The sequence below is a fragment of the Notamacropus eugenii genome, chromosome 2, assembly GCF_028372415.1.
Source record: "Notamacropus eugenii isolate mMacEug1 chromosome 2, mMacEug1.pri_v2, whole genome shotgun sequence".
NCBI classification, from domain to species: domain Eukaryota; kingdom Metazoa; phylum Chordata; class Mammalia; order Diprotodontia; family Macropodidae; genus Notamacropus; species Notamacropus eugenii.
This window is the reverse complement of record NC_092873.1, coordinates 496,206,008-496,278,096: the sequence shown is the minus strand read 5'-3', so window position 1 is coordinate 496,278,096 and position 72,089 is coordinate 496,206,008. Positions and strand designations below refer to the sequence as shown.

The 72,089-nt window shown below is 41.2% G+C and overlaps 1 protein-coding gene across 1 annotated transcript; it reads right to left on the bottom strand.

Moving 5' to 3' along the window:
• Nucleotides 1-15,324: 15,324 nt before the first annotated feature.
• On the bottom strand, nucleotides 15,325-60,515 carry LOC140529922 (calcium-activated chloride channel regulator 1-like). Its single transcript, XM_072648963.1, is given in 14 exon segments — nucleotides 15,325-16,087; nucleotides 19,098-19,334; nucleotides 21,395-21,565; nucleotides 22,397-22,664; nucleotides 31,936-32,161; nucleotides 34,082-34,181; nucleotides 40,766-40,943; nucleotides 43,780-44,004; nucleotides 46,347-46,574; nucleotides 50,975-51,152; nucleotides 53,834-53,942; nucleotides 55,738-55,885; nucleotides 56,067-56,207; nucleotides 60,341-60,515. Coding segments are annotated over 14 exon segments (2,739 nt in total). The 5' UTR covers nucleotides 60,500-60,515; the 3' UTR covers nucleotides 15,325-15,716.
• Nucleotides 60,516-72,089: the final 11,574 nt, after the last annotated feature.

Here is a 72,089-nt window from a genome sequence, read left to right as displayed (position 1 = left end):
CTGTAGGGCCAGATAACTTTCTATACCCCTTTACCTGTATTTCTTATTTCCTAGTAGCAAGAACAGTACTCGACAGTTGTTCCTAACACTTCGAGTTCCAACTTCTCTTCATCCCTCCCTCCCCACCCATTCCCTTTGGAAGGCAAGCAATTCAATATAGGCCATATCTGTGTAGTTTTGCAAATGACTTCCATAATAGTTGTGTTGTGTAAGACTAACTATATTTCCCTCCATCCTATCCTGCCCCCTATTGCTTCTATTCTCTCTTTTGATCCTGTCCCTCCCCAAGAGTGTTCACTTCAAATTGCTCCCTCCTCCCATTGCCCTCCCTTCCATCATCCCCCCAACCCTGCTTATCCCCTTCTCCCCCACTTTCCTGTATTGTAAGATAGGTTTTCATACCAAAATGAGTGTGCATTTTATTCCTTCCTTTAGTGGAATGTGATGAGAGTAAACTTCATGTTTTTCTCTCACCTCCCTTCTTTTTCCCTCCACGATAAAGTCTTTTGCTTGCCTCTTTTATGAGAGATAATTTGCCCCATTCCATTTCTCCCTTTCTCCTCCCAATATATTTCTCTCTCACTGCTTGATTTCATTTTTTTTAAGATATGATCCCATCTTATTCAATTCACTCTGTGCTGTGTGTGTGTGTGTGTGTGTGTGTGTATAATCCCACAAACTACCCAGATACTGAAAAGTTTCAAGAGTTACAAATATTTTCTTTCCAAGTAGGAACGTAAACAGTTCAACTTTAGTAAGTCCCTTATGACTTCTCTTTGCTGTTCACCTTTTCATGCTTCTCTTCATTCTTGTGTTTCAAAGTCAAATTTTCTTTTCAGCTCTGGTCTTTTCATCAAGAATGCTTGAAAGTCCTCTATTTCATTGAAAGACAATTTTTTCCCCTGAAGTATTATACTCAGTTTTGCTGGGTAGGTGATTCTTGGTTTTAGTCCTAGTTCCTTTGACTTCTGGAATATCCTATTCCACGCCCTTCGATCCCTTAATGAAGAAGCTGCTAGATCTTGTGTTATCCTGATTGTATTTCCACAATACTTGAATTGTTTCTTTCTAGCTGCTTGCAATATTTTCTCCTTGACCAGGGAACTCTGGAATTTGGCCATAATGTTCCTAAGAGTGTCTCTTTTTGGATCTCTTTCAGGCAGTGATCGGTGGATTCCTTGAATACTTATTTTGCCCTCTTGTTCTAGAATCTCAGAGCAGTTTTCCTTGATAATTTCATGAAAGATGATGTCTAGGCTCTTTTTTTGATCATGGCTTTCAGGTAGTCCCATAATTTTTAAATTATCTCTCCTGGATCTATTTTCCAGGTCAGTTGTTTTTCCAATGAGATAGTTCACATTATCTTCCATTTTTTCATTCTTTTGATTTTGTTTTGTGATTTCTTGGTTTCTCATAAAGTCATTAGCCTCCATCTGTTCCATTCTAATTTTTAAAGAACTATTTTCTTCAGTGAGCTTCTGAACCTCCTTTTCCATTTGGCTAATTCTGCTTTTGAAAGCATTCTTCTCCTCATTGGCTTTTTGAACCTCTTTTACCAATTGAGTTAGCCTATTTTTCAAGGTGTTATTTTCTTCAGCATTTTTTTGGGTCTCCTTTAGCAAGGTGTTGACCTGCTTCTCATACTTTTCTTTCATCTCTCTCATTTCTCTTCCCAGTTTTTCCTCCACCTCTCTAACTTGATTTTCAAAATCCTTTTTGAGCTCTTCCATGGCCTGAGCCCATGGTATATTTATTTTGGATGTGTGGGATACAGAAGCCTTGACTTCTGTGTTTTTGCCTGATGGTAAGCATTGTTCTTCCTCATCAGAAAGGAAGGGAGGAAATATCTGTTCACCAAGAAAATAACCTTCTATAGTCTTATTTTTTTTCCCTTTTCTGGGCATTTTCCCAGCCAGTGACTTGACTTATGAGTTTTCTTTCCACCCCCACCTTGCCTCCAGATCCTCCCAGCCAGAGTTTGGGGTCTGAGATTCAAATGCTGCTTCCCAGCCTCAGGGCTTTGGGCGGGGGCAGGGCTGCTATTCAGTTTGAGATTAAGTTCAGGTGCTCAGGTGGGGGCAGGGCCACCTCACAGGACTCAGTTCCCTCAGGGGGTTTATGAGGAGACCTTCAACAATGGATCCCAGGCTCCTGCCTGCTTTGGGAGCCCCTGTCGGCTGCCGCCTCTGGCACTGCCTCCCGAAGAGGCCTGAGCCACAGGGACACCCCACTCACCTCTCAACTAGCCAAAGAGACCCTCTCACCAACCCCTGTCACCTGTGGGTGGAGGGACCTGCGTGGCCGCTGGAGATTCTGTCCCTGAAGCCTGCTCGGATCTGCTCCTCTCGGTGCTGCACGGCCAAGGCAGGGCTGGGCTCTGCTCTGGGTCCGGTGCACCATGAACCTTTCGCGTCAGGTTTTCAGGGCTCTCTGAAACAGAAATCTCATCTGCTCCGTTGTTCTGTGGCTTCTGCTGCTCCAGAATTTGTTGGGAGTTCTTCTTTACAGATATTTTATGGGCTGTGGGTTCGGAGCTAGCATATGTGTGTCTTTCTACTCCACCATCTTGGCTCGTCTCCCCTTAGTCTGTTTTTTAAGGTGTTATTTTCTTTTGTTTTTCTTGTGTCTCCTTTACCAAGACTTTCCCCCCATGATTTTCTTGTATCACTCTCATTTCTCTTCTTAATTTTTCTTCTACCTCTCTTACTTGATTTTCAAAATTCTTTTTGAGCCCTTTCATGGCCTGAGACCAATTCGTGGAGGCTTTGGATATAGGAGCCTTGACTTTGTTATCTTCTTCTGAGTGTGCTGTTTTGATCTTCCTTGTCCTCATAGTAACTTTCTATGGTCAGATTTTTTTTCTTTTTGCTCATTTTTCCAGTTTATTTCTTGACTTTTAACTTTTTTGTTAAAGTGGGGCTCTGACTCCAGGATGAAGGGTACATTGTCCCAAGCTTCAGGGTTTTTGTGCAGCTGTTTTCAGAGATACTTCTAGGGATCTTTAAGTTTTCAGTTTGTCCAAGGTGGTATGATCCAAGGAGATGTGTTTACTTCTCTTCTGGCCTGTGCTCTGCTCTGTGAGTGGCCATAAGCATTCTTTTCTTGCCTGGAACTGTGACAAGGGTCCTTGCTCCACTGCAGCCTGCAAGCTTTGGTATACTAGTGCTCTTTCTTGCCCTGGGACTGCTACCCAGAACTGTGACCCAGATCCAAGTATGGGTAAAATGTCAGAGTCCTGCCTCAGTGCTAGCAAAGAGACCCCTGTAATCTCCTTCTGATCAGTTGTTTGACCCTCTCACCATCTGGGGACTGAGAGCTCCTGAAGTAGCTGCTGCTGCCACAGATTCAGTGATTCCCAAGGACTGCTCCTGGTTTGTTGGGGCTGTCATGACCTGTGCTCCACTGTGCTCGACTCTTACTCCAGGCAACAGACCTTTCCTGCTGAACTTCTAGGTTGTCTTTGGCTGGAAAATTATTTCACTCTGTCCTTTTGTGGGTTCTGCCACTCCAGGAACTGTTTCATGGCATTATTTAAAAGAGTTCAGAAGGGCTTGGGGGAGAGCTCAGGTGAGTCACTGCCTTTCCTCAAACATCTTGGCTCTGCTTCCCCAAGGGTATTCTTAAGGAGCGTGATGGACCGGATTTATTTTAGACCAGCCTTATGATTTAGACTCAGGATTGGAACAAAATGAAACACTTGTGGACCATAAAATTTAATGAAAATACATTTACTTAAGAGATTAAAAAAACAGACAATCATTAGAGAGGCACTGATCTCCTCTGCGTCTGAATTTGCATTCACTCCAGCAGAAATGTTGGGCCAGCAAGGATTCCATAAATTGAGGTATTAGGAATTTTGCCAAACCTCAACTCTCCAATGGCCAGTCTTTTTAAATCCTCATATGACAAAGAAGCCACATCCATGGCTCAGACTTTAGTCCTCTGACCACCCAAATTTCCAAGACAGCCTGCTTGTCTCCTTAAAAGGAAAGCAGTCTGCCCTCCTTAAAATAAATGGTGCCATAGGTATTGGGGGTTGGGGGTAGGGGTGGGGAGGAAAAGGAAGTGAGATGAAAAGGTAAAGAGAAGGTGGTGGTGGAGGGAAAGGATACATAGGGGAATTAAAGATGAAAATGTCCATAGTGGCCTTATGATTCATAGGAAAAGAGAAGAGGAATTAAAAAAGAGTTGGGGAATTGTAAGAGTGACAATGGAAGGTAGAATATTGGAAGGGATTTGGGTAGAGATCACAGGAAAGATTTTTTCCTGGGGAAGTCAAAATGCCAATATGAATGAAGGAGGCATTGGATAAGAGGGTGAATTAAAGCACAGTGTTAGAAGCAAGGATAGAGGGGGAACTTGGATGGTGTGGTGGGTAATGGATGGATGGTGTTTCTGAGGAAACAGAAGTTCAGTCTTCCGAGTCATTTCATCTTTTACCTGTCACAGTGGCAAAATGCTAGTTCACTTTTACTAGGGAAATAATAATAGCTGATGGTTCTATACATTATCTCACTTGATCCTTAAAAACAACTGTATAAAACAAGTGCTATTTTTATTGCCATTTTCCTGATAAGTAAACAGAGTTACCGAAAAGTTCAGTGATTTGCCCAGGGTCTCACAGCTAGTAAATGTCAGAAGTGAATTTCAGATCCAGGTTCCTTGTAACTCCAGGTCCAATGCTCTTTTCTACTATATCAGACTAAGGTAGGTAAAGAGGAGTGATTAGGTACATAGAAGAGAATGGGAGAGGGAGGTAGTGGAAGGTTATAAACAGATGTGAGTGTGTGTGTGTATGTATATGTATTTATACACACACACACACACACACACACACATATATATATGGAGAAAGAGAGAGAATTGACATATATATATATATATATATATATATATATATATATATATATACATGTAATGTAATATATACATATGTAATGCCTCTGGACTGCTTCTCCAAAGTAGCATTCAAACTAATAGACTAGAATCCCATAGGGTGGCTGCTACCTCAGATTCAGAGGATAAATTTTCAAGCCCCCATTGGTATCCTTCCCATTAACAATCAGCTTGTAGACTAAATTAGTGCTTAGCAAAGGCATTTACTCAAATGGGATAGTAATAATAGTTATTACAAAGCATTTCCCCATAAACTTTGTTGTACTCTCCCACAAGTAAACAGTGCCCATGGGAAGGGTGGGCTTAAACTTGTACAATAGTAGTGAGGCATACATGGCAAAGACAGCTCACAAGTCTTGGTCATTCAGGGACTGGAAGTCTTTTATCTAGGCCTGAAGTCAAGAAGACATGAGTTCAAGTCTGTCCTCAGACACTTCCTAGCTGTGTGATTCTGGGAAAGTCACTTCACCCTGTTTGCAGCAGTTTCCTTACCTGTAAAATGAACTGGAGAAGGAAATGGCAAACCATTTCTGTGTCTTCACCAAGAAAACTCCAAATGGGGTCATGAAGAATCAGACACAACTGAAACAACTGAACCATAACAAGAATCCTCATTCAGCTCTCATTGGCTGTAGTGTCTCTCTATTGAGTGGATTATTCAGACAAGGTCCCTGTGTATACATCTCTTCAGAAATTTCTGATTTCATAAATTTTGTTTTTTGGAGCAACTTTCTCCCTCAAGTGACTGTCTTTCTATTTCCCTGACTATAGTGTGTTTATCTGGTCTTCAATTGTACCTCAAACTCTCTTGAATCTATGAACTTTTGAACTTCTGGATAGGATGTCTCTCTTTGGACAAATCACTGCCAGTGGTTATGACCAATGGGAGGTGGCATAGATGACAGGGATAAACATTCTCTGTCCTCCAAAAGCACCCCCAAGCCTTGACTGCCTTAGCTCTTATAAACATCTGAAAGTCCTCTAGGGCTATTTAAAGTCCCTGGGAATACCACTAATTTCTCCGCTCAGTCAATCTTTTTGTTGTCCTCTAGACTCAATCAGAGAAGCATTCCACACCTCATAAAGGGATCAGGACCTAGAATATCTTTGTAGCTAACACCTCATTAATACCTTGTGATTACATTCTGGGCCTTCAGTGACCATATCAGCTGAGGCAGGGAGGAGGGGCAATTCTCTATCTTATTATAAACAGATATACAGGTGAGCTCGCAAACAGACTTGCAATATGCTCTGTCCTATTGTTAGTTCAGTAGGGGATAGCTTGGATTTTTAGTTAATATTTTCTGTCCATGTGATTTATGAGACAAGGAATAAACTTTATCTTTAAAATTTTTGGATTTGAGGTATCATATGTCATGCCTCTGGATTATAGATATTCTGGGGGCTCTTGTTCATGTCTCCCACTTGTCACAATTATTGCAGTTCAGAATTCTGGAAAAGAATATCTGTAGTGCTATAGAAACCTTTCACCTACTCTTTATATCTACCAGTCACTTGAATTATTGTGGGCAAATGATGATTCTGGGTTATTATTCAATATATTTAAAATATTTGTTAGTAGAAGAAGGAGAATTCTGGTCATTTCTTCAAATAAAATTTATGCTGGAGATTTAAAAATTTTACTTTTAAAAATAGTGTGCAGTTTGAGAAAAATCTTTCTGGAATGACTGATGTATCTCTGTTACCCACCAGATGTCAGACTAACCTCAGAAATAGAGGGCTAAAACAAACTACTGTAGATGAATTCATTAACCAACTGAACCTTTTGGGGATTGTATTACTATTATTTTAACATAAGGATCTCAAACAGAGCTGGGTTTAACAGTCATCTTTGGAGGGAGACAGAAAGTTTTGGTTTTTTGTATTTTTGCCCCTCTCATAGAAAGATATACATTCTAACACAGCTCAGCAGCCTTGTCTGCATCTACACTGTCTAAAACGTAGCAGGAGATATAACCCCTTGTCACTACTATAAAAATGAATTTAAAGGCAAGAGAGTAGCAGTGGCATTGTCATATCTCTTAGAGGCTGCACAGTATGGAATGTCTCAAACATTTTGATCTTAGCAGCAGAAATGTGCTTATAAGTTTAGCAACTGGCTGGCTGGAAAATTTGTACACAACACTTTCTGAAGTTTCATTTGCATTATTGACATTTTCTCCATTATTTTCTTAAATCTAGATAGTTAATAAAATAATAAATCAAGCCCCGATGAAAATTTAACATCTGGGCTCTGTTGAGCCAGATGCAAGCTGGCTTTAGTTCACCCCTAGACTTCTCAGGATCCTTTGGCACTCTTATAAGTTATTAAGGATGCCCCCACCCCAAGAGCTTTTATGTGAATTATATCTCTCAAAACTGACCATATTAGGAATTAAAACATCTGCGAAATTAGTTTTGACCTCACAGATACCCAGAGAGTGTCTCAGGCATTCTTTGGGGTCACTGGGCCATATTTGAGGAATGACTGGCATAGAAGAAAAAGCACTGGATTTGGAGGAGGGCAAAATGGGATCAAAACTGGCGTTGAGTGTCTCTGAGCAGATCACAAACCTGATCACACAAAACTGAGGGTCTCAGTTCCCTCATCTGTAAAATAAAAGGCTTGGACTAGAAAAGGGGTCCTTAACCTTTTATTGTGTACTAGGCCCCTTGGGAAGTCTGGTGAAGTCTATGGACCCTTTCTGAGAAGAATGTTTTAAATTCAAAAAATAAAATACAAGATATTGCAGAGGAAACCAATCATACTGAATTACAGTTCTGAAACGATTTAAAAAACAATTTCATGGACCTCCCTTCCATCCCAGGTTAAGAACATTTGTACTCTGCCAGCTCTGGGTCTCTGCTTTTACAAACAAATAAGTTCGCTGTCTCCCTGATTTAGACCTCACTGTTTGGTAGTAGTACTCAGTAGAGTTAAAGTTGACTCCAGTCATATTTGTCAAAGGGCCTTAAATACTGAATCCACTAGGGGGTGCTACCTGACTCATTTCAATGATGAGGGCTCAGGGACTAGAAAACTGACTCACCCAGGTCATTATATATACTGCTTAATACTGGGGGACATTTGAGGACAGTAGCCAGCTCTCTATGGTTTTCAGAGAGCTACTGCCTAATCTCTTCCAGTTCTGTACCTTGTGTTGTTTCAACTTGAGGATAGAAAATAAAGGTGGGTTTACAACCATTTTTTGAAATAAAGGGCAGAACAGTTTCTTTTTTCGTTTTTGTTTTTTGTCGTTGTCTATAGCAGGGACCACACAACTACCTCTTTATTGCTTAGAGTGTAGTTTGCATGGATTCACCCAATTAAACTCCTAGCTTAGCTCCTATATACTTGGGAAACTCTACCTTCTTTTGATTAGCCTACATTTTGATGGAAGAGCCTAACACAATTTGGGTACCTGGAGAAGTTCATCAGTATTGTATACCAGTTCTATGAAGGCATGCTTGTATGGGTTCTGGATAATGCACAATGCTCTCAAGCTTTCCCAATCACCAGTGGAGTGAAGCATGGCTGTGTGCTTGCTCCCATGCTTTTTACCATAATATTTTCAGCAATGATGTCAGATATCTTCAATGAGAATGAAATGAATGAGGATGAAAATGACATCAAGCTCAGCTACTGCACTGAGGGTGTGTTCTGCCTAGAGGCCGATGGGCTACCCGAGTCTTCTTACTTTTCATCCAGGTCTTCAGTGGCCATCCGGATAAACATATTGAGAGAAGAGACTTTCCAGAGTCAAACAAGGGTTAGGCTTTATTCAGGGTCTTAGTTACGTATCCATATGCAGGGTGAAATTCTTCCTCAGGAGAGAGGAATCGTCCTCCTCCCAAGGGGCAAGGATCATACAGCAAGAGGATGGGAGCGGAAGAGGGGAGGGACCCTCTTCCCTCCAAGGGCCCCGCAGCAAGAAGAGCACCTTCAGCTTTTCCTGTCCCTACTTAAGCTCTCCCAACGCATAGTTTGCATGTGAATACCATGCGTGCTTTCAGCCCCTAGCTAATTAACAACAGGTGTGCTCAGACCACGGACCAATCTCAAGGGTGGGATGCTCTCCCCAGCAAGTTTCCCACTGAGAAGAGGTGGAAATGCACGAGATAGCCTGTGTTTCATGCCTCAATCCCCAGCTGTTCCCTGGGGGGCCTCGTGAGAACTCAGGTTTAGAAGTCCTCACTTTTACCTGCCCAAGACTGTCCACGTGAAAACTGAGCTTACACCCCCAACAACGGTGAATTATTTAACTTGAAAAGGCTACAAGCCAAGACTAAAGTGGAGGGAATGGTGGTACATGATTTTTATGTTTGCAGATGGTTGTGCATTCCAAGCAGCCTCTGAGGCTGCGATGCAAGAGCATATGGATTGCTTTGACCTGACAATTAACACCAAGAAAACACAGACTCTCCACCAGCCAGCACTGCACCATCCATATGTGGATCTATCAGTTATAGCGAATGGAGAGATTTTGAATGCTCTGGAGAAGTTCACCTTCCATGGCAGTATATTTTTCAGGGATATACATAGAGATGATGAGGTAGATGCATGCATTATCAGACCTAGTTCCATGTTTGGAAGGCTCCAGAGGAAAGTGTGGGAAAGAAGAGATATTAGGCTGCCTACAAAACTAAAGGTCTGTGGAGTTGTTGTGCTGACTTCATTGTTGTATGCCTGGGAAACGTGGACAGTCTACCAGTACCATGCCAGGAAATTGAATTGCTTCTATCTGAATTGTCTTGGGAAGATTCTGAAGATCACCTGGCAAGATAAGGCACCTGACACATGGGCCCTTTCTCAAGCTAAACTGCCAAGCATTCAAACTCTGCTGCAAAGAGCATAACCCCAGTGGGATGATCATGTTGTTAGAATGTCAAATATATGTTTGCCTAAAAGACAACTTTATGAAGAACTCACACAAGGCAAAGTGTGATAGTGATACAAAGTCACTCTGAAGGACTCTCTGAAGAACTTTGGAATTGACCGTGAAACATGGGAGACACTGGCACAGGACTGTTCAGTATGGCGTGCCTGCATCAAAGAAGGCACTGTGCTCTATGAGCAAAGCAGAATTGCAGTAGCTCAAAAGAAACATGAACTGCACAAACTTAGAGACATCTCCACTCCAGATGATCACGTGGATTTTTTGTGCCAGAGCTATCTTAGAGCCTTCTGAGTTTGTATTTGTCTGATCAGCCACAGTCGGAAACACTGTACCCTGACCTCAACATAGTGATGTCATTTTGGTCCTCTTCCAGCACTAAAGACAACAACCAACCATTCCAATGAACATGAGCATGGTTCAGTGGCCTGGACTCATAAGAATGGCATGATTGTATGCACTGCTTTGCTCATTTCAAAGATGTAAAAAGAATAAAATAAAATATATTAAAAATGCTTAACATATGGTCTATTTTTCTTTCAGACCCAGGTCACTCTTAGCCAGTCTATAGGCACATCCAGGTATAGTTAAGGTACTTAGATTCATAGAAGACCCCTGGAAGCTACCAGTGGATAGAATGCTGAGCCTGGAGTTAGGAAGACCTGAGTTCAAATCCAGCCTCACATACTTACTAGTTGTTTGACACTGGGCAGGTCATTTAGCTTCTGCCTGCCTCAGTTTACTCATCTGTAAAAGAGGATAATAACAACACCTATGTCACAGGGTTGATGTGAGGGATCAAAGGGGAGAATATCTGTAAAGCACTTAGTTAGCACAGTAACTGGCACATAGTAGGTGCTTAATATTTGTTTCTTGCCTTCTTCCAATGTCCCTAGTGCTTTTGCATTCATGGCTGACCTATCTCCTCCACCTACTTTCCATCAGTCTTCTGCAGGCTAAACATCAGATCCATGAATGTGGGAGGGCGGGGCCTTGGTGCTAGACAAGACAGCCAGTGCTGTTGCATTTCCCCTCAATCCATCACCGGCAGCAGCTTCTGCACCTGCCTGAGGACTCTTCTCAGCTTAGCAGACTTGGGTTCATTGGGTGGGCTATATGGGATCTTATCAGTCCTCCATCTCTGCTCTTTGCTAGTAGAATGAAAAGCAGGTCAGACAGAGGAAAGCTCCTTAGCTTGCCATTTCCATCCCCCCTTTGCCTTGAATCAACACTTCTATAGTAATAATAACTTGCTTTTATATATAAATTTAAGGTCAAAATGCTTTACAGATTGTCTCTAAATCAAATGCAGGTGCCTAACCTACATCTCAGGTCATTTTTTCTTTGACTCCTCTCCTCTTGGGTTCTTTTACACTTACCTTGGCTTTGGGGGAGGACCCAAAGACAGTTCACCAGAGTAAAGAGAGCTATGTAATTACCACAACATATAATTTTGATGAATGCATGAAACACATTGCCTCAAGGTTACATTTCCCCCCACAAGGTTAAATGGTTTTTACAAATTGTTTTTAAAATAAAAAATTTTTAAATAAATAAACACGGTAGGAGCGGATATTCTATTTTTCAGTCAATTTCATGACTGTAAAGATGAGATATGTTGTAGGAATTAGTTTGCAAAATACTGCTCATTCCCATCTTACATTTTAAATTAAGATTTCCTGAATGTATGTACAATCAATTCCTATCAGAGTTGCATAGTGAGGAAAAGAGTAGGCATTTGAACACACATTTGTATTTCATGGAAACATAAGTATATAGAGGTAGCATGGTAGAGTGGATAGAGAGCCAGTCTCAGAATCAGGAAGATCTGAATTTAAATTTGGCCTCTGTAACACACTGGGTCTATCAATCAACAAACATTTATTCAGCACTTACTGTATGTCAGGCAAATCATCTAACTGAGTCATTTAACCTCCCAATGATTTGGGAACTTTCCTATGACTAAGTTACAGAGAAGGTACTAACCTTCTCTATAGAACTAGAGGGAGTTTCCATCTAGAAGGGAGCACAAAAGGCATCTGGTCCAATCCCTTCATTTACCAGAATAGTAGGACTGGCCCAGGGTGGAGGATACATCCAATTACAGTGACCAGTTAAGAGTTTCCCTACAACGACGCTCCCCTAGGCTGCCCTCACGTTCATTTTCTTTAAAATAAGTTTTCATTGATGCCTTTTGTTTTTTCATCATCATCACTTCTCTTGGCACAGCTTCCTCTACCCCGCCTGCAGAGCCATCTCGTACAACAAACAGTGTTTAAAAGAAAAAAGAAAAAAATCAGCGTAACTAATCAATATATCAAGTGTGAAAAAATATACAATGTGCAACATGTGCCAGGGCGTGAGGTTGGGAGTGTCTTCTCATATCTCTTCTTTCAAGCCACACTTTAAAATAATAATTTGGTAAAACTTTTGAATTTTTTTTTTGGTGTATTCAATTGTTCTTTCTGTTCGCATTGTTTTAGTCGTATATATCATGCTCTTGGTCCTGCTTCTGTCACTCTGCCTCCGCATTTATCACACACTTTTTTTTTATAGCCCTGTAATACTCCAATTTATCAAATTCACAGTTCCAAAGTTCCATTGTTTCTGATTGTCCCTTGTCAAGTTTGTTTCAATGATCGGTTTCTCTAATTTTTAACCCATATCAAAAGGTTTTGACAATTGATGCTTTATAATACAATTGTAGGCCAGGAAGTGCTATTCCCACTTTGTCTCTACTTCTTTTCATCATCTCCCTTGATATTCTAGAACTTTTGTCATCCAGATGAATTTTATTATTTTGTCAAGTTCTATGAAGTATTCTTTTGATACTTTGGTAAAGCATTATGAGTGTAGTTTAACTTTGATAGTACTGTAATTTTTTTATCATATTGTCATGTCTCAGTCTCGAGTACTGAATATTTCTCCAGCGATTTAAGTTTTTCTTTATTTCTCTTTTAAATATCACTTTGTAATTGAATTTCCATAAGGTTTTTGCTTGCTTTGATAGATATATCCCCAGAGAGTTTATGCATTTTATGGTTACTTGGAATGACATTTCCCTTTCTATTACTGCTTCTTGGATTTTGTTATTTCATAGAAATGCAGTTGACTTTTGAGGATTTATCTTGTAGCCTCTAATTTTGCTGAAGCTATCAGTTGTCTCAATTAGTATCTTTATTCATTCCCAGCACCTTTCAAGTAAACTACCAGATCATTAGCAAATAGGGATAGTTTTATCTCCTATTTGTCTGTCATTATACCTTTAATTTCTTTCTCTTATGATACTGCTACTGCTAACATATATAGAACTTTGTCAAATAATAATGGGGAGAGTGAGTATCCTTGCTTCACTTCCATATTTATTGGAACAGGTTCTTGTGTATCCTCATTACATAGGAGGCTGACTTTTGGTTTTAGATATTCATTCTTTCTCTTTCTACTGGGGTAACAGTAGCCAAGGCCATCAATGCCTCATGCCTGGATTATTGCCATACTCTCATTTTCCCCAATCTCACCACAAACAAAACTAAAACCAATATTGCGACTCCCCTCTGATAAAAAACATCATCGACACCCTTTCCTATCCCTTCTACCCTTTCCTACAAGTCACCTTGTACAACCAGCCCCTTGCTTCACTATTCCCTCATGGGACCATCTCACTGTAGATTGGATTTCTTTCCTTATTGTCTGTTGAACACCAGAGATTCCTCTTAATTCCTAGTAACTGTAAATGTCATTTCTCCCACCTCAATGCTTCCCTTTCCTGTTCCCTTGACTCAACTTTTTCAAGGCCCAACTCAATGTCTACCCTCCTTAGCCAAATCAATAAGCATTCATTAAATGGCTACTACATGCTACTCACTGTGTTAGTGACTGGAGATACAAAGACAAAAATGAGAGTCCTTGCTCTCAAGGAATTTATAGAAGGATATGGCATATACACATGTTGTTCAGTCATGTCTAACTTTGTGACCCCATTTGGGATTTTCTTGGCAAAAGTACTGAGTGGTTTGCCATTTCCTTTCCAGCTCATTTTATAGCATGGAAACTTGAGGCAACCAGGGATAAGTGACTTGCCCTGGGTCACACAGCTAGCAAGTGTCTGAGGCTGGATTTGAACTCAAGAAGCAGTATCTTCCTGACTCCAAGCCCTCAGCTCTATCCACTGTCACCTAGCTGTCCCAGAATGTATATATAAAATGTCCTAAAAGTCTTTGTGCAGTTTTATGCTTTAATGGCTATTTAAAAAAGGTTCTAATAATTTAATGATTAAAATAACTACTAAACTGCACCATGACTTTGGGATACCATAAGTACATACAAAATAATAAAGAGAGTTTTTGTGGGGGTTGGGGGAGGTACTAGGAGCTAGAGGCTTCCTTCTATTGCCTTTTGTATGACCCGGTCTCCAGTTCCCCTGATGACTCTTCTCTGGACAGGCTCCAGTTTGTCAACATCCTTCCTAAAACGAGCTGCCCAAGGTTGATCATAATGCTTCAGGTGTGGCCCGACCAGGCCAGAGGACAAAGGATGGAAACAAGAATTTATTGAGGGCTCATTATGTACTGGGTACCGTAATGAGGGATAGGGATACAAATGTAAGCAAAACAGAGAGTGTTCTTGTCCTTAGGAAGCTGTTAGTGGGGGAGACAACACAAAAAGGAAACCAAAAAGTGAAGGGGGGAGGGGGAAGAGGAGGAAATAAGGGGCCCAGAGGAGCCATGACTGAAGCCAGAAAAGTCAGGTAGAGGGTGTAAAAGGGGATGAAGGCAGGAGGGGCCAGGAGGAACTCGTGGGTGGGACAGTCACCTCTCTTGTCTGGGACATTACCTTTCTAGCAATGAGGCCTAAGAATCTATCTAACACTGAACTTCAAGCTCCCAGAATTTTTTGTACAAATTGTTTGTTAGTCACATCTTCTCCATCTTGAACTTGTGTTATTGACTTCCTAATCCATGTAGAACTTTTGATTTATCACTATTAAATTTCTTCCTCTTGGATTCAGCACACAGTGCCTGGCATGGAGTAGATGCTTAATAAGTGTTTATCAAGTGATTGATCACAGACACGTAATTGTAGTTTCTTCCATACCTAAAGCTATACATCTGCTTAGTTCTTGTCTAAAACCACTTATATGCCCCTGTTATCTATATAGACCACAGGAATTAGACATATTTCTCTCTCTCTTTCTCTCTCTCTCTCCTTATCTATAGATATCTATATAGACACATCAAAGATAGATATCTATATACACCACAGGAATTAGACATATCTATAGATATGTATACATGTGCATATCTATAGATATCTATGTAGATATCTATATTTACTATAGACATGTATATAGACCATAGGAATTAGATATATACATATATATCTCTATATATACACATATACATATCTATAGATATTCACGCAGATATCTGTATAGACATATCTATATATAGATATAGATATCTATATAGACCATAGACATACCTATTTAGTAAGTAGAAATAATACCACAAATAATGCCACCAACACATTAAGATTGTTCAAGGCTTACAGTTCCCCTTTATTTTACTTGGATTAATTCTTTTACTACTTTCTTTGTTGTAGAGCTGATCCATATTTGACATGTTTTGGAAACAAAGCTAAAATAACCCATATGGAAACATATGTTCTCTTCCCAAAAACTGAAAATGCATTATTGAATGATACAGCTCTTATTTTGGTTGATGTGTAGATATGTGAGTCAATATTTGTTAATATCAATACTTAAGAAATGTACAGTACTGATGTAGTCACTTTGGATAGACTATGGAGAATATTGGGACAAAGCGGGAGGCAATTTACTTTAACTTTAAAGGAGGTTTCCAAATGAAATTAACTTTTAATTGCTATTGATTAAACATTCAATTTCAGTTCGACACACGTTCCTGATTAAAATATAGTTGTAGCTGCAGCTACTCCAACGACTGCCCAAATTACTGTAGCAACGTTAATGCTGTAGCGGATGCTGTCGTTGCTAGGACAGGGAGTACCAGTACTGGGTTCTGGAGAAGGAGGGATAAACTTAACTGCTTGCGCTATATTCGAGATTTCTGAGGTGAGACTGACATGATCCACAGCCTGGATTGCAATGTAGACTTTGGTGCCATTTTTTATTTTCAAAGTTTCTGGTTTAAACTTAAAGGTTTCCTTGGAGTTGGCCTCCTTGGGCATCAGACCAGAAGTGTTCACTGGCGTAGCTTTATCAAAGTGATGTCGGAGCTGCATGGAATTTCCACTCATTCTTATTTTATAGTGATCAGCTGGAAAAAAGCAGACACTTTTAGTACTGCCCAGAACCACAAATAGTTATGCAAACAGCATTAAAGGAGCCTTCAAATAAACTTTTAAGATAAACTCCAGTGAATGTGTGTAGACAATGCAGGGAAAAGGCAGTGGTCCACTATGGACAGAGAGGCTCTTTCTCTGGCCTTTGCTGGGGAGGGGACAGAATGGGGCAAGGCAGGTGGTAACTCACTGGTGGGATAAGGGAGTGGGGTGGAAAGGAAGCCTGCCTCATCACTTTCTATTTTAACTTTTTAAAAAAAACTAATTATAGTCCAAGCACAGTTGTTTCTATCTATTGAAGAAGTTCAAGTGTTATTAGTACACTCTAACTTTCACTGCCTTTAGACAAAGCCCTGATGGAACATGCCTACTTATAGCTATAGTGCTGAATACAATCATCAATCAATCAACCAATATTCGAGCATTTAATAACTGCCTACTATGTGACAGCCACTAGGCTAGACACTGGTAAAGTACTTTTTATATGTACATAATCTCATTTAACAGCTAGTACATATAAAGTGCTTTATTACATATGTCATTTCATTTACCAAATGTTAAATAATATGTTATTTCATTTACCAGTGAAATTGGTAAATGGTGCTATAAGTGGTAAATTGGTGCCTTATTTTTCTCATTTTATAGGCAAGGAAATGAAGGCAGAAAGAGGTTAAGTGACTTACCCAGTGTCATAAAACTAAAGAGTGTCTGAGGTGGGGTTTGAACCCTAGAATTCTGCAGGGGAGATAAAGCCTTACTCACGGTATGGACTCAGAGTGGGAGGTGAGATAAGGATTCTCAGAGCTTAGAAGGGCTACATCTGTATGCTCATATAATTATACTGATCTGAATAAATGATGCATCAAATGTGTGGAGCTGCGTAGTGGGGAAGGTACCGTATGCCCAGCCTGAAATGCTCTGGTGCGACTTTAAAATCTCTGCTATTAACATTATAGTTCAGGAATTTCCTAGATAGATTGTTCTTCCAAACAAATCTATATTCCATATGAAATAGAGTAAGTCACTTCACGTTTTCTAGCCTCAATTTCCCATCTATAAGATGAGGGAGTTGGAATGGATCATCATTAAGATTACTGACAGCTTCAATAATTTATGAATTGATTGTCTTTAGGTGTAGCAAAGCGGGTAGGGAAGGCTTTCTCCCATCCCACCCCCATCTAAAACCTATAGAAAGAAAATTATCAAGGTTCATACGCAAGTAAAAAGCAACTTAATCTACAAGGTTGTTTCTTTGGAGAAAGAAATAGAAAACATAATTTTCACCCACTCCTGGAATTAAAAATAGGAAGTATAGTTTTGTTCAATTAGTTAGAAATGTTATTCTTTGACCAATTAAGGGAAAGAGAGTTATTTGGAGGAAGGAGAGAAAAGCAGTATATGAGAAAGAAGGGGGAGAGGCAGAGGGAGAGGAGAGAAAAAGAAAGACAGGGAGAGAGAACCAGATTGAAAGAGAATGAGGCAGAGAAAAGACCAAGGAAGAGGGAGTCAGAAGTTGAGATAGGTATGGGGAGAGAGAAGTGAGGTAGATACATTAACAAGAACACAAAAAGAGGGAAGAAGAAGAGGTAGGGAAACACAGGATTCTGGGAGCTCCATTGGTGTTAATTATTTTTTAAGTACCTTGCTGTTCACCTGGGCTGTGCATAAATTGCCAGCCTCTGATAACAGACATACTCTTTGAAATTATAGTTAATAGACTCTTGTTTTCTGGGACGGAGCTTAATTGCTTTACTTTTCAAATTGTAAAGTTGTTTCTATAAATAAATTCTATATTCCAGAAAATCCTTAAAGTTTTGAATGGCTGTAAAGGACTGGCTCCTTTTATTTATTGATTTATTGGATTTACAACTTATAAGCCTTCTGCTTGCTTTCCAGGCTCTCCACAGTGACCATTACTTAGTAAGTACCTCCTGCTCTGATCAGGGGTATTTATCTATTCTTAACTTTCCTGTGAATAAGCCTCCATTCCCATTCTTCCACCCTCTCCACGACTCTGCTGATTCCTGACCACACTGATCTCCCTCTCTGGAGTATCACTCAGCTTAGACTTAAATGAATCATTCTCTCCTCATTCTGTGTGTGCTCATTATAGGCTCCTTGAGGGCAGAGCCTGGGTACCATGATTTCTGTAATGCCAGTAGTACATAGACATGCCTTTTCATAGCTTACAAAAGTTTTACAGGCATCATCTCATTGGATCCTCCCATCTACTTTGAGAAGTATGCAGCATAAGTACTGTGACTTCCATTTTATAGATGAGGGGTCTGACACTCAGGGATATACAGTGACTTGCCCAAAGTCACTCAGCTACAAACTAGTTCTCAAACCCAGATCTCCCAGACTCTAAGTCTGGTATTCTTTTACTAAGCCAGAGTTTGCCTGAGTTGCCTTTCTCAAGCACCCAGTACAATGCTGGGTATGAAATAGGGATCAGGACTGGACCTGCGATTTCAGCAGAATGGGGAATTTCCAGGAAGAAAATTCTTCTTCCAAAGCAGGTAGACACTAGCTCTGCAATTTATAGTCCGAGACAGAAGTGTCAAACAAGCATCTGCTGGCCTCATCACTGGCCACAACACTTCAGTGGGGCCTGAGCCAAATTAAAACATAATTGGGAGATAGTTAACAACTTAAAAATATAATAGAACATAGGTAATGTTAATTTGCAGTTTTCTGAGTCAATATGTAGCCTGTAGGAATACTTATACACGGGTGAGTGAGTGGCCTCAGTTTCTGGTTATGCACTCTAAACTTCTCCTTGTGTTACAGAATGGCTGTTACTTCATGTACAAAATCCTTTTAAAAAAGTCTCTTCTGGGAGAAGGAGATAGATAAATATTAAGTATATTTACTAGCTTTTTTAAGAGTACCTTTTGCCTTGGGTCACTAGAGGGTTCTTAGCAAATGACGGGATAACCATTGGGATCCTATTGGGGAGAGTTTAAAATAGACTTTCAGTCTTACCTTTTCCTTTATCAAAGTCATTCCCAGGAGCTGTCCATGAGAGAACAATGTGGTCTGCTTGGAACTTAGCCTTCAGATCAGTAATTTTACCTGGTGGGAACTTATCCGGGAGGGGCCCAGAAGGGACTCCTCTTATTAAAAATGAGTCTCCAGAGGCTACTCTGCTGAAATCTTCTATCTTCACCTCTATTTCCTTGTCTTTGACTTCAGGTCTTGGTGGGTTCAGTGTAATTTTACCTTTCAAAAAAAGTTATTCTCTTTCAATGCGGGAACAAAAGTTTTCCTTCTCTTTATGTGAATTAAAAAACCTATTCTGTAGTTTACAAAATCTTATAGACAGTATATAAACATAAATTCAGTATATACTGTATATAAACACATGTAGTATACATAAATACATAAATATTGTATCAAAAAAATTGTATCATAGAGATGATAAATGTAGGCATTTACCTTTTATTTTGTTTTTTTTGAGACAAGGTCTAACCCTATTTGGCCCCTAGCTGGAAATTTAGGACCACTCATTTGTCTGACCTTGCTGCTGACTGGAATGGCTGCCTTAGACCCGCCTTGGTTGGACTCCGGCTGGTTCATGCCTCCTTAGGGAGAGTGTGGCAGCCCTCTGTTCCCAGAAAGGCTCATGATACTGGTCTCAGACTGTGAAGACACCTAACTGGCTTTAGTCCTAGCACATCTCAGAACTACCAAACTCAACTGATCCACAGGCCTTAGCTTCCCCAGTAGTCAGAATTAGAGGTGTGTATCACCACACTTGGCCAGACATTTACTTTTGATACAGAGAATGCTCTTCAGAAACATAGAGAATTAAATTAGTTTGTATTTTGAATTGATAAATAGCTATTTTTCAAAGCAAGTAAATAATAAATGTTTATAAATGATGTGAACAATAATGAATGTTGAATTTAATTGAATCAACTACTATTAGGAACAAAAAGACTCACAGCTTTGTGTAATCTGCCAAGTTTGAATTTTTCTTTTTAACTATGATAGTAAGATAAAGTGGGAGGAATCCATTACATATTATGCACATATGGACAAAGGGAGTACATAGATGTGCTGATAGACCCAATACAGATATAAATATAGACATGGATCTAGCCATAAACAATAGCTGATGTTTATGGCTTACAAAATGTTTTTTACTTTTAACTTTTACAACTTTTATAACTTTTAACTTTACAACACTTCTATGAAACAAGGCAATTAAAATATTATCTTTATTTTAATCTAGAGTAAACTCAGGCAGATAAGTTAAATGATTTAATAAGGACTTATTAAACCAGGTAGCAGATCACAAATTTAGATCTTTAAGGAATCTTAGGAGCCATCAAGTCCAACATCCCCATTTCACAGATGAGGTCTGAGGCAGGATTTGGAATGGAGGCTTCCTGATTCCAAGTCCCATGTCCTATCCACTATCCCAAGCTGTCTCAGGAACTCAGGTCTTTTGATATTAAGTCTAAGGGCATTTTCCCATTGCACCATGCTGTCTCTAACCAGGAAGCTCTATTAGTATGCCATACTATATAGATAATTGAATAATTTATATTTTATAATTATATAAATATATAATCAGGTTTACCAGAACAAATAATGTATATTCTATCAATTCTCACACATTCTTAATCTAATCAGATACTATATTTCTTTTTTTATATTCATTCATTTATTCATCAGATATTTATTCCCTATGTTACTATAATCAGAGAAGCAAGGCAGTCAAGCTGTGGCTATAGTGAGACAGCAATTGATGCCAGTTGAGGGCACCAGCCTCTTTTTTCACACAGAGGTTCTTAAAATCAGGCATTTATAAGCATGGAGAGGCCCTGCCTCTGGAATTTCCTACTCCTTGCTTCTAGTTCTGTTCTCTAGGCCCAGGAAAAACCAATGATCACGATGACAACAAAAATAACAATATCATTTATGTGACACTTTTAGGTTTGTTTGCAAAGGATGCAAACAGTATAATTTTGTGACTTTGCCTAGAAATGCTCAGCAATGAGAGCTGGAGGCAAAAACAAACAACCCCCCCAAAAAAGAATCCCCAAAACCAAACCATATCAAAACCAGCAAAAGTGTGTCCAAAACTGTAGTAGAATAGGTCGAGGCCTCGCTGTTATCACCCAAGAAGGGACTGATGCCCAAGTACATCAAATACCTTCCCGGAAGACTCCCAGGTTAGAGAGTGCTGAGGCCTTGATTTGGACCAAGGTCCGGCAGGGGACATGGGGTGGAAGGGGCAAAGGTCGGGGGAGGATGGGTTCTAGGCTGCTCACCATGGTCCACGTAGCCTGGTACATACATCGCTCGGCTCTGGGGTGATCTCATGCTTAGCCTGACTGTATTGTTTCTTGCCTGGACTAGCACTTTTAAACTGTATCTGCCATTTTCATGATAGCTTGTGAAATACCTTGAGTAGATGCCATCATTCTTCACGGTATCAGCACCTGGAGAGAGTAAAGTGAAGATTAAAACCAAGGGAAAATGCCTTCTGTTTGTGGGCAGGAGTAGTGTCAATGACTGAGAGACCGAGAGCAATGCCATTAAGCTACTGCTTTAACATAACTATAGAAAGCATATCAGGAGCTGGGGCATTCATTGCACATAAGTGACACTTAGAGAACATTTTCCATCTATTATCTCCTGTGAGCTTCACAGTAATCCTCTGAGGTGGGCACTGCAGATAGTGTCATCCCCATTTGACAAAAAGAGAAAATGGAGACACAGAGGGTCTAACTGATTTACCCGGGGTCACATGGCTTGCAAGAATTGGCAGCAGGATCTGAACCCAGTTCCATCCTCATACCAGTTCAATTCACTATGCATAATTCCACTCTGCCTCTCAATTAAGATAAAATGATTTTTCAGTTTGAAGTTCCTTGAAAAAATAGTTATTCATTAGATTTTTAAAAATGCATTTATACCTGAATCCAAGTTTTGTCCAGCTCTAAAGAAAAGAAGTTTAAATACGTTACTGAAAAATAAGACTAATATTTTAGAACTTTAGCTTTGGAATTTAGAGGTCACACAATTTGATCCTTATTTTACAGATGAGGAAACTGAGGCTCAAAGATATTTAGGAAGCTGCCCAAGATCACATGACTAGTTAGTACCCATGCTGGAGCTGGAAGCCAGGTTACCTGACTCTCAGTCTTTTTCCCATACCCCACAGATTGACACATTCTCTATTAGCTACATAGAAAATCCAAGTCAAAGAAGTTGGGAAAATAGCATAGTTTTGCAAAATCCTGTAGCAGTTTAACTAGGATTGCTGTTACCTGCTCCGTTGTCCCAAAGCGCCAAGGTCTCTTGTGATCCGTGCTCTGTTTCTATAACTGCTGTCACCTTAGCTCCAAGAACAGGCAAAAATCCTTGACTCACTTGAGCGTAAACAGTCATTGGACTAGGAAAATGGCCTGTACTTTGGTTCACATGCACAGTTGCAATCACAGGGAGGACTGCAGGACTTTTTGCTCGAGTGGTCACAGTCAGTGTTAGGGTTTGAAGGCTATTTTCATTTTGAAGTTTGTAAATCCAATTTCCTGTCTGAAAATCAAAATGAAATATTCCATACATTTATTTTAAAAGTTTGAACACTTTTTGTCCTTTGTTTTCCCCCCTTTTGGTTAAAAACCTTTGGCAATTTGAGGACCATTCATCATTTTTACATGACCTATGATGGAAGAGTTTACCAGGATCCTGATAAAAGGCAACTGAAGGATGCTGGAAAAAAAAAATCAGGCTCCCCATCAGTGGCTCATAAAAGAAAGCCTCTTGTTTTAACTTCTTGTTCTCTTTCTCTCCAGCTCTCTCTTTTCATTATTTTCTCTTCCCTTTCCAGAGCACAAGGGGCATGGGAGGAGGAAATTTCTACATCTCCATATTTCCCTCCCCAGAAGCAGAAGACAGAGACCGACAGTAGAAGGCCATGGTGAGCTGTTTATGACTTCATGTATCCTAAAAGGGGAGATTAAGACACTGTTCTTGAACTCCAGCCTTCTGTCTGGGAGATGGAGTGGGGTCTCTGGGAAGTATGGCCTGGGCACCTAGCCTTCTCACCAGACAGGGGAGGCTTCATGGGCAACATTTGTTTGAGAAGTTATCTTGCAGGGAACCCCAATTCAAAAGATTCTCATTTCAGGTATCAGATCTTTTAAAGAGAGATTTACTAGTCCTGTGGGTTCCTTGGGGAAAGAATATGACAGTTCACATAGTCTTGTACAGGATCCAACTTGTTCAGTGAGTTACTGGGTCAGTATGGGGCCCTATGAGAAAGAGTTTGCTTGGTATGTTTACCTTTTGAAATAGGGGTGACAAAGGAAACTTTCAGGGGAAGAAACTCCCTCTGCCACTGTAGATAGGCACCCTCTCTCTAATTTGGAGAGCTGCCTTATGCTCTAAGAGGATCAGTGATTTGCCCAGGGCTTCACAGACAGAAGGTATCAGAGGTGGAATTTCCTGGCTCTCAGACCAGTGTTGCTGCTACTGCTGCTTATTCTCTTTCTCTTGTTTTCTCCTCCTCCTCCTCCTCCTCCTCCTCCTCCTCCTCCTCCTCCTCCTCTCCCTTCCCCTTCTCCCTCTCTCTATCTGTCTCCGTCTCTCTCCACTATCTTGCCCTCTTGAAGGAGCAGAGAAATACCAGAGTGGCACAAGGAGTCTTGGGGAATTCATGGCACATTCTATGGAAATGGGCACTCCTCAGAATGACAGAGCCCTCCCCTGACAGCACCCCTAAATTCAGCCCCTTCTGAGGGCTCTCTGAGTGGGTTCTGTTTCTCTTTTTTGTTCACAGGCCCCTGTAGAAAGTTGGATTTAGAGAGAAAACATCTGTTTTCACACTGGCTCTACTATCTGCTGTCTGTGTGACCCTGGGCAGTCACTTAACCTTTTTATGACTCAATTTCTTTATTCGTAAAGAAGGGGTTGGACTTGATGACCTTTGACACCCCTTCCAAACAATTCTATGATCCCATGAGTTTTTAGCGTCTTTTGTGTTATCACCCTCAGTAGCCATACTGGACACTGGCTGCCTAGGCAGGAGTTAGAGACTCTTGTTTCCCACATTTCAGGAAACTAAGACATGACCTATTCCTATGATATTTTTCCCGATTAATGTGAGGTAAGTGCTATTATTCCCTCTATTTTACAGGTTAGGAAGCTGAGGCAGATAGTATTTCAGGGACTTGCCCAGGGTTATACAACTAGTAAGTGTCTGAGGGGAGATATGAACTGAGGTCTTCCTGCCTCTGGTACATCGCTCTGCCTCTGGTGGCACCTAGCTGCCAATGGCCTCTTTTACAGCAAGGCAAAGTACAGCAGATCCATCATCCCCTATATATCTACACACCACTGTCTCCTCAACACAACCTCGTGTCACATTATCTTCGGCAGGGGCTGCCACAGGACACTGATGATTCAAGTTTAATTTGCTTTTTTTTTTTTTTTTTACACTAGAGTCCCCAAGTCTTTTCTAGATGAGGTGTTAGCCAGATCTGCCTTCTCTATTTAATACCGAAGAGGTCAATTTTTGACCTCAAGAGTAAGACTTGATATTCTTCACTGTTAACACTCATCTTAGAGGAAGCGCGACCTAGTGGGCTGTGGGCTGACTTAGGAGTCAGAAAGATCTGGGTCAAAGTCCTGCCTCAGATAGATGCCGGTGACAAGATGATGAGGGGCAAGCCCAGTCCACGTTCACATGATGAGCTGCTGATCTGCATCAGTAGAAAGAGTTCTCAGACCGAGAGTCCTCATGCTGAGGAGATCCCATGTCTAGGCCAAAACTCCCAAATATTTACATATATTGCCTGACATTCTGGTCTACTGCATCATGGGAATTTTAACTCAGCCATCCAACACAGCAGCTCACCTTTTGCACTCCATGTCACCTGCACACACACAAGGATGCTTTTCAGACATCACCATGTCCTCAAGGTGTTGATCAGCATATCACTGATCAAGGATTTAAGCAGCACAAAGCCAAACACCTACAGCAACTTCCTTCCAATCTGACTTTTGTCGTTTGGGCCTGGACATCACCTCAGTTTTGAACCATCCCATCCCCCATCCTGTACAGTATGATCATGTCTCCAGTTTGTCTACAAGAAGAGTTAGTTTTAAAAGGATTGTATTTGAGTTTATCACTCATTGACTCAGAGTTTGAGGCCAATGCTACTGAAGACTGGGGGAAGAGAATTCTCTGCACAAAAGGCCTTGGCATTGTCAAATAGTTCAGCATCAGAAGCCAATATGGCTTTATCAGATTCCTGGCCATGTGCTTTGCAGCTGCCCCCGAAGGACCTGTGGGGGTGTGTTGGGGGACAGCTCTGGACCGGGGTCCCCTGTGAGGACCGTGAGACGCCTGAGGGTCCGAACCTGCCCCCTTGTGGGGTACTGGGATGGCCCTGGTAACAGGCTGGCTCCACCCACGGGGAGGCACTTGGGAGGAGCTCGCCCGCCCATGGGAGGTACGGGGGAGGAGACAGGGGATAATAAAAGAGGATGACCATGAGAGCTAGAGGAGAAGAAACGGAATAAAGCTTGCTGACTGCAACTCCTTTCAGGTGCTCTGCCTGTTTATTGCCCTCCCCTAACCGGGAGAGGGACCGGAGACGCCCGAAGACCGGGGATAGGTAAGTAGAAGGCGAAGGCCCGGGAGTCGCCCCGGGCATCTGGCGCCCTGAATAGGGACCGCCGTAGGGAGAGGAGAATCCGCCTTGCCCCGCAGTAGTAGCCTTGCTCCGCTACTGCGGGAAGATTCAGGCAGCCTCAGTATTGAGAAGTGGCCTTGCCTCGCTACTGTGGGAAGATTAAGGCAGTCTTAATATTGGGAAGTGGCCAGGATGGGTCAGGGAAATAGTTTTCCCAGTTTAAAGCCCGAAGATAAAGGAGTACTTGCTTGTCAGCTGTATAAGCTTTGTAAGATCTATGGGCTTAAGCCCCACATTCGTGACTGTGGAGCATTTGTGGAAAAGATCTGGGATGTCTCCCCTTGGCTAGAGCATTGTGGGTTACGCCCAGCTAAATGGGGCATAGTGGGACAACAGATGGTTGCCTATGAGAGGGTGAACCCGGGTGTATTAACAGAGGAGGACTTTACGTTCTTTCAAGTGGTCGCCGCACTTTTGTGCTCGGATCCCCATCCCCCCCGGCGATCAAACGGCGAGACCCAGACAGGGCAGTCCCTTCAAGGGACGACAGAAGAAGAAGAGGAATCCGATGAGGATGATCCCAACCCCAAGCCTTTATATCCATGGGGTATGTTAAGAGAATGTGCAGGCAGGGACTCTAGAGCCCCGAGGGGAAGAACAAAGGGAAAGTTTGATGAGGAGGGAACGCCCAAGAAGGAGTGGAAAGCCCCTGAGACAAAGGGAAAGTTTGATGAGGAGGGAACGCCCAAGAGGGAGTGGAAAGCCCCTGAGACAAAGGGAAAGTCTGATGAGGAGGGAACACCCAAGAGGGAGTGGAAGGTCCCCTGGAAAGCCCCCGAGACAAAGGGAAAGTCTGATGAGGAGGGAACGCCCAAGAGGGAGTGGAAAGTTCCCAAGACAAAGGGAAAGTCCGATGAGGGAGGAACACTCAAGAAGGAATGGGAAGTCCCTGAAACAGCAAGAGAGGGCTGGGGAACTCGCAGGAAAAAGTTTCAATGGAATTTGGGAACTCCCAGTCCTCCCGAGGTCGGGCTGAATGCCCTCTCCTCCCCAGCCACCACGTCCTTGTCACAATCATCACAAGGAGCGCGGTCATTTACCTACGGGCGGTCTGGGCCCTCGGAGCCTCTGAGTGTACTCACTCAGAGCCTATCCGCAGCTTTGGCGGAGGGACAGGAGATAGATTTAGAGGAGTGGGAGGGGGCCGGCGCTTACCCTGTCATTGTGGAGCGGGATCCGATGGGAAACAAGAACCGTTTCCATCGACCGGTGCCCTTCAAATTATTGAAAGAACTGAAGGAGGCCGTTTCCAAATATGGCCCTTCGTCACCTTATGTGAAGCATCTCTTTGCGAATACCACAGCCACTTGGCCGTGGGCCCCAGCTGATTGGAAGGAAGTGTCGGGGGCTATCCTTACACCAGGACAGTTAGTGGCTTATGGCGCCGCCGTTAGACAAGAGGTGCTCAGATATGTCAAGGAACACAATATTGCAGAGACAGAGGATGCTGTGAATATGATAACAGGGGCAGGGCCATACTCGCAGCTTATTGACCAGCTCCAATTCGATCCTCGGGTGATGGCTGCAGTTCAGTATTGTCATATTAGGGGTTTTGCCAAGATTGACGCCCCGGGGACTATGAGGGACAAGTTGGTAGGGCTAAAGCAGAGGGCTAGCGAGTCCCCCACTGATTTTGTGAGTCGGGTCCAGCTTGCGGTCCGGCGGTCTCTTGGCTCGGGACCAGGAACGGATTCCCTGATAGCTCAGCTGGTCCGAGATGGCTTGCGTCCAGAATGCTCCCAAGCCCTAGCGGGCTTGGGACCTCTCGCCTCCCTCGAAGAGATAGTAGAGAGGCTGTTAGACATTCCACCTAAAGACACCCACCAAGCCATGGTGACGGCGGTGGCACAAGGGGTGACTCAGGCCCTTCAAGGTACCAAGGCCCAGAAACAATGTTATCGCTGTGGCCAAATGGGGCACTTTAAGAGCCAGTGCCCTGTCGCTAAAATTGGAGCATTGCCCACCTGTTTTTGCTGTGGGAAACCGGGCCATATTGCCAAACATTGCCGTCTAACACCTTACCACCCCAGAACACCTTCAATTAAACATTCCGGGGCCACTGTGACGGTGAGCAGCCCGCCTATAACATGGAAAACCGAGACCCCTGTGTGGGTTGAGCAGTGGCCCCTAACCCCTCAAAAGCTCACCGCCTTACGCTTTATAGTTGCTTCCCTTTTGGAGCAGGGCCGCATTGAGCCCACTACAAGCCCTTACAATTCTCCTGTTTTTGTTATAAAAAAGAAAAATGGATCTTGGCGCATGCTCATAGACCTTAGAGAGATTAATAAATGCATGCTGCCTATGGGGGCGCTACAACCTGGTCTCCCTAGCCCTGCTGCGATCCCCCGAGATTTTAGTATGACAATTATTGATTGTTTCTATAGCATTCCCTTACATCCACAAGATAGAGTCAAATTTGCCTTTTCCATTCCCTCGGAAAATCGCCAGCAGCCATATGAAAGGTATCATTTTACCGTGCTCCCTCAAGGGATGGCAAACAGTCCTACTATGTGCCAAATGTATGTCCACGCCATCCTCTCCCCACTCAGACAGTGCTTCCCCAAGGCCATTATCATTCATTATATGGATGACATTCTTATTGCCACACCTAGTCAGGATTCCACGATGGCACTTACTCAACTTATGGTCGATACCTTAGCTGCCCACGGGCTAACTGTGGCTCCAGACAAGGTACAGACTACACCCCCTTTTCAGTATCTTGGCCATGAATTGAAACAAGGACGGATTGCTCGCTGTCCTCCGAGCATTGATCTTTCTCAGCTCACCACTTTCAACGATTTTCAAAAGCTGATTGGCGCTATATAGTGGATGCGGGCAGTTACCCCTATCCCTGATGGTGAATTATACCCGTTGTATGATTTGCTGCGAGGAGATCCCGCTCTACTTTCACCCAGACATTGGACATCTGAGGCCTTAATGGCAGCCAAGAGCATCCTCAACAGATGCTCCACAGTTGTTGTGCGGCAGGAACCCAACCAACCCATTTATGCCACTATATTAAAAGCCAGTACTTTCATTGGGTGCCTCTATCAATCACATGGCATTTTGGAGTGGCTGTACCCCCCTCGCAACAAAAAGGCCCTTCCACATAAATGGCGAATGGTCGCCCAATTTTTTCTTTTAGGTGCCGAGCGCTGCCTATTGGCTTTTGGCAGATTTCCCATTTTGAATTTAGAGGCATCAGAGGAAGCCTTAAGGTACTTATCCGATGAGATTCCAGAATGGGCCTCTCTTTTATGTATGTGTAATACCATAAAGCTTCCGCTCCCCCCAGCGCTTAGAGGATGGGAAGTCCTTCCTATCCATATGCCTTTTACTATTGTATCTCTACAGCCAGTTACGGGACCCACTGTTTTTACGGATGCTACTAAAAACCATAGGGCTGCAGTTTATATCCCTTCCAGGCAATTCCTTAAGGTGTACACCACTGAGCATTCCTCAGCCCAGAAAAATGAATTGCTGGCAATACAATATGCTCTCTCCATATTACCTAATGAGAGCTTTAATCTTGTTACTGATAGCTTGTATTGTGCAAATGCTATTGCTGCTTTACCTTTTGCCCTCATTAATCCCCGTGCTTCAACTATAGCTCAAATCCTATATGATATTCAAGAGTCCATGTTACAACGCTCTACTCCTCTTTATGTATTGCATATTCGCTCACATATGTCCACCATAGGACCCATTTATCAGGGTAATGATATTGTAGATAAAGCCCTTATATTCCCTCTGCATTTAGAAGCACAGGCAGCCCATGATAAGTATCACCTATCTGCCCGATCTTTGCGACGCCTTTATGGATTGTCCAGAGAAAACGCTCGCCAAATAGTCAAACAGTGTATCAATTGTGCCCCATTTCGCCCTCTTGCCCGAGACATCGCAATTAACCCCCGTGGTGATCTCCCTAACGATCTTTGGCAAATGGATGTAACACATTTTGGCAAAGTTCTTATACATGTTTGTATTGATACGGCCTCCAATTTTATTATGGCCTCTATACAGCCTAAGGAAACAGCCCGTGCAGTGATCAACCACCTCTATGGTTGCTTTGCTATGGTTGGGGTGCCTCGAGCCATAAAGACAGACAATGGGCCAGCTTATATTTCCTCTGCCTTTGCCGCCTTTTGTAGAGAATTTTCTATTATTCATATTATTGGCATCCCATATAATCCCACAGGTCAGGCCATTGTTGAGCGTGCTAACCGCACTATAAAAACTCTTCTGTTAAAACAAAAAGGGGGAGTAAGGGCGGCGGGGAGCCTCTCCCGAGGTGATCTGGCACAAGCCGTCTTCACTCACAATTTTTTGCAAATCCGAGACGATGGCACATGCCCCGCACAAAGATTTTATCTCCACAAGATGGGAGGCAGAAGGGAAAGGCCGTTAAAGGCCCCTACTGTCTGCCTCACCGGAGCTCGAATCCAGTGGAGGGACCAAGAAGGCAAATGGCATGGCCCTGAAGTAGTTATAGCGAGAGGTCAGGGGTATCTTTGTGTCCAACCAGATAGAGCCGACCCAGGGACGGAGATCTGGATCCCCACACGATGGGCAGTTGAGCTGCGAGAAGCCGAAAGCAAGGAGGAGACGAGGGCGGAGAGGAAGGCACCGTCCGAAGCGGGTGTGCAAACAGCGTGAGATAACCATGCTCACACTTCTGATGGCCTTACAACAGTTCCTTCCTGGGTCTGAGGCTGTCCAGTCCAAATGGTACAACGCCACCCCGGCAGAGCAGCGAGCCGCGGATCAAAGGGGCGACACCTACTGGGCATTAGCACAGGGACTCCCCGCCTTATGAAGAGTTTCAGATTCAACAACTAATAGAGGAAGGACAATTATTAGCTTCCACTCTCCAATCTTTCATGAATTCAGAGGTAGTGGCGTGGCACCGTCAGGACCACATAGACCATCTCCTCCAAAGCCAAATCACCGCCCTGCAAGACACGGTAATTTGGCTAGGAGACCAAATGGCGCTACATCAATGCTATGAGATGTTACAATGCCATTATAAATATCACCCGCTTTGTGTGCTTAATCTCCCAATTGATTCCTCAACCTTTCCCAATCAATGGCCGGCGGTCCGCAAAGCCCTCCAGGGGGCTATGCTGGCTTATAACGCCACAGATGACATCCATCAGTTGGACTTGCTCATTGATCAGCTGAATAACCTCTCCAGAACGTTTGAGGAAAAGCGTGAACGAGAAGAGCGTTCCATCTTCGATTGGTTACAACGAATCCTGGACTTGCATTGGCTGCCAGGAGTGCTCTCCTCCGTTGCAGTTCATGTCCTTATGTGTCTCGTCCTGCCGTGCCTCCTGAAGTGCCTCCTGCAATTATTGACACGGGCACTGGAGAGTCTTAAAGGCGATGTCTTGTCTCTGAGACACCGCGAGGGCAGGTCCCCATGGGGGGAATTGCCCAACCTACCCATGTAAAACAAAAAGGGGGAGATGTTGGGGGACAGCTCTGGACCGGGGTCCCCCGTGAGGACCGTGAGACGCCTGAGGGTCCGAACCTGCCCCCTTGTGGGGTACTGGGATGGCCCTGGTAACAGGCTGGCTCCACCCACGGGGAGGCACTTGGGAGGAGCTCGTCCGCCCATGGGAGGTACGGGGGAGGAGACAGGGGATAATAAAAGGGGATGACCACCAGAGCTAGAGGAGAAGAAACGGAATAAAGCTTGCTGACTGCAACTCCTTTCAGGTGCTCTGCCTGTTTATTGCCCTCCCCCAACCGGGAGAGGGACCGGAGACGCCCGAAGACCGGGGATAGGTAAGTAGAAGGCGAAGGCCCGGGAGTCGCCCCGGGCAGGGGTGGGTCAGCTGCTGGGGCAGGGAGGGACGTCTTTTCACCTGATCTGCAGCTGAAACCTCTTCTCTGTGCTGTCTCCCCCGTAGGAATGTGGGGACTCCTTGGCAGCAGGGAGTTTGGCTTCCTATTTGAATCCTCAGTACTTTGCACATGATCAGCACTTATTAATCACTTTTTCATTCATCTATTAATCATTTTATGCCCCTTGATTATTTTTTTTTTAGTTTGAGGAAAATAAGAAAACATACAGAAAATTGGAGAAGTCTTCGAATTCGTACCTCTGCAGTATCTGGGATTTGGAGACGAGCCGCCTTACTGTTTAGTTTATTAATTGAAAAATCTGTATTTCAATATTCCTTTCCTTTGGGGTCTTGAAGATAGATTCTGGGAAGATTTTCTGTCCATGTGATAACAAAGAAAGTGTCATTTCCAACTGTGCTATCCACGATCACCGTGCCGTTCATCCACTCTTTGGAATTGAGCATCACACTTTTGCTTTCAAGCCGTTACAAAAATGAATGAAAAAAGGAGAGTCCTCATTAATAAATTTATAATACTTAGTGACTTCAGGGCAATTGTTAAAATTCAATTTTAGGGTTCAAGAGTACTATGTCTAGTAATTATTTTTAATGTCTTGTTAATCTGAAGGACAAATGACACTACTAACTATTGATGAGGAGTCTAAGTTAGAAAAGGTGATGGAGATCAGAATTCAATGAGGCAATGTTTACTTTGTAAACCATAAGGGTTAAATCAATGAAAATGACTGCCACTAACAATATTGATAATAATATGCTTACTTCAGTACTTCAACGACTCGGATCTTAGCCCTTCAGCCACCTCCAAGCCCATTTTAGTGAGCTGCTCTGACCAAAAACTGCATCAGCCTACAGTCAACCTTCTGATTCAAAGCCTCCCTAAACTTAGCTAGCCTGGCCCTCAGGCAACAGACAGAGCCAATCACAGTGCCCAAAGCCTTTGCAGCCCAAAATACATGCCAGGTGTAGGTTCCTTGAGAACCCAGGATCACCCCTGGGTCACAATGTGGCACTGGCATATGTCTGCAGAAGAAGAAGAATGTTATTCCAGTATCAGGGCTCCGGCCCATTGGCAGGGCCCAGAAGTTTACCAATATGTGGAGAATGTGGAGGACATAGAAAAACTGGTATAATTCTGGTACCATTATAAGGTCTGATGGAACCTGGATGGATGTTTGGCAGTTGTTTCTGGCTGGCCTAATGCATGGTTGGGAGGAGCTTTTTTCCATTGGCTTTGTGGCTGGAATTGTCAACATCTTCAAAGGAGCATGAGTCAACACTGACCATGGCTTTTGAGTCATTCACATCTGAGGGAGTAAGGTGACTCCTTCAGCCATGCTGAAGGGGAAAAAGCTATGGGGGCCTCCCCATCTTCTCCTCATCCATAGAGTATATCTGCCTCCCCAGAGGGCCTGGGTCTTTGGCCTTTTCATTAGATCTTTTCTGTTCTAGATGCAGGGAATACTCTAACGTGGGAAGGGAACAAGAACCACAGGGCTCTGAGAATTCAGGAATCCAGACTGGGCATTACAACCAGTCCAGCAGTAACACCTTGAGGAACAAGGGTACAGGACTACAGCCCAACTCTGATGTAGGCTTTGGGTGTGAACTTGGTAGGACACTGAGCTACCCCCTTCTACCAAGAGACCAAAGAGGTGATATAATAATTATAATAATTAATAATAACAACAAATAACATCTATATAGCACTTAGTATATGCCAGGCACAGTGCTAAGCATTTTCAAATTATTATCTCACTATGAAGGAAATGCCCCTTTGTAAAGCCGTCCTGTGTTAACTGCTTAAATGAAACTGGGGTACTGGCCACTAGGCCCCTAATATAGGAGGAACAAGACCAATGGGGACTTGACCCTATGAAAGAGAAGAGCTATTCCAATTCCACAGGGTGCCCTGGAACCGTGAGGGGTGATGCAGGAGGCCTGCCCCTAAGAGAGGGGGCTGAAGTGTACACTTTGTATGATACAAACCAAAGGAGGAGCAGCCATGGTACAGAAGATAAAAGGCCAGACTCAACGTCAGGACATCCTGGATGTATGTCCTGCCTCTGACACACACCAAGTGTGTAGGCCTGGCCAAGTCCTCAGGGTTCTAGGCAGTTCTTCTAGGGCTATAAGTTGTGGGACAGGGGTTATCATTAGAGGGAGTTTCAGGGTCAGGTTTTCCTTATACCAATGAAATCACAGATAAAATTTTTAAAAAAGTATAATCAACACCAAATATGACAATATGTGACAAACACATTTGACAAAGAATTTGTCTTTTCTCAAACCTAAGTTATTTATAGTCAATACACTTTAAAGAAAATTTCTTATAATGAATTGTTAAAACTGTGAAAAATCAAAGAATTTTTTTGAAATGCAAACCTGAATAGCCTTTTGAGAGAGGCTGCCACTTCTGGTTGTTATTCTACTGAAAGCATCAATGAGGTCTATCATATTTTCTCTGGGAGTAACTCTATAGCCTCCTGAAGTGAGATTGTGTGTGATAATGGTCATGATGATGCGAATGCTGACGATGATAATAATAACTTGCATTTACATAGCACTTTAAAGCTGAAAAAGCATGCTGCAAATGTCATCTCAGTTTATCCATAACACAACCATGGAAAGTAGACACCATGGTTATTCCCATTTTATAGGTAAAGAAACTGAGGCAAACAGAAGTTAAAGGACTTGCCCAGGGTCATTACATGGCTTGTAAATGTTTGAGGCTGCATTTGAGCTCAGGTCTTCCTGACTCTAGCTCCAGCACTTTATATGCCATACCACCTAGCTGCCTCAGAATATTTCATTTTCTTTAAGATCTTCTCATAGAGATATGTTTAGCTGTTTGTTTTTATAAATTTTCTAGTGAATTTATAAGGGATGAGTGAGCTTCCTAGGCATTTTCAAACAGAAGCCAAGGGAAACATTTAAATATGAAAAACAAACAGGGATATGAGGGAGGCAGAGGGTCTAGGGAGAAAAAGGAATAGGCTTTTGCAGACCAGAAAGGGGAAAGATGTTCTTCAGTCCTCACAGAAGGTTGGGGTCCTTAGTGACAGAGCCAAATGGTGAAACATGAGGGAGGATGAAGACTAGGAAAAGCCTCTGTGTCTGGCTAAAAGGATACCATTGGTACTCTGGGTGAATGTCCCCAAAGTGCGACAGGGCACAAAGGCTTCCCACAGTGAGTTGGTGGTGACATAGACATAGGTCTGCCATAGGTATGTCCTGCTGTATGAAGCTGTAGGAATTATGAACCATCAGGGACTTTCAAGGAACCACTGTCAGATACAATCAGACACAGTCCCTGTAGTGACCCAAAATCTAGTCAAGACATATGCAAATAAGAAACCTTTAAGCAATGGATCAATTAATTAGCTAATAAATGTTTACTGAGTACTTAGCACCAAAAGTTAATTAGCTAATACTTGTTGAGTGCCCAGTGCCAATAATAGTTAATTAGCCAATGTTTATTACCAATATTGGGTAAATAAACAATATTGCTTATCTATCAGTATTTATCATTATCAAGTATCTGGCACCATGCAGTAGATTTTGTTGGTGATTTTACAATTTCATTCACAGGGACACTGACCCTGAAATTACTCCATGTTTTTTCCTGTTGTATAATTCTTATTTTTATCTTTCTCTAGGAAATCTACCTAATTTATCAGAGGCTTCCAAGCTCTTTCTTTTAATATGTCAGAGGTATCAAAGTGTCCCTCCAGCTGTCCCCTAATACAGAATAGAAACAACTGTCCTGCCCCTGACACAAGGGTCTTAAAATCTAGTTGGATATGAATAATACATGAGAAAAAAAATGAGAGAATAAGATAACATATAATGAAATGGAAATAATTCAATAAGTGCAAAGAGAGTTAAACAAGTGACAAGTTGATATGGATTGAAAAAGCTGAGGAAGGATGAACTGAAGGAAGAGGAAATGAGAGACAGCAAATCCAACTAGGAGACTGTGGAAGTAATTCTGGCCAGGGGTGATAAGGTCTTAGTTTAGATGAGTGGGAGGATAGAAAAACAAAAAAAAAAAAAAAAGACAAAAAAAAAGGCAAGACTTGGTGACTTATTGGATGAAAGGGAACAAGGCAGAGGGAAGACTTAAAGTGGACTCCAAGGTTTTGAACCTGAAGATCACAATTATGTAGTACCACTGAGAAAAACAGGGAAAATTCAAAGTTGAATTCCATCTCCTCCAAGATACATCTCTACATTTGTATAACTGCACACATACATATTTACACATGCACATGTATTTAGAGGAGAAAGGCAAGGGGGAGAAAGAAAGAAAGGATACAGGGAAGAAAGAACATAAAGAGATGAAAGAAGAAAAGCATCTTTGAAGGAGACAAAGAAGTGGTTCAAGAGGTAGAAGGAGAAGCAGGTTAATACAGCATCATGGAAAAATAAGGAAGGAGATTATTTAAAGAGGTGATTAAGGCCAAATGTTGAAATGTGAAGGAGGATGGAGAGTAGGAGAAACCTTTGAATTTGGATAAAGGATGCCTTTGGTACTCTTAGTGAGTGTTCCAAAAGGCAGGTAGGATAGAAATAAAATAAGCCAGGGTAAGGAACAGTGTAGTGTTAAAAAAAAAATGGAGGCTATTGTAATATTAATGCAAGGTTATTGGTGGGTGGGGGTAAGAGTTAAAGATCTTCCTCAACCGCTAACAGGCCTCAATACCTTTTGTTAATTTCTATGGGGGGGGGCAGAGCCAAGATGGTGGAGTAGAAAGATGCACATACACTAGCTCTTCCCCCACAGCACATAAAATGCCTGTAAAGAAAGACTCTCAACAAATTGTAGAGCAGCAGAAGCCACAGAACAATGGAGTGGAGGAGATTTCCAGCCCAGGGTGACTTGAAAGGCCAATGGGAAAGGTCTATCGGCCCAGTCTTGACAGCTTCGCTTGGCACCAGGAGGGGGACCTGAGCAGGCCTAGGGGGAGGAATCCATGGTGGCTGTAGTAGCAGGTTGCATATCCTTCAACCCACAGGCACCAAAGGTCAGTGAGAGGGTTTTTTCAGCTGGTCAAGAAGGGAACACTGTCTTGCCATAGCTCTGGCCTTAGGCAGTGGCGGCAGAGGCTGCATGAGGTGGCAGCAGCTCCCACAGCAGCTCACATCCATTGTTGGATCGTAAAGCTCTTGGAGGAAGTGAGCAGCTGATCTGAATCTCAGCCCCCAGTGCTGGTTTGGCGGAACTGGAGGCCAGGTGGTTGTGGAGAGGAAACTCTACTACTCATAGATTCTGGGCACAACAGTTTCCGGTTGCTCCAAGACCAGTGTACATGCTTGATTGTGCCACCTTGGAAGAACTGAGATCTTACAGATCCCCAGAGCATACCCTACTCTTCACAAAGGACCTGGAAGTCAAGTAACTGGTTGGAAAAATGCCCCAAAAAGGGAAAAAAATAAGACTATAGAAGGTTATTTTCTTGGTGAACAGATATCTTTTCCCATCTTTTCAGATGAGGAAGAACAATGCTTACCATCAGGCAAAGACATAAAAGTCAAGGCTTCTGTATCCCAAACATCCAAAGTAAATATTCAATGGTCTCAGGCCATGGAAGAGCTCAAAAAGGATTTGGAAAATCAAGTAAGAGAGGTGAAGGAAAAATTGGGAAGAGAAATGAGAGAGATGCAAGAAAATCATGAAAAGCGAGTCAATGATCTGCTAAAGGAGACCCAAAAAAATGCTGAAGAAAATAAAACCTTGAAAAATAGGCTAACTCAACTGGCAAAAGAGGTTCAAAAAGCCAATGAGGAGAAAAAGGCTTTCAAAAGCAGAATTAGTGAAATGGAAAGGGAGATTCAAAAGCTCACTGAAGAATATAGTTCTTTAAAAATTAGAATGGAACAGATGGAGGCTAATGACTTTATGAGAAACCAAGAAATCACAAAACAAAACCAAAAGAATGAAAAAATGGAAGATAATGTGGAATATCTCATTGGAAAAACAATTGACCTGGAAAATAGATCCAGGAGAGACAATTAAAAATTATAGGACTACCTGAAAGCCATGATCAAAAAAAGAGCCTAAACATCATCTTTCATGAAATGATCAAGGAAAACTGCCCTGATATTCTAGAACCAGAGGGCAAAATAAATATTGAAAGAATCCACCCATCACCTCCTGAAAGAGATCCAAAAAGAAAAACTCCTAGGAACATTGTAGTCAAATCCCAGAGTTACCAGGTCAAGGAGGAAATATTGCAAGCAGTTAGAAAGAAACAATTTGAGTATTATTTGAGTATTGAGGATAACACAGAATCTGGCAGCTTCCACATTAAGGGATTGAAGGGTATGGAATATGATATGCCAGAAGTCAAAGGAACTAGGACTAAAACCAAGAATCACCTACCCAGCAAAACTGAGTATAATACTTCAGGGGAAAAAATTGTCTTTCAATGAAATAGAGGACTTTCAAGCATTCTTGATGAAAAGACCAGAGCTGAAAAGAAAATTTGACTTTCAAACACAAGAATCAAGAGAAGCATGAAAAGGTAAACAGGAAAGAGAAATCACAAGGGACTAAAGTTGAACTGTTTACATTCCTACATGGAAAGACAATATTTGTAACTCTTGAAACTTTTTCAGTAACTGGGTAATTGGTGGGATTACACACACATACACACACACATGAATATATATATAGAGAGACAGAGAGCATAGGGTGAGTTGAATAAGAAGGGATCATATCTAAAAAAATAAAATTAAGGGGTGAGAGAGGAATATATTGGGAGGAAAAAGGGAGAAATGGAATGGGGCAAATTATCTCTCATAAAAGAGGCAAGAAAAAGACTTTTCAATGGAGGGAAAAGGTAGGAGGTGAGAGGGAAAACGTGAAGCTTACTCTTGTCGCTTTTGACTCAAGGAAGGAATAAAATGCACACTCATTTTGGTATGAAAGCCTATCTTACAATACAAGAAAGTGGGGGAGAAGGGGATAAGTAGGGTGGGGGGGATGATGGAAAGGAGGGCAGTGGGAGGAGGGAGCAATTAGAAGTCACCACTCTTGGGGAGGGACAAGGTCAAAAGAGAGAACAGAAGAAATGAGGGGCAGGATAGGATGGAGGGAAATATAGTGAGTCTTACACAACATGAGTATTATGGAAGTCATTTGCAAAACTACACGTATATAGCCTATATTGAATTGCTTGCCTTCCCAATGGGGATGGGTGGGGAGGGAGGAAGGAGGAGAAGTTGGAACTCAAAGTTTTAGGAACAACTGTTGTAGTATTGTTTTTGTATACATCTAGGAAATAAGAAATACAGGTAATGGGGTATAGAAATTTATCTTGCCCTACAGGACAAAAGAGAAGATGGAGATGAGGGAAGGGAAGGATGTTAGAAGAGAGGGCAGATTGGTGGTAGGGGTAATTAGAATGCTTGGTGTTTTGAGGTGGGGGGAGGGGAGAGATGGGGAGAAAATTTGGAACTTGAAATTTTGTGGAAATGAATGTTGAAAACTTAAAATAAATAAATTTAAAAAAATAAAAAATAATTTCTATTGAGGTATTGGGTCAGAGGGTTGTGCCTTCCAGGTCTGAAAAGTTATAAATACTCTAAGGTGAGGTTTTACTTTGGGGCTTACTCATTGGAAGTGTTTGTTTGGCCAGATGAGACTCTAGGCAGCCACTAAGGGGACTCCCCAATCCCCTTTTAAAACCCAGATGTTGGTACTTCTTTCTCTGGTAACTATGTATGTATCGTCAGACAGGTGGATCTGTCTGTTGATCTGTGATTTATATATATATTACTTATGATCAGACAGTTGAAAGCCCTGTCTATTGGTCTTTAGTTCTCTGTTTGTATTTTCTCTGAAGTTCAGGGTGCTGACTTTTCCCCTTGAACTAAGAGAATGATATATGTTCTTGATTAAAGTAGATTGTTGACCCCTCAAAAGTTGCTTTTCTTTTAGAAAAGCAGATCTAAGAACCTGTACAGCAGGCCCCCCTGTGTATGTCGGGGTCCTTACTATTACAACTGTGGATAAAATGTTATACTTAGCATTACACTGAATTTTATTTCTTTAAAAGTTTACAAATTATGTTCACATTTAAATAGTTTTAGAAAATGAGCAAATATACATAAAAATACTAGCATTTTACTAAAAGAATTGCTCTATTTATTGTAGGCCTGCTTAACAGAAATACTATGTACTGATAAATTTATTTTAATTTTCAACGACCTTTCCACGTTCTTGATTCATTTCCAAATATTTTTTTAAAAAAGATATTTCACATTGAGACACAAATTCATTGTTGACAGAGTTTTGATTCAACTGATTCAATCATTATGCAGAACAATTTGGAACTATGCCCAAAGGCCTAGAAAATTATGCACACCCTTTGACTACCAGTAATATTACTAGGCCTGTATTCCAAAAGAGATTTAGAGAAAGAAAGAGGATTTATATATACAAAAATATTTATAGCAGCTCTTTTCTGGTGGCAAAGAATTGGAAATTGAAGAGATATCCATCAATTGGGAAATGGCTGAACACATTGTGGTATATGATTGTGATGAAATACTATTGTGCTAAAGAAATGATGAGCTAAAAGTTCTCAGAAAAACCTAGAAAGACTTACATGAACTAATGCAAAGTGAAGTGAGCAGAACCAGGAGAACATTATACCCAGTAATAGCAATGTATAAGATGATCAACTATGAATGATAGCTATTTTCAGCAATATAATGATCCAAGACAACTTTGAAGAATATAGGATTAAAAAATGCTATCCATACGCAGAGAAGGAATTGACAGAGTCTGAATATAGATCGAAGAGTAATTTTTTTTTACTTTTTTTTAAGGTTTTTATTTTGGGCTACATTTTCTTTTACAACTTGACTAATATGGAAGTATGTTTTGCATGACTACACATGTTTAATCTATATCAAATTTCTTTCCTTCTCACTGAAGGGAGTGGAGAGGGAGGGAAAGAATCTGGAACTCCACTTAAAAAACAAATGTTGAAAATTGTTTTTATATGTAATTGAGGGAAAACAAAATACTGAAAAAGGGCATTCCAAAAATGCATTTTACCTGTCATAAGTGACAGCTTCTCTAGCTCCCTGGAAGCATCTGGCCCCAAAGCAACAGTGTGAATCACGGCTCCACTTTGTTTGACCTCATCAGAACAAGCGCTTACTTCATTGTCTTCCCCATCTGTTAGTAAAACTATTTCAGAACCAGAAGTACTTCTGTTACTTTGGGTAATCACCTGAAAGGGAAACATAAGGGATTAATTATGGAACTTTGAGCCTGACCAGTACCTGGCACATAGTAGGCACTTTCTAGATACTTATTCCTTCCTTCCTCTCTCCAGGGTAGGCATTTTGTTTTGTCATTCCAGGTTAATTTTGCATTGTGCAAATTAGTGGGAGGTGTGCTGGTGTGTTGATAGCTATCATAGCTATCAAGCTTAAATCAACCTCTGTCTTTGTAAGCCTCCAACTATATTCCCATGACAGAAATAAGACACCATTCAAGTTTGGAATTCAAGTTTGGAAGTGGAAACCCTAGATGAAGACTTGGATCCCAGGATGCCAATGGGGGTGGTAACTAGTAGGGAACCTGGGATGTCGCCGTCTAGTCTAGGAAGCAATAGTCCTGGGTGGTTGTGGGGAAGTAGGACCACTGAAGTGGCAGTGTGGGTAGTAACAGGGAAGCCTTGACCAAAAGGTGCCTGGTTTCATGAATTAGTTATACCATTTCTGCTGCAAAATCACAGTCTTCCATGATGCAAAAGAAATAGCAATAGATTAGAAATCAGAAGACCTGGGTTTGATGACCATCTATGTACCCCTTTGGGTATCAGTTTCCTCATTTGTAAAATGATGGTATTGGGACTAGATTATCTCTAAGGGCCCCCCAATCTTATGCTTCAAGGATAACAATCTTTATAATAAAAGGCAGGTGTTCCTCTTAATTTGTTATAGGGAAAAGCCTCAAACTTGTCATAAGAAACATTTTTTACTACTTTTTTCCCCCCTAGTTTCCTGCACTTTTTGAATATTTGTATTCTCATTGAATCTACTGATCAAATCAGCATCACATTTAGTTTCTATTTCTGGAATGTCCTTCCCTGATTGGTGAGTGTCTCACATGGTTTATGACTTCAGGCCAGGCTGACTCCAGCCATGCCTCATTTTTCTCCCTGGCTAGTTCCTCGCTAGTTACCTTGCCTCCAGAACCAGAGAACATGCCCCGGAAGATTTAACCATTTTACCTCTAGAATATCTTCCATGGGGCCTCAGTGCCCAGCACTGTGCCTGGCACAAAGCAGGGCCTTGATAAGGCTGCTCCAGCCATCTCCTCATCAGCCACCTTGCTGCAGTGAATACTCCCTTCATATTTCCCTTCCCACCACCACCCCTATTTTTTAGTTCTGGAATTATCATCACATCAGTACCACCAGATTCTCTTTGACTCCACTTACCTCTGTCACTTTCCAAACCGCAGTATCTCTCCCGTATCAGAATGTACAGCTAGGTCCTGACTAGTGTCAATAGTGAAGCTTGTGAAATGGTTCTATTGTTTGAATCCACTTTGCATATTTCCATTGGGCTTCCATTGAGAATCAATGGGCTCCCCTTCGGTTCCAAACAATTACCACATTTTATATAACTATAACTTCAAATAGTATAAATTCATGTGGCTACTTTAGGGATTCATTAATTCACAGTTATTGGGACCTAGCTGTAAGATCCTTGAAAACAGGGACTGTCATTGGTTTTTTATTTCTGGTGCTTAGGATAATGCCTGAAATAAATGTTTTTTATTTTTGTTCATTTATTCATTTTTAATATGATTTGATAAGGTCCATGCAGCAATAAAATGGAATTGAAGTCATTAAAGTTGTAGAATCTCCTTTTCTGGAGTTCTTTAAGAATATCACAGGCCTCTACCAGATTACGTTTGGTTTCCTACAGTTATTGTTTGGAGTACTCAGATGTCTACTGATCTTCCCTCCAATCAATAATAATTAACATAATCTTGGCTTGATAAATGGGAATCTTCTTGACTCATTATATGGAAATGTTATGAACTTCTCTTTTGCACATGTCCTCTCAAACCAACATTTTAATCCCCCAAACATTTATGCTTCAGGGAATGGTGACAACAACAACTCATATTTATATGTTTCCTTAGAGCAGTGTGTCAAACTCAAATAAGTGTCAAACTGCACAGGGCTACATATTGGCTTAGAAAACCACATATTAACATTATCTGTGTTCTACTGTATTTTTATTTATTTTGTTCAGTATTTCCCAACTGCATTTTGATCTGGTTCTGTAGCACTCTGGAGTGTGAAGGGCTGCAGTGCCCATGGTCTGACACCTCTACTGTAGAGGTTTGCAAGACCTTGTTCTCCTTGTAACTTCTTACAATCCCAAGAGAGTGGACATAGCATCATTCCTTTTTAATGCGTGAGGCCCAGAGGGTTTAAGTGACTTGTTCATGGCCACATATATGTTCCCATGGGCTCAAATCCAGTTCTTCTGACTCTAAGGTCAGTGCTCTTTCTGCTACAGCATGAGTGGTCACTGAATTTACATGCTTAATTCTCCCTGAACTAAGTCACTCCTACAGAAGAAAACTGTAACATCCCAAAGACATAGGGAGAACAACTCACCACTTGAGATGCAGCCTGTCCCAGTGAGTGAGTGCATAGAGTGCTGGACCTGGAGTCAGAAAGACCAGGGTACTAATTCTGCCTCTGATTCATCCTGGCTAGATGACTGAGGCAAAAATACTTAATCTCTTTTGGGCTTCCGTTTCTACTTCTTCAATATTAGAGGACTGAACAAGATGGCCTCTGAATTGCCTTAGACATCTAGAGCTATGATCTCAAGATCATAGCTTGCTCCGGCTTGCATGTAAGAGGATTCTTTCCTTCACAAGTGATCTATGCTGACCAAGTTCCACTATTTCTAAATGACAAACACAGGAAGTAATAACTCCAGCTCAAAGATCATTAGACAGTACACATTATAGTACACATAAGAACAAATGGAAAATGATATTTGGCTGAAAACTTTTAGAGTATTTTTTACCTGGAATCCTGCTTTGAGGCCCCTGCAGATTGAAGTTCCACCACTTGCTACTTTAGGCAGTCTCTGGATGATTTCCTGGGTTACATTTCCAGGGACTATTTGTGTCAGATTATTTTGGATCTCAGCATCACTGTCAAATGTGACCATCCCAACCCAGGATCCCATTTCAACAATTTGGAGTAGGTACAATTCAGCAGCCTCAACTAGATTAGAGAGTCGGTTATTCTGGATTTTAAAAAAAAGGAGAATATGTAAAATTTCCAGGGATTTAGCAATAATAGAGATTGAGCAAAGGTGTGGGAGTTCTCAAACTTAAAAATATTGCCACTGATAGATGAAAAATTTTTAGTTTTAAAAATTCCCCTTCACCATTTTGAGATTTGTGCCCCACTTCTATCAATTTATAATCATTGGGGCTAGAAATCTAGTAAGCATTTATTAAGTGTCAACAATGTAAGTCAGTAAACATTCATGAAGCTCCTAGTATGTGCTAAGCACTGTGCTAGGCACTGGGGACAGATGCCATCCCCAAAATGAAACACTTTTTGCTCCCAAGGAGTTTGCATTCTATTGCAGGGGGATTCAGAGTAGAAGGGAATAAGCATTTATGAAGTGCCTACTAAGTTCCAGGCCTTGTGCTAAGAATTTTACAAATATTACCACACTGACCTTCACAACAATCCTATGAAGGAGGTGCTATTATCATTCCCATTTTACGCTTGAGGAAACTGAAGAAGCAGAGGTTAAGTGACTTTCCCAAGATTGCCCATCTATTAAGTGTCTGAAACTCATTTGAACTCAGCTCTCCTCATTGCACCACTTAGGCCTGGGGAAGACAATAAGTTCATATAAAAATATATACAAAGTTGACACAAAAGAAAAATGAGATAATTCAGGCAATCTCAGAGGTGTAGCGCTGAAACCTCACCCTCAGTTCAGGTTAGATGTTGGGAAGAAAGGAGGTATTATCAAGCCCCTGAAAATTATTATATTATTATTATCATCATTATTATTAGTGAAAGATGGAGGCCATTCACCAAGAGCATCTTCTCCGCTCCCCTTTATCTCACATCACGAGGTGCCTTCTGCCACCACCGCCACCTTCACCCCATCTCATGTAACGAGGTGGTCCTTCTCCTTGCCAGGCAAACCTCTCTCCACACAAAAGTGACCTTGCTCCATCCCGTCTTCTCAAATCTACTTATCCAGCTCTTCCTCCATCCTGACCTCCAGTCTCACATCTTCAACCACATATCAGACATCTAGAACTGGAGGTCTTGTCAATGTCTTCCATACACACATCCAAAATGGAACTCATTATCATTTCTCCCAAACCTTCCTCTTTCCTGAATTACCCTTCTACTGTGGAGGGTACCAGCAGACTCCCAGTCACCCAAGCTTGCCACCTACACATCATTCTGCATGCCTCATTCTCTCTCATTCCTCATATCCAATATATCACTAAGCAAGGCCTGTTGATTTTACCTTCACAGCATCTCTCACATCCACCCCTTCTCCCTTCTGACACTATCACCACTGTGGTGCATGCCCATACCACCTCATGTCTATAATACTGTAACAACCTGCTGGTGGGGCCCCCTCCCATACATCTCTCCCCACTGCAGTCCAAGTCTAGCCACATAAGGAGGCAATGAAGTGACTCAGTGGACAGAGCACTGGCCTGGAGTCTGGAAGACCTGAGTTCAAATCCGGTTTCAGACACTTACTAGATGTGTGACCCTGGGTAAAAACTCTGTTTGTCTTAATCCACTGGAAAAGGAAATGACAAACCATGACAACACCTTCGCCAAGAAAACCCCATAAACAAGTATGATGCACAGGGTCATAAAGAATTGGACACAACTGAACAATGTCACCCTCTTCTTATCTCTGCTCCCACACAATAAACTCTGGTGATGCTTCACAATTAAATATGAAATTCTCTGCTTGACATTCAAAGTCCTTCATAACTATTGCCTCCTGACCTTTCCAGTCTTCTTATATCCTACACGCCCTCCTAGCATAGGCCTTCTTGATGCTCCTCATTTTCATTGGCATTTCCCCATGCCTGGAATGCTCTCCCTTCCTCATTCTTACCTCCTGGTTTCCCCAGCTTCCTTTAGTTCCAGCTTAAATCCCATGTTCTACAAGAAGTCTTTCCTAATCCCCCTTAATTTTAGTGCCTTCCTTCTATTGATTATTTCTCATTTATCTTGTATTTAGCTTGTATGTACAAAGTTGTTTGTAGGCTGTCTCCCCCCATGAGACTGTGATCTCCTTGAGAGCAGGGACTTTTTTTCCCTTTCTTTGTATCTGCAGTGCTTAGCTCAGTGCCTGTCATCTAGTAGGTGCTCAACAAATGTTTACTAACTGGCTGACAAGAACATAAACTCCCAAAAGGAAGAGTTCATTTGGTTCTTGTATGTGTATCCCCGGTGCTTAGGGTCCTCAATGACTTGTTCTGCCATTTTCTTTCTGCATTTCCATCTCCAAGCATACTGTTTTTTTGGGGGGGAGCCATGTTGTGGGTATTTCATAGTTTTCCCAACTGAAGTAAGTTTCCTTACCATGCTCATGCTTCCAGATTTGTCAAGAACTAAGCAGACTATGTGCTCCTTAGCCTTCAGCAAAGAAAAGGTAGGTGGAGGTGGAGAGTATATTCCTGTCATCAGAGATATGTTTCTAAAGTCTTCAGAGTCCATGATGACCTCCCATGTGCTCCTTTGGTTGCACATTTTGTTATGGAGGTTGGGTGCTTCTGGGTTGTGTGTTTTGGCAGTACAGAATTCAGATATCTGAAAAAGTCAGTTGGAAGGAAACATCATTCCCATGGTCCACTCTCAGATCCCCCCTGAGTCATCTCTTCTCTGGACTAAGCATACTCTGGGCTTCAGTGGAGCCTCAGAGGACAGGCACTCTGGGTTCTTCACCCTCCTCTGGACAATTCCCAGCTCATCCTTTCCCTTACTTAAACTGTGCAGCCCAGCACTGAGCATGGAACTCCAGGTGAGGTCTGACAAGCGCCCCCCACAGTGGGATGGCCATGTCCCTGTTCCTGAAAGCTACGTTCTTCTTAGTGCAGCTCAAGATCTCATTTGGTTTTTTTGGTGGAATTCCACATTACACTGATGACTCATCTTGAATTTACAATATTTCCTGGATTAGTTTGTGTTATTTCATAATCTCATCCCATACCCACCCACTCTCTGAAGAAAGTACTAAAGTCACAGGGAAGCTGGGTGGAGCAGTGGAGAGAATGCTGGACAGCTTGAGTGCAAATCTAATCTCAGATACTTATTATCTGTGTAACCCTAGGCAAGTGATTTATCTTCTTTGTGCCTTAGTTTCCTGAAGATAATAATAGCACCTACCTTTTAGCCTTGTAAAGCACTTTGCAAACCTTAAAGTGCTACATAAAGTGACTAGATGGTGCAATAGATATAGTGCAGGGCCTGGAGTCAGGAAGATCACAGTTCAAATCTGGTCTCAGATACTTACTAGCTGTGTGACCTTGGGAAAATCATTTCACCCTGTTTGCCTCAATTTCCTCAAAGTACAATGAGCTGGACAAGGAAATGACAAACTACTCTACTATCTCTGTCAAGAAAACTCTAAATGATGTCCCAAAGATTCAGAACTGAAAAATGATTCAACAATAACTACAGTTACACCCTCATTTAAAATTAAGATAAAGAAATCCAATCTCCAGGAAGTTATATGGCCTCTGGTGGCTCATCAGTGTATCTTAACTAGATCTTATTTGTATAGAGTTATTTGCTGGGCTGTGCTAGAGCCAGCTCACGGGTGAGCTGACTTTTAATCTCTCAGAATAATCATTTATACCTCAGAAATTGGCAGAGATTAATTGACTTTGGGCAATTGTCAACATGCATTTATATGTCCACTATGTGCGAAGCACTGGGCTAAGCACTGGGGATACAAAGAAAGACAAAAACTACCCTTGCTCTCAAGGGACTTCCATTCTAATGGGAGAGGACTTATAAATAAGGCACAAAGTAGATGGAAGGTAATCTCAGAAGAGAAGGCACTGTGGGTCTTCCAAGATTACTGGGAGGATAACATGAAATAACGCATGTGAAATGTATTGTAAACTACCAAGGCTATACAAATGACAGCTCCTTAATACAAGGTAATAATACAAGGTATAACACAACACACATGGAAGGGAGAAAGATTTAGTTTTGAGATGAAAGGCAGTGACTTAGAATCAAACTGCCAGGGGAAAGAAGTGCTGGACAAGAAGGCCCAAGCTGCACATAATCCACCTCCCGGGAGGCAGCATATGTATGATGCTAATAAAAAAGTGCAGGTCAGGGCCTGGCTTACAGTCCGATATTCCATCAAGGCACAGAATCCCTGGGGTGGAAGGATCTCAGAGTCCATCAATCAGATGGATAGCTGGCCAAGAATCTCCCCAGCCAGGGGCCCAGTGAGGGGTCAGCCAGTTGCTTGAAGACCTCCTGGGAGGGGAGAACTCGCCACCTCCCAGGGTAGCCTGGGTTTCTACTGTTCATAAGTGACTGACTGGATCATTTGACCTCTGCCTTTCCTAAAGAAGCCTTATTGTGCTACTTATCCTCTCTTCTGATAGTTATCTGTTATCTCCTTATGGCGCTACACAGGCTCTGTTAACCACCCTCTGGAGACTGACTCCCCTCACTTTGGTATCTTGTTGATGGTAAACACCCAGTCACGCCTGTCTCAGTCCTGCTTCCTCAGCAGTCCTATTTTCTTATCTCCCTAGAAAGTCAGGGCCTGACTGGTCCGCAGTCACCGCCCTTTCTTTCACCCTGGTTCCACTCCACTCAGACTGTATTTTTCTGTTCTGTGCTCACACACTGCCTCAAAGTTGTTTTCTTAAAATCCATGGTCTCAAACAGCCTCATACTATAACAGGGTCAGAATCTTGATTCCTCTTTAATTAGCTATGGGTCCATGGCCAAGTTACTCATCCTATCGGGGCCTCAGTTTCTTCATCTGCACCTAGCTGGGACAGTGGATAGAGTTCTGGACTTGGAGTCAGGAAGATCTGAGTTCAAAACCTGCCTCAGACACTCCCTAGCTGTGTGACTGTGAGCAAGTCACTTAACCTTCTCTAGCCACATCTGTAAAATGGGATAATAGTAACAGTAACATCTGCCTCCCAGGGTTGTTATGAAGATCAAATGAGATAATACTTGTACAGGACTTTGAGAGCCTTAAAGTGCTACATACATGCTAGACAGCATTATTATTCATCTGTTAAAATATATGAATCTAAGGCTCCACTGGGAGAGGCAATGGGGACTGAGGAAGTCAGAAGCCCTGCCTCTGACACAACCCCAAATAATTCCCTGAACTTCTCAGGCTCTCTAAAATGATGAGATTGGAGGACTTTTTCATTTGCGTCAGGAGATGGAGTTTCCAAACATAGATCAATCAGATAGATTATAGGTCCAGACTAAAAAATAAAATTCTCTATCATACTAAGATTTCTTGAATCAGAGGTTGAAAATATTTATGGGAATGTCTCTTTGAGCTGGGATCTTTTCATGTAAATATATAATTTGTATCAGGCTTTTAAAGAAAATAACAAGCATATATCTTTATGAGAGCCTTATTGTTCTGGTAATGGCACCGTTAAAGGCATACACTGGTACATGCTTACATGACATGTAAACAGCTTTTTCTAAAACACCACATTTCATATGAAAGAATAGAAAATTATCAAGCATCATCCTAGAAATTCTGATCCCTTGATGTTAGTGGTTTGACATTAAGAAAATTAGCCTTACTTTTTGAATCCTAGGAGAAGATATGTTTTAATAAATCACATTATTTTTAAATAATGTTTTCTCTCTCTATGAGAAGAAGCATGATTTAGTGAGCTGACCTTGGAGCCAAGAACACCTGGGCAGTCTTATGTCTGGCACCTCTGTCTGGTTCTCAGGCAGCTCTCTAAAGGTTCTATGGTGCTAAGTTGGACTGGGAGAGAGAAGTTTCTTTCACCAGTTAATGGCCAACTGTCTCCTTGACTATCTGGGGCCAGATCTGTCATGGGCTAGGATACTGGGGGAATTGGAGAGGCCAAGAGTGAATTTCAACTCAACACTTTAAGTCTATAAATTAAGTTTGGGGCCTGAAATAGCTCCATAGGTTTTCTTCACTGTTCAAATAGAACTCTTCTTTTCTCATTAGCTGGCTCATTTTTCCCACCTACTATGCCTCTACAGACTGTGAGCTCCTTGAGGGTAGGGACCACTTTTGCTGTTCTTTGTATGTCCCCACTTAGTTCCTGGTACATAGCTGTTGGGACTGGAAGCTCAATTCCGTGTGGACAGTCTCGGGCAGGTAAAAGTGGGACTTCTAAATCTTAGAGTCTTACGAGGCCCTCCATGAACAGCGGGGGTTCGAGAAGGTCAGACCGAGCTAGCTTGGCTAGCTCGGGTATTTCCGCCTCTCCCCCGAAGATACCTGATGGGTGGAGTCTCCCTGCCCTCGAGGTCGTCCCGGATTGGAGCACACCTAGTTACCTAACAGCACGGTATTGAGATGCAAACTGTGTGGCTGAAGATTAAGTAGGATTGAGGAAGCCAGAAAGCTCTCTCTTAGCACGTGTGGAGCCAAAGAGAAAAGTAGGGCTCCGCTTCTTTTCTTTCCTCTCTCCCCTCCCCCTCTCTCCCCGCTTGTACTTCTACTTCCAATCCCTTAAGCTTAGCCTTCTTAGGAAATCTCCCCCTCTTCGTCCTAAGAAAGAAGACCCCCTGCACTTGTAACCGAAACCCTGTAATAAAGCTCAACCCCTGTTTGACTCTGGAACGTCCTTTCTCTCATACGTGCATCCGGCGTGGCCAGCCGAAGACCTGGACAGGTAAGAAAGACTCGGGTAGCCCAATACAGGCCTCTAGGCTTGGCACATAGCCCTTCATGTATGGACAAATGCTTTTTCCTTCTTATAGGAGGTTCTAATGGTGAAATGACATTTTCAAAATTAGAGTGAGTTATTTTAGAAGAGTAGCATAGCACATTTTGAGGGAAAAAAAGAGTTGGAAGAAAGATTCAAGAGGCATTTGTAATCTAGAAAAGATAATGAGGACAGTTTTTCAGTTGTGCTTAACTGAATGATTCCTCACTCCTAAGGCCACTCTAAACCTTAGTGCTTGAGATGGGTATGAAAATGGTTTAAGACACTTACCGAATCTAGACTTTGCATAAACATTATGGATGCCTTTGCAATCTGTGATTTTTCTGGTATGAACTGACATTTTGTTTCATACATCCCGGTCCGTTGGTTGGTTTTGCACAACTTGATTGCACAGCTATTATTACTACATGTCAATATTCTGTTAACACCAGTAATGTCTCTTGAACATCTATAAGAAGACAGATTATATTGAAACCAAAAAAAGGTCAGTAAATTAGTTACTAAAAAGGGTCACAATCCCTAAATCTTTTTATTAAGATAATTAACATAAGTGCCACATCATAAAGATGACAAAAGATGGGATGATTCAAAGTTGGAATGATTGTGGAAAGATAGGCACACAAATATATTGTTGCCAGGGCTTTGAATTGGTCTGGCAACTCTGGAAAGCAATTTGGAATTATGCAAAGAAAATGAAAAGAATCCATATGCTTTAACCCAGAGATTCCATTGCCAGGTATATACCCTAAAGAGATGAAGGACAAAAATAAAAGTTCCTTACGCACCAAAATATTTATAGTAGCACTTTTTGTGGGAGCAGCAAAAAATTGGAAACAACAGGTTGGTTAGGAGATCAACAAAATGTGATACGGGAATGTAATGGCATATCATTGTGTTGCAAGTAATAATAAATATGATTAATACGTAAAAGCACAGAAAAATTTATATGAACTGGAGGAAAGTGAAGGAATCAGAACCAGGAAAACAGTATACACAATTACAAGAATAAACAGAACAAAAGATGGCAAAATAACTTAGGCTGAATGTTTCGAGATTATCCTGATGGAACTTGACCCAGAGAACCTGCCATTCCTTGGTAGAAGTCGGAGTTTGCCGGTATGGAACACAAGCATAGCACCAAACTTTCTGATCTACTGATTAGTTTTGCTGAACTGTTTTTCCTTTATCTTTTAAAATTATTTACTAAAAGGGATGGCTCTCTGGGCAAGGAGTAGAGCACAGACACAATGTAGGTGATATCAAAACAAAAGGTATCATTAAAACATATTTAAATAAACAAGGCATGCATCAAACATTCCATTTTAGCAGAAGTGCTACAATGTTCCCCATCATTTTTTACTGAATAGTTTTGTTCTGTCCAAGAAGACATATCCCAATAATAACCCTACTAAACTTCTGGGATACCAGTTAAGCAAAACTGTCTTCTAGACTGATTTTGACACACTGTACATCCCTAAGTCTATGTGAACCCAGAGGATGTACATGTCAACTTTAGTAATTTGGTACTAAAATTGCCTATTGTATTTGACCTAGAGTTTCTTACTTTTGGGGTCACAGTCTTCACTTACACAGGGCACTATGTTTAGAGATGAAAGGGACAACTGAGGTCATCTAATGCAGCCTCTTTCTTTTTAGGGATGAGGATGGCAGGTGCCCAGGGAGGAGGCAGAGCAATTTGCCCAAGGTCGTCAGAATCTGAACTCAGGCCTTGTGCCTCAGATCCAGTACTCTTCTCTGCTTCCACAGATGCACTCACTATGTATATTGTTCCTTTGGCTCTGCTTTCATCACTTTTCCTCACCCAAGTTGACCCTGAATCTCAACAGCAAACATTCTGTTTAGTTTCTTATTTGCTGAATACCTATTTCCTGTGACACCATATTAGGTGGTTGTAGGTCTGACTAGTGTAGGTAAATGTATTTTGCAGTATGTGTGTGTGTGTGTGTGTGTGTGTGTCTTTCTATGTGGGGGGAGGGGATGGAAAATATTTATGTTTTTAAATTTTTATCAAAATCTTTTGTTTTTATATCATATTCATTTCTAAAAATCTGTCTAGTGCAACCATCCCTTGTAACAAAGAATTAAAAGTAAAAAGGAGAAACAAAGGGGAATAAACACTAAAAAAAACATTAAAAAAGAGGAAATAAATAAGTTCAGCAAAACTAACCAAAATTCAACTAAATCTGACATTGTATATGACATTCCATACCTGTAGTACCCCGCTTCTGCAGGGACAGGAAGGAAACACATTTTCTAGTGTCTTCTTCAGGATAAAGATTTGACTTCCTCTTTCAATGAGGTCCAGACTATACACTCATGACTAGTTCCCTGCCTAAGCTAGTGTAAACCTGTATTTCTGACAAAGCCATTCACTCACTGCTGGAAGAAGCAATTTGTTTTTAAGTTCAAGGGACTTGCTGCCAAATTGCATTGCCATAGATTCATTGCAACAGACTGCCCAGTTTTTGAAAACATCCTGAAAGGGGAAGATAGGTCTCAGAATTTTAAGCTCCAGAGCACAGGGAACTTAGGCCACACAGGCTATGACTCCTTCTGTCTGTTCTCCAGCAACAAAGCTTTTCCAGATGCCCTCAATCACCATCCATTCCTGAAAGGTCCCCCCTTTCCTTTTAGCCCTTAAACCAAAGCGGAGTCTCCATATACCAGAGAAAAGCACCTTAACTCCATCATTGGTTGTACCTCCTGTTGAAGAAGGAAAGCCTGGGCTTTGAAATAATAATTATAACTTACATTTACATAAATGTTTTAAAGCTACAAAGAACTTAACAAACACTATTCATCTGATGCTCACAACAATTGCTTGGGGTGGGATGTTATCCCCATTTTACAGATTAGAAAATGAGGCTCATAGAGGGTAATTGTGAGTTGCCCAAACCACCCCCCTTGTAAGTTGCTGGGCTGTGATCAGTCTTAGGTATTTACATTCCCAGTCCAACGCCCTCTCCAGGAGAGCAGAAGGTCTCATCTGGCTCCTTGCTGCCCTCCTCACTCAGGAGTTTTATGTCTCTCCCGAAGCTCATCACTCATAGAATTAGGTGGTGGGTCAGGCAAAGGTTTTACTAACAGGCTGGTTCAATAGTTGGATACCTTGTGGCTTCAACAGTCTTCTGACTGGTAATGTAGAATGGCTGGTCAAAATTGTATTCATCAAACACCCCCCAGCGGAGATGGGCCCACTCATGGACAAACACTTTGCCTGTGAGGGAACATCAACACTGAGAAACACGGTGCATGACAGCTTTTGGATATTTTTTGCATATTTAAAATTGTTTGCTCCCAGGTGTATTATTTTCACTGGTCCCACTGAAAAAGGGGGCAGAGACCCAGCAGGGTCTCAGTGGGGATTCCACCACCAACCTTAGGTTGTGGGGGAGAATAGGGGAGAAGTTTTAGCTGAAATAACTTGACAAAATCCATGAGGTTGGTTAACGAGAGGAAGGTGCAGAATTATGGGATTAGCAAAGAGAGGTTCTTAGCTGGGGGGAGGGTGGGGAGTTTGGGGATCAGGGGTAGTGATATTAGAAGTAGAAGTAGAAGCCAAAGTCCATAGCAGGGATTATAGATCATGTATCTGAATGGGTACAAACTCACGCCCATAATGGAGGGCAGCTTAAATCCAGGGGATTAAGCAACTCCAGTGGGGAGAGTAGAAGTTAGAAGTTCAGGAGCTTGTTATTGTATAGACAACAGGGAACTGAGGTAGATTAGAAAAACTCCAATTGGGCAAACTGTTCAGTCCTGCTATGTGTGACTGATTGCTGGCTTCTTCCAGAGTCTCCTGAATTCCCTTTGGGAGACAACTTGCAACAATGCTGCCATCTTCATTAACTACTGGCAGACATCTGAATCCAAACGGCACCTACATCGGAAGCCCCAAGGATTCTCAGAGGCCAGCTAGTCCAGGCCTTTTATTCCACAGATGAGGAACCTGGAGCCCAGGGAGGCTGTGACTCACCTTGGATCACACAGGTAATAAGTGCAGAAAGCAGTATTTGAACCAGATCCTCTGGCCTTAATGCCAATGTCCTTTCCTCTGGACCACTTTTAGGTGGCCAGGTTTGGGGAAGGAGTAGGCAGAGAAGAATGTAAGAAGGATGATACAAACTGTCATTGTATTGGTACTATATCCATCTGTCTCCTTCTCTTTCCTTCCCTCTCACATATAAATGTATACATATGTAGATGTGTATATATGTATATGTGCATGTATCTATCTATCTCTATATCTATACATATACATCTGATTTTTAAGGGACAGTCAATGTTTATTTATTTTTTTGTATCACCTTTATTTTTTAATTTGTTTCTTCCTCTTCCCTGACAGATAATTCATATATATTTTCTTACATTAATGATTAGTAATTAAATATAGCAAGATGGGTAATATTTCCATAATTCTATGTGATATATAGTAATAACATATAGGCAGCTAGACGGCTTAGTGGATAGAGTTCTGGTCTGAAGTCAGGAAGACCTGAGTTTAAATCCAGTCTCAGATACTTACTAGCTGTGTGACCCTGGGCAAGTCACTTGAACTCTGATAGCCTTAATCCAGTGGAGAAGGAAATGACAAACCACTCCGGTATATTTAACAAGAAAACCCCATGAGGGGTCATGAAGAATTGGACATGACTGAACAGCAGCAAGATAGATATATCTATGATTCTATATAGTATACAAAATATTTATATACCATACTAATATTAACATATATGAATACATTAATATATATGTGAACACACACATATATGAAAAACAGACCACATTCATGATCTGATGCACAAATACATAACTCATTTTGTTCTACATTCTAAGAAAAATGTTATTTAAGAAACCTAACTGGGATAAGCTCTGCTACCACAAGTTTCCAAACAGTTATCATTGTTGTATACCTTTTTTCCATTTAAAAATCTTTAACAACACCAGTGACTACAACAGTACATTCATTCTTAGACTAAAATTCAAAAATAAAAATCAAATATATTCTGTACCCCGGGGTCCATAGATATCCAAATTATCATCTAGCAAGAAGTTAGGAGTGAGATGTATATATCTTCCTTTTTCTCCACACTGTCCATATTGGAGTGTATATGGATCATTTCCATATTTCAGGTAAGAATCAGCAACTATGACATCTGCCTAAGAAGTAAGGGAGAGAAAGACTTTTATAGAAGAATAAAAACAAGTAAGTGATAACACTGCATGTGGGGTGTAATTTCTAAAACAAGGTAAATCACATCACTGAAAAAAATGCAATCATTTTTAAAAATACCTTGCAGGAAAGAGTGGTAGAATTTCTGAGCTCTGCTTTTTATCTTACCTGCTCATAGGACTCCAGTTTTGGGGTTAAATACTCAGGTCTGGAGGTCCACGTCATGGGAATTAGAATGCTCACATTCCTGAAATAAGCTCTTTTACTTGTAGCATGGAAGAGGAAAGTGGAAGCTTCGGTTACCATTTCCTGACAGATTAAAAAGATGCATGGAGTCATAATTTTCCAACAAAATGGGATTAGGGAGTGAAAATGTGCATCAGAAACCATATCCCTAATAGACATACTCCTAAATATTCAGGCAAAGAATTGACCAAAAAAAAAAATTATAAGCCTGGAAAATGAGAGGGCTTAAGTTATGACCTAAAAAAGCAACCACAGGTATACTTGATCTATTAACTAAAAATTAAAGTTTCAATTTCTCCAAGTGAAAAGCCTACTTTTGTAAAGGGATCACCAATATTAATCGTTTTTACATCATCTGAATTTCCTAATTTATCTTTTCTTCCTTTCCCTCTTGGGGAGTCATCTTTGATAACAAAGAATTTAAATTTTTTTTTAAAAGACAGTTAAGTAAAACTAACCAAATATCAACTATGTCAGATGCCCCTCAGGTATATTCTCATCCCTCTTTCTTGTGGCCAAGCTTGATCAATTAAAATTCGAAGGCTAATGTTTTGATTTGTTGTGGTCCTTTCCAATTACACTGTTGAAGGTAATGCACATCCTGTTTTGTGGTGGAAATCCTAATTATTACAAGTAATGGGAGGTAGTAGGAGCATAAGGAAAAGATTCTTAATATGAGTGGCACATGTTTAGTACTTAATAAATGTTTGTTGATGGACTGTTCCAGTCTTCATCATCTATGCATGGATTATCTCCCTGGTAGATTAGTATGAGGAGGAAATTAAAGGACTTTAAAATTAATAGTGAAGGAATTAAATATTGAGGGAAAAATCCTAACCTGGATGGATTCATTCAGTTTCCTGATATATCCATTGACAGATTCATAGAATGTTAGAGCTGGAAGGGATTTTCAAGGTCATCTGGTCCAACTTCCTTATCTGACAGATGAAATATGGAGTCAGAGAGAAGTGAAAATGACAAATCCAAAGCACAGTCTTTGGGATCATTTTCTTTGATCAAATTCAAATTCACACCGTTTTTTATGTTCATACCTTGTGTAAGGCACTGCAGACTATAGAGATAAAAGATGAAACAGTCCATTCCTCAAGGTACTTTCTTGCACCTTGAGGAATGGATCTTGTCCACAGATAAGTAAGTAATTACAAACTAATGTGAGAGAATATTAACAAGGAGGAGGAAGAAGGAGGTGGTGCCTGAACTGAACACTGCAGAAACCTTAAGATTCTTAGAGTGAAAGGTACAGAAAGCGTGCAGTGCAGCATGGGGCATAGCCTATACAAAGGCATAGAGATGGGAAGTAAAATACTAAGTTAAAGGAACTGCCAAGTAGGCCAGATTGACTGGGATGTAGATTCTTGAAAATGGAAAGGAATAAACATTTATATAGATCCTACTATGTGCCAGGTGCTGAGTTAGTGCTTTTTTTTTTTAAAACAAATATTTCTCATTTGATTCTCACAACAGCCCTGTGAGGTAATAGTCAATATAATAATAGCTAATATTTATATAGCACTTACGTGCCAGGCACTGTGTCCTATGAGCAGGTAAGATAAAAAGCTTTACAATTATTTTCTCATATGATCTTCCCAACAATTGTGGGTGGTAGGTGCTCTTATTATCCCTATTTTACAGATGAGGAAACTGAGGCAGGCAGCAGTTAAGTGGCTTACCCAGGGTCATACATTGAATAAGTATCTGAGGCTAGATTTGAATTCAGGTCTTTTTCGACTCCCAGTCAAGACTCTCTATCTATTGTCCCATTTAACTGCCCCTATGTAATCTATGAAACGTCTGGAAAGGTAGACTGAAGTCTTGTTATAAATGAGTTTTAAATGCCAAGCTGAGGAGTTTCTTTTCTCTTAGATCTGATGAGAAGGCAGTCATGGTTTCTGAATACAAATAATGCAGCTGGGCCAGTGTCTTACTTGTGAGGACTTACTTCTGAGATGGGTCAGGTTGAGGAGAGGCTAGAAGCCAGGAGACCAAAGGTCCACGAAAGAAATGACCAAGGGACTACATTCTTGGCAGACGTAAGCTCCCTGAGAGCAGGAACTGTTTTGCATTTGTCTCATTTTTACTGGGCCTTCCTTGCATATACTAGGTATTTAAAAAATGTTTGTTGAGTTGAACTGAATTGAATAGATTCTCCTAGGGGGACAGCTCTGGAGGAGGAAAGTGGCTGTGGTAGCAGAAAGAAGAGTTGACAGAAACATTGGGTTGAGGAAGTCCTTTGGCACTGAGAGGGTCCTGGGAAGGAGGAGCTCCTACAGGAGGGAATTTGAGAAGGAGAGGAAGCAAGTGGCTAAATGAAAGGAGAACTATGGGCAGCTGGGTGACTCAGAGGACAAAGCACTGGGTCTGGAGTCAGGAAGACTCATTTTCCTGTGTTCAAAAACAGCCTCAGAGACTTCCTAGCTGTGTGACCCTGGGCAAGTCACTTAACCCTGTTTGGCTCAGTTTACTCATCTGTAAAATGAGCTAAAGAAGGAAATGACAAATAGATCTAGTATCTCTGCCAAGAGAAGCCCAAGTGGGGCCACAAAGAGTGCTACACAACTGAACAAAGACATGTGGGGTCATGAGTAGGACTATTAGACCTGGAATCAGGAAGACCTGGGGCTATGTGATTTTAGGTAAGATACTTAACTTCTCTGAGATCCAGTTTCCTCATTGGTAAAAATGAGGGAGTTGGACTAGAAAATGTCTAAGTTTTCTTATGGTTTGTAATCTCTGATCTCATCATCTAGGAGGGGTAGGAGAGAGAAGAATTTCTGTATGAGGAACAATATCCAGCATTTGTCAATGTGGAAACAAAAGAGGAATTTTTTTCCCACAGGATTAAAAGTCCTCCCAGGTTTAAGTGACAGCAGAGTTGCCACCTAGCACGGTCAGGTAAAAGGTCAGGAACTTGACCAGCTGTTTGAGGGAGGCCTGTCAGAGACGAGAAGGTGAAGTGAGGAGCTCAGGAGGCTTCTAGCCAATAGATGGTGTGGCAGGAAGTTAAAAGCATAAGGCTTGCATGGGTGTGAAATCCTCCCCTAGGAGCGACCTGTTCATTCAAGGGGAATGAACGTAAAAATTAATGAAAGCTTTCCCAATTTCACAACAAGCATTGGGCTTTGTTCGAGGTGAACACTTCTCTCATTGTAGGGAAGGTGCCCTCTTCTTGCAAGGACTGTAATAAAAGATTCTTCTTTCACTCTGAAATTCAGTTTTGTTATCGGGCCGGGTGTGAGTCTTACTCTGGATGGGGAGGGAGCTCTGGAGAGGCAAGCACTTTACATCCACATCTCATCTGATTCTCACAAGAGCTCCTTGAAGTTGGGGGCTATTCTTATCTCCATTTTACAGTGACCTGACCAAGGTTATACAGCTAGTGTCAGGTTGAAGTGAACGAGTCTATGTGGGGATAATCCTTAAAACAATAAAGAGTTTATTGAAAAGTGGAAAATAGGTCCTTCTAGAATATATGCATGCAGATAGGCAATTGGCTTGAGGGGCTGAAACATGACTGCTTTTTACAGTTTCAAAAGGACTAAATGTTTATCAGATTAGAAAAATAGCTAACCTTACATTATGTCTCCTGTTCTAACATTTGGTAGCCAATAGCTTATTTTCTATCATTTCTGTTGGTGTTATTGTGGTTTTAGCAGTTTGGTATTTGGTGCATACACACAAACCTATCTGTTTTTGCTATATTTCCTATAGTCTTTTAGATGTAATTTTTATGATCCCATAATTATTGTGATCCCTTACAGCAGCAGTAAGCATCTGCAGAATAGAGAAGGAGTAAGTCATGTGGGAGATGCACATGTGGGCAAGGCTTCCTTCTAACTCTAGACTGAAAACCCAGTCCTGCCCCACTATTTCCTTGCTCCTTCCCCTACCTCAGCACAGTGGGCTGAGAAAACAAAGTTTATAGGTACACTGTTCACACACAGATCTGGAGAATGATTAAAACTGGGAAGGCCTGCAATGAAGACATATATTTATCAAACAGATGAACTCCCCTCAAACGGCATTTTATAGAATGCTGCATAAAACATAAGTACAATCGACATACTGAGGAGGGGAGAAGGGATATGATAAGCTTGTATTTTGTCTTTGCGTTGACAGCATGAGTAGAAAAAGCCTACTGAAATGGAAATACACGGTTAACAACTTTTCTCCCTTACCTTGGCTTTTTGAATGAGTTTTTCATCCTCAGGAACACTGGGATTAATTGCAATCACAATGCCATCATATCCATTGTCATTCAGCTGTATCATTGACCCTTCCACAGCCTGCTGGAGACCCAATGTCAGAATCAGAAAAACATTTGGAAATGACCCCATTTTAGCTCATATTTCAATGAAGCCATGGAAAATGTCATTGGAAGACTATATATACTCTTACGATCAATTTCAGGAATTTGATCTAGACCAGAAAGTTTGCATAAATATGAGGAAGAAAATCCCTAATAATCTTGGCTGTGGAGGTAAACTCCATATACTTTGTTTATTCTAAGGATCTAGATGTCAAACAGAGAAAGATACGTTGCTGAAAAAAAGGTTTTTTACTTGTTATGACAACTAAATCTGAGCTATTCTCTGACTGATTTATCCCAATGAGGGATACATTCTTTTTTGTAAATGTCAGCACAAAAAAGCATATGAATCATTAGTTGGAAGGGTGTTGAATGGAAATTAGAGAGTATCAGGAAGGAAAAATAAATGTAAAGGTTCATTTAAAAACTAAAGGAACAGTTCCTCCAGACAGCTCCTCATTATCTCTTAAGAGCTAGGGTCACTCTTTCGGGCCTGGGAGGGGTGGGAGGGAAGAAGGAAATCTTGTCTGGTTTATCTGGATGTATGATGAGCTGGAGCTAAAGAATGGATTAGTCAGAGAGAGAACCTAGACTCAGCAGGAGCAGCAGGTTTCTTTCCCCTCCTAGGCAGATGCTTTGAGGAGGTGGCCTGAAGTGCAATGTGTCCAGGATGGCCAGAGGATGAATACATCTGGGGAAGCCGGCTAGGGGGCTCCTCACACTTCCCTTATGGGCCTCTCTTTGCCCTGTTGTCTTGGGTGGGGACTAGGGGAGGTGGGGAGGCAGAGGGACCCAGCTGAGTGAAGAAGGGTATGTGTGGCTGGCATAGTTCCACTACAGAAAGAGGCTTCCCTGGTTGATTTTCCATGTGACACTGCTTTGTGATCCTTCCCTCTGGATCACAGAACATAAAAACAGCCCCCATCTTCTAGCTTTGGATCTTTCTCTCTTCCCAGCACCCTCACCTCACCTCACCTCCTCAGTTGAGAACCTGTCCCCCTCTCCTGCTGTCTCCATCTGTGGGCATGGCCCCCAGTTTGGGGGCTTCCCCTTTACCCCACCATCCCCCAGCTTCTGCCTGCTCTTCTACATGACTATCTTGCTTTCTGAACTGGTATACCTTTGTGGATTCTTCCCTTTGACCCCAACAATATTTCTTTATCTTTAGATAATACTTTAGATAATACTCTGAACTTCCCCCTCCAAACTGCAGTATAAGCGTGTTCCCTTCTTTCTGACCTGTTAATTGCCCCTAATTCCTAGTTTAGCTGGTCTTCCTCTCATAAACCCACAGGAGGTAATGATCTTTTCTCACAACCCAATAAAATAAACACTCCACCTTGCCACCCCGTGCCAACCTTGTCATAGCCCACATTACTCATAGATCTAGAGCTGCATAGGATCTTAAAGGACATCTAGCCCAATCCTCTCTTCTTATAGGTAAGAATGTTGAGACTCAGATTGATTAAGGGATTGTCCCATGTTCCTGCAGGTGGTAAGAAGTGGAGTTAAGAGTCAAACATAGGGCCTGTGGTTCCAAATTCAGAACTCTTCCCATTGCAACACACTGTCTCCTGAAAAGCTTGGGGCTCTGGAACTTTAGGATCTGAAACCACATTGTAGAAAGAGGAGAGCCAGGCTGCAAAAGAGCTAACTTCTTAAAGCCTTCAGGACTTTTCCAGAAACAAACTAAGGGTTCTGGAAGCCAGTGTAATGGGTTGCCCTGACTAGTAGGAGCAGTAAGAATCCTTTGTATTTATTCATTGGGCAGTTGGGGGGTCATAGCAAAACAGACCTAGAGTTGTGAGGTCATCTACTCCAACCCTCTCATTTTATAGAGAAGGAAAGTGAGGACAAGAGAAGTTAAATGATTTGCCATAGGTGATAAACAAAGTAAATGGTAGAGCAGAATTTCAATTCTGGTTTCACAAATCCAAGTTTAGTGCTCTAAACCCAACACTCTTTCCGTGCTGCCTCTCTGGATTGTCCAAGATTTTTGGAATAATGACAACTGCTTATGGATTTCCATCAGTGGGGACTCTCCACAGTTCAAGGTTGATGTGGTCTTTGTTATACCACTGGGTCATCTCCAACTTCAGCAGGAGCAACCTCCTTCAAGGTAGAAGGCTTCTTCCAGGAGCCCAGCAGACTTTTGGCATGTCCCTGTGGTCTGAAATCAGCAGCCAATGTATTCACTGGTTGCTTCAGCACCCTAAGCCAAGATTCTTGACTTTCTTGGAATATATCTGTCTTTGTCGCTCAATTTTTGTAAGATTCAGTTATGTCTATTTATCAATAATTAGATGGAATAATGTTGCCACCAAGCTGAGCACTGGGCTGAAACATACTAGCTATGTCCAAATATATGCAGGGCTATCATATGAAAGAGGATTAGACTTGTTCAGAGAGTAGGACTAGGATCAGGGGATAGGTGGCATTGGGAGGGCAATTTTATTTCAAATGAGAAAGAACTCAGCTCTTTTAATGAAACCAAGTCCCTCCCTTAGAACCAATGTAGGGATAGGGATTTAAGACTGTAAGTTACAGAGCAGGTACTGATCTGCCTCTGTGGAGGGAGTTTCTTCATTGTGGTTCCCTATGCCATAGAAATCACAAACCCAGACCAACAAAAACAGATTGAACAGAATGAAAGCTGATGATCACCCAGAGGGCAATGTAGAGTTGCAACACATTAGGAAGGCAGGGTAGTGCAAGGGAAAGGACACTGTTCTTAGAGATGAAAACTGGACAAGTCCCTTAGCTTATCCTGGGTCTCACTTTTTAAAAAACTGATTAATTTTTAACATTCATTTAAAAAAATTTTTTTGAGTTTCAAATTCTCTTCCTGCCTCCCACTCCTTCCCTACCCATTTAGAAGGCAAGCAACATGATCAAGCAAAATATATTTCCATATTAGCCATGTTGCAATTCCCCCCCAACAAAACACAAAACAAAAAGCCAAGCTGCAAATGATGAAGAGCAAGAAACATAAAGAAATTGAAAAAGTATATTTCAATCTATACTTAAAGTCCATCAATTGTCTCTCTGAAGGTAGATAGCATTTTTCATTATGGATCATCTAGGTTGTCTTGGATCACTATATTGATCAGAGTATCCAAGATCATCATTAAGCTATTGCTGTTACTGTGTACAATGTTCTCTGCTCTCTTCACCTTGCATCAGTTCATATAAGTCTTCCTCGGGTTTTCTGAAACCATCCTGCTCATTATTTCTTATAGCACAATAGTAATCTATCACAATTATATACCACAATTTGTTTAGCTGTTCCACAAATGATGGGCATCCCTTCAATTTCTAATTCTTTGCCACCACAAAAAAGAGCTGCTGTAACTGTTTTTGTACATATAGATTCTTTCCCCTTTTCTTTGATCTCTAGGGTACAGACCTAATAGTATATTACTGGGTCAAAGATAAGCACAGTTTTATAGCTCTTTGGGTATAGTTCCAAATGTTTCTACAGAGTGGTTGGATTAGTTCACAACTCTACCAACAGTATCTTGAGGTCTATGCTGTTCCGCACCTCCTCTAGTATTGCTCATTTTCCTTTTCTGTCATGTCAGTCAATCTGACAGGTGTGAGGTGGTAACTCAGAGTTGTTTTAATTTGCATTTCTCTAACTGGAGCAGCTAGGTTGTGGAGTGGAGAAAGTGCTGGGCCTGGCATCAGGAAGGCTCATCTTCCTGAGTTCAAATTTGGCCTCAGACAATTTCTAGTTGTATGATCTTGGGTAAGTCACTTAACCCTATTTGTCTTAGTTCCCTTATATGAAAAGTGAGCTGGAGAAGGACATGACAAACCACTCCTTTATTTTTTCTGAGAAAACCCCAAATGGGGTCATGGAGAGTTGAACACAACTGAAAAATGAACAAGTAAGAGTGATTTAGAGCATTTTTTCATGTGACTATTGATAGCTCTGATTTCTTCTTCTGAAGACGTGCCTGTTTATATTCTTTGACCATTTATCAAGTGGAGAATGGCTTTTATTTTTTATAAATTTGGTTCAGTTCCCTGTATGTTTGAGAAATGAGACCTTTATCAGAGGAATGTGCTGTAAAATGGTTTCCCCAATTTCCTGCTTTCCTTCTAATTTTGGCTGCATTGGTATTGTTTGTGCAATTTCGTATGTTAAGTTAATAAAACTTAATTCATATGATCAAAATTACCCATTTTTCTCCCTGTGATCCTCTTTGTCATAACTGTTTCCCTTATCCATAGATCTGACAGGAAAAATTCTCCATGTTCCCCTAATTTACTTATGATATAACCCTTTATGTTTTAAGCATGTACCTATTTTGATTTTATCTTGGTATATGACATGAAATGTTAGTTTATAGTTAGTTTCTTCCAAACTGTTTTTGAGCTTAACCTACAAATTTTATCAAATGGTGAGTTCTTGCCCCCAAAACTTGGATCTTTGGATTTCAATTTATTTATTTTTAGTTTTCAACATTCACATCCACAAGACTTTGTCTTCCAAATTTTCTCCCCATCTCTCCCCTCTGCCCAAGGGGAAGCCAAGACAGCATGCATTACAATTACTCCTTCCCCCAATCTGCCCTCCATTCTATCACACACACCCCCTTCTCTTATCCCTATCCTCTCTATTTTCTTGTAGGGCATGATAGATTTCTATACCCCATTGCCTGTATGTCTTATTTCCCAGCTGCATATAAAACCAATTTTTAACATTTGCTTTTAAAACTTTGAGTTTCAACTTTTCTCCCTTCCTCCCTCCCCATCTACCCCCAACAAGAAGGTAAGTAGTTCAATAGAGGTTATAACTGTGTAGTCATGCAAAACACTTCCATAACAGTCATGTTATGAAAGACTAACTCTATTTCCCTCCATCCTATCCTGCCTCCCATTTATTCTATTTTCTCTTTTGATCCTGCTCCTCTTCTAAAGTGTTTACTTCTAATTACCCCCTCCTCCCATATGCCCTTCCTTCTATCATCCCCCCACCCCCACTTAACCCCCTTTCTCCTACTTTCCTATAGTGCAAGATAGATTTTCCTACCAAATTGAGTGTGTATGTTATTCCCTCCTTAAGTCAAGTGTGATGAGAGTAAGGTTCACTCTTTCCCTCTCACCTCATCCCTCTTCCCCTCCATTGAAAAAGCTTTTTCTTGCCTCTTTATGTGAGAGATTATATACCCCATTTTATTTTTCCCATTCTCCTCTGATTATATTACTCTCACCCATTAATTTTATTATTTTAGATATCATCCCTTCACATTCAACTTACCCTGTGTCCTCTATCTATAAATATCAACAGTTCAACTTTAGTAAGCCCTTTATGATTTCTCTTCCCTGTTTACCTTTTCATGCTTTTCTTGATTCTTGTGTCTGAAAGTCAAATTTTCTGTTCAGCTCTGGTCTTTTCATCAAGAATGCTTGAAAGTCTTGTATTTCACTGAATGACCATTTCTTCCCCTGAAGTATTACACTCAGTTTTGCTGGGTAGGTGATTCTTGGTTTTAATCCTAGCTCTTTTAACTTCTGGAATATCATATTACAAGCTCTTCGATCCTTTAATGTAGAAGCTTCCAGGTCTTGTGCTATTCTGATTCTGTTTCCACAGTACTGGAATTGTTTCTTTCTGGCTGCTTTCAACATTTTGTCCTTGACTTGGGAGCTCTGGAATTTGGCCACAATATTCTTAGGAGTTTTCCTTTTGGAATCTCTTTCAGGAGGTGATGGGTGGATTCTTTCAATATCTATTTTACCCTTTGGTTCTAGAATATCAGGACAATTTTCCTCAATAATTTCTTGAAAGCTGATGTCAAGGCTCTTTTTTTGATCATGGCTTTCAGGTAGTCCAATAACTTTTAAATTACCTCTCCTGGATCTATTTTCCAGGTCAGTTGTTTATTCAGTGAGATAGTTCATATTATCTGCTATTTTTTTCCATTCCTTTGGCTTTGTCTTATAATTTCTTGACTTTTCATAAAGTCATTAGTTTCCATCTGCTCCATTCAAACCTTTAAGGAATTATTTTCTTCAGTGAGCTTTTGGACCTCCTTCCTCATCTGGCCAATTCTGGTTTTTAAGGTATTCTTCTCCTCACTGGCTTTTTGGATCTCTTTTGCCATTTGGATTAGTCTATTTTTTTAAGATGTTATTTTCTTCAGCATTTTTTGGGTCCCCTTTAGCAAGCAGTTGACTCATTTTTCATGATTTTCTTGCTTGACTCTCATTTCTTTTTCTAATTTTTCCTCTACTTCTCTTATCTGATTTTCAAAATTCTTTTTAAGCTCTTCCATGGCCTGAGACCAATACATATTTCTTTTGCAGGCTTTGGATGGAGGATCTTTGACTTTGTTGTCTTCTTCTGTTTGTATATTTTGGTCTTCTTTGTCACCAAAGTAAGATGCTATAGTCTGATTTTTTTTCCAGCTTTTTCTCATTTCCCTAGCCATTTACTTGACTTTTTATCCCTTTGTCAAGGTAGTTCTCTGCTTCCAGTGGGGTTGGGGGGTGTACTGTCAGCTGCTCTAACCCTCCACATTCTGTGAGCCTAGAGCATCAGAAGCCACTGCTTCTGCCTCTGCTGTGGCTGCTGTAAGCTCCTCTGCCCCCTCTGCCACCCTGAGGTTAGGACCAGATCACTCTCTCATGCAGAACAGGTTTGTTCCTCCAACCTTCCAATTTGTATTTAATGTTTCGAGATTGTAAAGTCTGGGAGCTGCCACAGGCACCAGAAATTCATTCTCCCAAGGCCCACCCAAATCCCATCTGTGCTGGTGTGGCCAGTGCTGGACTGTGCTCTGCTCCCAACGTGGCACCAAGGACACTTCCCATCATCATTCTAGGCTGTTTGAGGCTGGAGACTTGCTTCACTCCCTCATTCTGTGGGTTCTGCAGCTTCAGAATTTGTTTAGTCATCTTTTTTACAGGTATTTGGCTGGGTTTGGGGGGAGAGCTACAGCAAGTCTTTGTTTTACTCTGTCATTTTTACTCTACTCCCCAGATCTTTGAATTTATCAAATACTAGATTACTGAAGTAATTTACAACAACATATTTTGTATTTAATCTATTCCACTGATCTATCATTCTATTTCTTATCCAGTACCAGATTGTTTTCAGGATTAATGTTTTGTAATATAGTTTGAAATCTGGTACTGTTAAGTCACCTTCCTTCACATTTTAAAAAATTGATTTTTTTGATATTCTTGACCTTTTATTTTTCCAGACAAATTTTTTTGTTATTATTTTTTAGCTCTTTAAAGTAATTCTTTGGTACTTTGATTTATATGGCACTGAATAAGTAAATTAGGTAGAATTGTCATTTTTATTATATTGGCTCAGCCTCCTCATGAGCAATGAATATTTCTTCAATTGTCTATATCTTTATCTTCTACTTGTAAAGTGAGAGTTGGACTTGCTGATGTCTAACCTTCCTTCCAGCTTTAATTCTGTGATCCTATGATACACACAAGAAATTACAAGAAGAAATGGCAGAAAGGATGCCATCAAAGGAATGTACCCCTTTTGGGAGAGGTGAGAAGAGAAAGTGAGCTGGTCCTGAGTGAGTAGAGGGGATAAAATGCACAGTAGGAATGCTGCACTGAGATTCACAAAGTGAATGTGAAGAAGGCCTCCAGCATATTGGATGGATCCTTTATAATGAATTTGTGAGAGAACATGGTTAAGAGGTGCACTAAATGGACAAGCATAAATGACTCATGAGCTGTATCACTGGAGACACAGTAGAGCATTAGAAACAATTTTTTGATATTTAAAATCTAAAAATGAAACAGTGCCTTCTGTGATAGTGAATTCATTACGACCGTATGTGTTAAAGGAGAGGAGGGGTGAGCCATGTGAAAGATATTTTAGAAGAGACTCCTTTTCTGAGGTATAAAGAGAAGTCCATTTTCTGATGACTCTCTCTTAACTACATGGGATAAGTTAAGACAGTTTGCTATTGTGATGCATACCTATAACCCCAGCTACTGGGGAGGCTGAGGCAAGTGGATCTCTTGAGCTCAGGTGTTCTGAGCTGCAGTGGGTTATGCAGGCCAGAGGTCAATATGGTGAACCCCTAGGAGCAGGGAGGGGGAGACACCAGGTTGCCTACAGTGTGGAATCAGCCCACATCAGAAACAGAGCAGGCCAAAGCTCTTATCCTGATCAGTGGTGGTATTAGGTCTGTGAGTAGTTTGGGTACTTCCAGTCTAGGCAAGAGGAAGAGATCTAGCCTCTTTTTTTTAATTAAAAAAAAAGGAAGCAAAGATTAAGAGATTAGAGAGATGCCAGTATTAACTCAATTGGGATAATAAAATCATCAGTATTTCAATATTTCCATCCTGCAAGGTCTGCTTATAATTTTAATGAGTTTATTTATCTATTTACTTAGTACTTGGAGAGATATCAAACTCTCAGAATTTATAAACACTGTACTTGCTATTTTCAACACCCATTCTCCAAGCCTATCTTTTTGCTTTATACTTCTTAGAGTGGAGCCTGGCAGGTTTGAAAGGCAAGACCAAAATCGTGTTGGGTAGGAATTTAGTGTCCAGATTGAATGATCAAATTGAGTGAAGCCAAAGATAAACACGAGTTATATTTTTTTGTAGGAACCATAAAAAGGCATGATTAAGGGGACAATCAATCAACCAGCATTTATCACTGTGGGGTCACTGAGGGCTAATCATAACATTCCCTGACCTCAGAAAGCTTACAAGCTTTTCTCTTCCTTTCCCTTTACATTGTTGTAGTCATTCTATGCATTTTTTTTTTCTGATTTTGCTTCCCTCACTGGGCATTAGCTCATGCCTTCCCATATTTCCCTATAGGCTTCTCATCAGGTTTCCCCATTTTTTAAGAGATAAACTTGTTTTGAAGGGGGTCTTGTACTGCCTCCTCAGTCCAATCATATGTCCTGCCCTGACTCACTTATGATTCTGGATGGAGCTGAATGACAGCAGGCAGTCACTCCATCAAAAAAGACTTATTAAGTGCCTGCTTTATGCCAGGTACTCTACTAGTCCCTGAAGATACAAAGAAAGGTGAAAGACAGTCCTTGCTTTCAAGGAGCTCATAGTGTAATGGGGAGACAACTTGCAAACAACTATGTAATTACCTTTCTCTCTGTCTCTCTCTGTCTCTCTCTGTCTCTGTCTCTCTCTCTCTGTCTCTCTCTCTCTCTCTCCCCCCTAGTCCAAACAAATAACTTCACATCAGTTGTACTTACATCACTAGATTGTCATGGATGGCTAAGCAGGCAGGCTCCTAACAAGTTAAAAAATGCTGTAGATAAAGAAGGTAAAAGTTAAACAGTAACATGATCTGAAGGGTGTAAACAGCTCAGATACTCTGACCCTCACACCATGCTGCCTCTGTAACAGTAATAATAGAGCTTTATATGGCACTTTAAGGATATTATCTCATTACATCCTCATAGCAACTCTGGATCCAGGTGTTAACTATTATCTCCATTTTATAGAGGAAACTGAGGCAGACAGAAGTTAAGTAAGTTGTCCAGGATCACATAGCTAGTAAATATCTAAGGCAGAATTAGAACTAGGGTCTTTCTGAATCCAAGTCAAGAACTGTCTCTACCATACTGCCTAATAGAGTAAAGATGGAAAGTAAGGTTGGGTATGAGAAGTATTGTGAAAGATTCGACAAGATATATTGATTGACTTTGATGTCACAGAACGTCAGAACTGGAAAAGTTCTCAAAGGCCATCTATTTCAACCTTTCCCTGAACTAAAATCCCCTCCACCAAACATGTGACAAGAAGTCATTCAACTTTCCTCCTGAGATCTCCATTCTGCTTTGGAGTAGCTCTAGTAGAGTTAGATTTTGATGTTGCAAATAGTTGTTCTTTCAAATATTGATTTTCCCTTCATATCTGAAAAAAGGTGTTTAAGTCATTTGGTTGGCCAAGGTTCCCTAAGGCAAACTCCCTTAACTTTCATTCAAGGGAAGCTTTGCATGTTCATATTCAATAAAGTGTTGTTCAATGATTCTAATCCTATTTAGGTGACAGATCATTTTCTTACACATTAGTACTGGCAGCATTACAAAAGCTTGTTTTCAATAGACATGGAACTTACCAGACACTGAGTCTGGAGAACTCAGCTATCAGTGAGAGAGGCATTAGGGCCAATAAGTAGTAAGTGAAAGCTGAGTTTGGGGACAAAGCTGACTTAAAGGGCTAAGAACACATTTCCTATTTAGTGCCCTTCAAAAGCTTCTTTCATTGAGTGAAAGCAAACTTACAGATCAATTCAGTTAATTTATATTTAATATGTTTAAGAGAAATAATCAAACTTGATATTTTTCTGAATTTTGTGGATCCATTTACCAAAATATTTGCTAGCTCTCCCTCTCAGTTTTGTGTCTTCCATAATTTAAAAGTTTTAAAAGTATACACAATAACAATTGTAAAGAATTTGTTAACCCAAACACATTATCAAGGAAACATACAAAATGTAGTAGGAGAACCAAATGAACAGACAAAAAGTTGACCAAAACTGAACTTATTTTCCAATTCTTTCCAAAACTTTTTTTTTTTTTTACTGAATATTGATTGTGTCCTCCAATATTTTCATAGCATGGCTTTATAAAACAGTAACCTCATACATCCTGTATTCTCTAGTCTATTCCATCCTATTGCATTTTTCTATTCCCTTTTGCCACTACGAAGCTCTTATGACCACTGTGTTGTTGGTATATTTTGAAATCTGGATAAGACAAATCCTCTTTTGCCAGTTTTTCTTTAAATAGTTCATCTTGATGTTTTGTATTCTACTTTATATATTGAAAGGCATTTATTAGGAACTATGTGCTAAGTATTGTGATAAATGCTAGAAAAATAAATTTGAGAAACTATAACAGTCTCTGCCCTCAAAAAGCTTATTTTGTAATGGAGGAGATAACATACAGAGGGAGATAGGAAACAGGGTAGGATCTACATGCAGTGACTTGGTTTGGAAAGGGCAGAGAAGTGAGTGAGTGAGTGTGTGTGTGTGTGTGTGCGTGTGTGTGTGTGTGTGTGTGTGCGCATGTGTGTGTGTATGCATGAGAGAGAGAAAGAGAGAGAGAGAACTGTAGAGAAACAAAGAAAAAAGAGAGAGGAGAAGGAGGAGGAGAAGGAAAAGAAAAAAAAGAAAGGAAGAAAGAAAAGCTCTGAAAGACATAATATACCAGCTATCAGGATAGAACCAGAGCTATGAATCTTGCAAGAGTCAGTACATCTTAATAGAATGGTATATGATTAAATATTTGCTCAGGTAAATGAAGGACAGTACAAGTTTGATAATTTAAAAATTGTAAGTAGCCATTAATAAAAGTAATGTTGGCATGTACTTATAGAATACTTTTTGTACTCAAAACCTTGAGATACTGGAGAGGTTTGCCATTTCCTTCTCTGATGTTTATCCTGTTCTATCATTAATAAACTTAGACCTCTTTTTCTCAAGCATCTTCCATTTTCTGGCAGTCATGGTGCCCTCACTCCTCCATGTAGATACTTTATCCCTGGCCAAGGTCTTCTACACTGTCTGCACCTTCTTTCATCTTCTTCAAAATATGGAAGAGGCAGGGAAGCCTGAATCCCAAAAGGGATGATAACCTAACAGAAAG